We start from the raw sequence: 72,089 nt of genomic DNA, 5'->3' as shown, positions 1-72,089 counted from the left end.
ACCTTCTTGATGAAAACTTTAAAATGCTGAAAAAGGAAATTAAAGCAGAAATGAGGAAATGGAAAAGCCTCCCATGCTCCTGGACTGGAAGAATCAACATTGTGAAAATGACAATCTTGCCAAGGGCTATCTACAAATTCAACACAATACCCATCAATATCCCAATGGCATTCTTTAAAGAAATAGAAGAGGCAATCCAAAATTTCATATGGAATAAGAAAAGACCCCATATAGCAAAAACACTTCTTAGCAGAAAGAACAGCGCAGGAGGAATTTCAATACCAAACTTTAGACTCTACTACAGAGCTATAATAATCAAAACAGCTTGGTACTGGCAAAAGGACAGACCTGAAGACCAATGGAATAGAACTGAGGACCCAGATGTTGAATCACAGACTTATGGCCACCTAATCTTTGATAAGGGAGCCAAAAAAATAGAATGGAAGAAAGACAACCTCTTCAACAAGTGGTGCTGGCAGAACTGGTTAAGCACCTGCAGAAAACTAAAGCTGGATCCTTCTTTGTCATCCTGCACTAAAATTAACTCCAAATGGATCAAAGACCTAGAGGTAAAAGCTGACACACTGAAAACTTTACAAGAAGGAATAGGAGATACACTAGGCCTCCTTGGCACAGGTCAAAACTTTCTCAGTAAGGACCAAGAAACACAGCAAATCAGAGAAAGGCTGGATAAGTGGGATTGCATTAAACTGGAGTTTCTGTAAGGCAAAGAACATAGCTAGTAAATTAATTAGGAAGCCTACAGAATGGGAGAAGATCTTCACTAACCATACAAAGGACAAAGGCCTCATATCTAAAATATATCAACAGCTCAAAAAATTGAATCACTCCAAAACTAATCTCCAAAGTATCAACCATCCCATTAAAAGATGGGCCAAAGACTTAAAGAGAGTCTTCTCTGAAGAAGAAATAAGAATGGCCTATAGACACATGAAGAAATGCTCAACATCTCTGGTCATAAAAGAAATGCAAATCAAAACAACTCTAAGATTCCACCTCACTCCAGTTAGAATGGCCAGGATCAAGAAAACTAATAACAACAGATGGTGGAAGGGATGTGGCCAGGAGGGATCACTGCTACACTGTTGGTGGGAGTGCAAGCTCATTCAACCACTATGGAAAGCAGTATGGCAGTTCCTCAAAAGACTAAACATAGAGCTCCCCTATGACCCAGCAATTCCACTACTTGGCATTTACCCAACCATCCAGAAACTAGGGCATACTAAATCTACTAGCACAACAATGTTCATTGCAGCACTATTTACCATAGCAAAGATATGGAACCAATCCAGATGTCCCTCAGTTGATGAGTAGATCAACAAGATGTGGTATTTATACACAATGGAAATCTATGCTGCAGTCAGAAAGAACATCACCCCCTTTGTAAGGAAATGGAAAGACTTAGAAAAAATCATATTAAATGAAGTAAGCCAGACTCAAAGGAACATAGGCCCAATAGTCTCCCTCATTTGTCTTAATCAATAGAAACCTTGGGCTCTCCAGCAGAGACTTACAATAGAAAAAAATCTAGAGACATTAGGCCAAATTGTATGACACTAAATGTAAGGACCTCCAGGATAAGAGAACAAAAGCCATATAATGAATGACTGTTGTTCTTAATGTACTGTTATCTCTTGTCTCCTTTGCCATCCCTTGGTTATCTCATATTGTTACAATATTTCACCTTGTTGTCTGATATTTTTTATATGTGCTTAGTTGGTTGTTTGAAATTGGATAGGGAAGGGGGAAATCAAGATAAGCGGGGAAGGTGGGAGGGAAATGCGGACCATGTCATGAGAAAGAGTATCCATGTTTGTGAAGTTATGCACCTGTCATCTGGTGAATATAATGTAACCCTTCTATTAATCACAATAAAAAATCTTTTTTTAAGCAAAAAAAATTGATCTGAACAGGTAGTGCCTATTTGACTTTATCATACTGTTTTTACACATCTTTGAGTAATTAAATAACTTACGGTTTAAAAAAAAACAAAGGGGACAAAGGCTGTGTCCTCACAGGATGAAAGGTGAAAGGGCAAGCAAGCCTTCATCTTGGTTCACAAAATAGGAAAGTACATGGTCTAACTGACTCTTGTAGATCCTATCTCTGAAAACCATCACAGGGGCAACATCTGACAGTCTTCATAGCAAAGTAATGATAATCAAGTAAGTTGCTTTCACCCAGAGTTCCACTGGCTCTCTATTGCCTCTGACTACACAGACAAGCATCAGTAGAGTTTGAGAGGATCTTCTATCAGAGAAATAATAATAGTAATACAGACTGAAAACAAGAACACAGAGGAAATCAATGCAATACAGGCTATCAAAGACCATTTTTTAAATCCTATTTCTATTCTCATAGAAATGAGATCACATCAACAACAAAGAGAAGCTTATGGGAAAGGAATGATAGGAGGTGACAAACCCTTAAAATGTAAAAAAAAAAAAAACAGACTGGCTAAAGCTAAGACAAATCAACAAAAGAGAAAGAGAAAGGGAGCTATTGTTCTGTTTGTAATATCATCCTTTTGTTGTTGCTGTTGTGTTTGGCAGCTAACACATTAAATACTCCACTTCTGCTTATCTCTACTAACTTCACAGCCTGTACATTGAAGGAGAACTAAAGTGCTCTCAGGCTCACTTGCCCAGAACAATGCCTTAAGGACATACTCAGTAGTAATTCTTCTCAAGAGAAGAAATTGAGCTTTGCTTGATACGTTGATGTCATGACTGCTGACACACTGGGGGCTTTGCTGATGGTTGTAAAGCACCATTTTTTGAAGCAGAAAGCCCTGAGTTCAAATGCCAGAATCACCACCAATAAAGAAAATGAAAACCAACACAGAAATCCTTTTGTAAAATATTTTTAAATTGTTACCCCTCCTATAACAATGTTCAAGAAGTAATATACTCACTACCTTAGGAATGTAACTGTAACCCCTCTACTTCACCTTGACAATAAAATAAAATTGGAAAAAAAGAAATTGAAAAATATATACTTTTAATTTTCCAAATAACCCTTTCAGACATAAGCAGCAATATGGAGGTCTTCAAATGAACATTAAATATAGGGAAGCTACTATAAGAATAAAATTAACAAAATTTTATGCTGATAGCAGTAAACTGAAGTAAAAAGAAGACATTTTTATCCCAATATGAAAAAATTAGAAAAATCTTTAAATGCTAATTTATATAGCAAAATATTTATGGTACTTACGGAATAGAATAGCAACATAGATGTCCTAGGTTTTTTTTTTTAATACCATACAGCAAATATTTGTCCTGGCCAACTGTGTGCTAAATGCTATGCCAGATGTGTTTGAGATAAAGAAACAAAGGGGTACATGAAGTGTAGCAGCTCTCCTCTGAGAGTCCAAAATATAACTGAACCAGAGTAAATGGATACACGCACCTGTGTGTCGATATGAGTGCATGTGTGGATGTCTGTGGCTGTGGCTGTGTGTGTTTCAGCAATCCAGTAGGAAAAAAATAGATTATAATTCTAGGAGGAGCTATTTTAAGAATATCTTTTACAAAACACATCAAGAGTACTACAGCCAAAAAAAAAAAGTACTTTTAATCACATTGATAAATCATCTGAGATTCTGAGGAATGAAGATTTGCCAAAGGTAAGTGTGACTCATGAGGCCAAATCCAAAAGAATTCTAGACATGCTAAGATAGTTGGTTATCCTATTCTCAGTAAAAGAAATACTCTGATTAACAAACAAAAGAAAACATGCATATATGGAGACTAGTGGATTCCAGTGTTCTGGGGTCCACTAGGGTGCTGTGAAGTGTTCACATGTTCACAATGTTCTGGAAGTATTCATATGCATGAAAAAGACAGGCAGTAAATGCCAATACAGGAAACCATTGTGAGAGTTTCTATGTGCCACATAAAAATTTGGAGTACCATTCCAACTCAGCGAAGAACCACTGCTACATAGCTTTTGTTTCATGGGAGTAAATGGTTCTACTTTCTCTTTGGAAAGATTCATGGAGTAAACAGTTCTGCTTTCTCTTTGAAAAAACCATTCTAAGTGTCCTGTGTAAGACAAACTTAAAAGCCAAGATAGAGAGGTATATTCCTAATTGTTGAGGAAAAATGAGATGAGAACTGTGGAAGTTTCAATAAGGACAAGAAAGTGAGAAATGCAGTCAAGAGATTCTTAGGATTTCAGAATAATAGGATTTAAACACTTAAATATGAAGGGCCCGTAACTGTCTTTTATAAAGTTAGTAACTCAATAGAGGAAGACTATATTCACTCAGAATAGAAAAGTAAAAGAAAAACCAGACTTCTGAAGGAGCAAATGGGAAGGGAAAGGTCACAGGAGATCCCACAGAATATCCTAATTACAATCATTACACATAAGTGAGTTCTGGCCATGAGTGAACTTTAAAGATAGAGACATCATTGATAAATTATTGGCAACTGTATTACACTTTGTAGTAAGATAATAACTTTAAAGATAGAGACATCATTGATAAATTATTGGCAACTGGATTACACTTTGTAGTAAGATAATAAATCACATGAGATAGCATCATTAACATTTTAAAAAGACATGGAAGAGAAACCCAAGTATTCAGAGAAGTCACCTTTCAAGAAATATAACCACTGCACTAGACTTACATGATAGAATCATAGCAGGGAAGTTTCAGGAAGAAAGTGATTGATCAGCATATTAGTCAGAAAAATAGACAAGTAAAAGATATACAGATAATACATAGATAAATAGATAGATAATCTAGAGAGATAGTTAACAAGATAGATAGCGAGATACAGAGATGGTTACATACATACAAACAGACAGGTATACACAAATACATACAAACACAAAGAAAAATGAATGATAGAAAAGACTTATGTTAAGATGATAATTTCATGATTGTGGAAGCTGACAAATCCCAATCTACCACCTGCAATCTAAAGACACCAGGCAGTCAGTGAGTCAGTGGCCAAAGAATCTGAATTCCCAAACATGTAAATCTCAGTCCAGGGGAAACAGAGAGGACCAAAATCCCAATCCAATCTCCCTTTCTCCACCTTTTTGTTCTTTTCAGGCCCTCAATGAATTATATGATGCATGCCCATGTGAAGGAAGTCCATCTGCTTAATTCAGCCTACCAAATCAAATGCTAATCTTATTTGGACACAACCTCACAGACACACTCTGCAATAATGGCTAACCAAATAGGAGGGCACCTTAGGGCCAAGTAGACACAGGAAATAAACCATCTCAGTCCATTTCTATAGCTTCAGAGAAATTGAAATAGTAAGACTAAAATGTGTTCAAAGATCTTAGTGATTTGCAGTAAATGAGAAATCTATTCCAGAGGAGGTTCAATGTAGAAATGGTAAGTAAAAGTCTAGAATAGTGAGCAAACTTGTCAGAAAGAGGGAAAAGAAATGATGGCCTAATCTTTTAGAAATTTGGCTAAAATAAAATAGTGCAACATCTGGCACTCATCTCAAAAACGTGAGAGTGTTTGGAAATTAAGAGTCACCAAGATTCTGCCAACAAATTCAGCATTTTTAGGCCTGCTCCAATGATTTCTACACTGCCTTTGACCATCCAATTCTGTGACAAATAAAACGAGCTCAGTGAGAGACCCAGAAAAACAAAGCTATCAAGTTTTCATCAGAGTCATATATATTATAAAAGAAGGTTATAGCTGGTTGAAGCTTCAGCTTTGCTAAGAAAAAGTAGCATTGCCAAGAAAAAGTTGATAAGGTGAGAACTGGTCTCTCTTACTAGATATAGTCAATGAACATCTCTAAACAAAACTGAATTTTACCACAGATTGACTCCATTTGAGGTTCTCTTAAATTGTACACTACAACATATTCTTCATCAAAAAACAATTAAGAGCTTACAAAGGTTGAAGTAATTATCCTTGATTTCTGGAGCTAGAACAGCTGCTAGTGTCAAATGATTTGTTTTCCTTCAAATCTGAGAACCAGAATGATGATATTGGTAAATTATCCTCAAGTCTGTTTTTAATTTCATACAGTAGGAATCTAAGTAGGTTATGACATTCTGCGAGAACAAACCACCTCCCAAAACTCAATGAGTTAAGCAGTGAAAAAAAATTATTTCTTATTGGCCAGGAGTGTAGCCCAGTGGTAGAGTGCTTTGCTAGGATGCATGAAATCCTAGGTTTGATTCTTTGATACCACATACACAGAAAAAGCCAGAAGTGGGACTGTGATTCAAATGATAGAGCACTATCCTTAGGAAAGCTCAAGGACAGTGCGTAGACCCTGAATTCAACCACTAGGACTGAAAAAACGTATATGTATGTATATATATATATATATATACATATTATATATATATATTCTTGCTTGTTAGCTTAGTCAAAGCTCTGTATATCTCCCTCAGATTCACTAAACATTTTAAACATCACAAAATAAGAAATATCTACCAACATTGGCAAACAATTTGAGAGTTATGGCAAATTACATTTGCTCCTAGATATCTGGATTGAACTAATCAGTGATCCCCATTCAGACATAAGGGGATCACGTAATTACAGAATATGTCTTTACCATAAACTCAAAAGATAAAGAAGCAGGGCTGAAAGCATAGCCTAGTGGTAGAGAACCTAGCATGCATGAAGCCGGAGGTTCAATTCCTTGGTACCACATACAGAGAAAAAAGCCAGAAGTAGTACTGTGGCTCAAGTAGAGTGCTAGCCTTGAGCAAAAAACAGCTCAGGGACAGTACCCAGGCTCTGAGTTCAAGTCCCAATACTGGAAAAGAAAAAAAGAAAAAGATAAAGAGACATAAATTGAGAGCATTTGGTTAATGATTACCATAAAACTCATAGTGATAAAAATCTACATATTTCCACAAGATGGGTGTACGGGTTATACACATATATATATACACTTATACATATGCGTGTTATGTGTATATATGCAATAGTGTGGGCACATATGTTTATATAGTGTATAAACGATATATATGACATTAAATATTGCCATGCACCATATGTATGTATGTACCTATAGTATAGGAATAAGAAATATAGAATTATTTCTGTGTTAATCTATTAATATTATTACTTTAAGTATCTACTTAGATATCATATAAAACCAGATGCTTTAAGTATAAAAAAGACAGAATTTTAAATATAATTCTTTTTTAATGTATATTATTGTCAGGGGGCTGTATAGAGGGGTTACAGTTACACTTATCAGGTAGTGGGTACATTACTTCTTGAACATTAATACTCCTTCCTGTGTTTTTTTTCCAAGGTAGAATTTCAAATGCTATTCTATATGATAGTACTTACACATACATACACAAATAACTGTCATGTAAGTCGACATAGCTTTTGAAAGTATGTAGTAGAAAATAGTTGTTTTCCATGAGAATGATTAGATATTGTGCTGCTCACAGGACACCATTTCATATTTTGCTACCAAGTGAGTGGCCTTCTTTAATAAAGGGATAATCAGCTTATTTTTCACTTGGAAAGAAGGGAAGAAAACAAACTACAAAATTGCTTTCATGGACTGCTATTGCTATAAGCCTGAAGAGTCTCCTCTAGCTGTATTTTTAATTGATTGGTATTTTTAATTGCTTGGCTTCTTTCCAGATATCTTCAGAGTAGAAGTGGAGCTGTAGAAGAAATACTATGCTTGACCTTATAGTAAAGATGTCTTTCATTGTTTTTTCTCCCAACCCTGTTGCTTTCCAAACCCAGGCAAAGGCTTCTTGCTACAATCCATTGTTTCTTCAATAAATTCAGAGTCCTTAGGAGGCCAAAAGTTAATTATGAATAAAACTACTAATAGAAAAATAAAAAATTCTATTTCTGCACTCATGCTGATATTTGCATATAGTATTTTTTCTATTTACCTTCTTCCATTCTCTCTTGCTCTCTATCACCCACCATATGGCCAAGATGATGCTGATTACAGCCAATATCCTTATTTCAATCTATGAGAATCGCACCTTCAAGTTAACCATTCCCCCTCTACTCATCACACTGGACCAAACTGAGTCAGACTGAATTAAATCAGATCAAGTCATCTCAAACTGGTTCAGAGTGGTTCTAACCAGAACAAAGGAGTTTAGACTGGTTCAAACAGAATGAACCGATTCAGACCAGTTCAACCAGAACAAACTGATTCAGACCGGTTCAAACCAAATCAAACAGGAACAAACCAGTTCAGATAGGTTCAGACCTGAACAGACCAGTTCAAACCAGAACAAACCAGAACGAAATGGTTCAAACTAGTTCAAACAGGATCAAACTAGTTCAGAACCTTTCCAGCTGGAACAAACTGGTTCAGACCAGTTTGAACCAGAACAAAGTGGTTCAGAGCAGTTCAGACCAGATTGAACAGGTTCAGACCAGAACAAACTGATTCAGACCAGTTTGAACCAGAACAAACCAGTTCAGGCCAGTTCAACCCAAAACAAACCGGAACTGAGTCAGAACAAATCAAGCCAACCAGAATCAAACCTGTGAGGCCAGTGCCTGGGACAGGAAGTTTCCTGTGACTCTTTCCTTTGACCTGACCTTATTTAGACCCAAACCATTGCAGGCACCATTATATCATGCTATGTGTCTCCCTGTTTGTGTCCTGTCTCCAATCTCCTGGCTCTTCTCCAGTCACAATGGCGTTCCCAGTTCAGCTTAGAGCTGAATTGGTTTGTTGACATTGTTTTTGTTCTTTCTTCTCTAGCCTTCATGGCTCAGTTTCCTAAAACTGTTAGGTCTATTTACTGGCTGCCAGTCTATGAGACAGGAGTCCACCACACAGTTGCCTGCCTTTTAATAAAGACTCCAAGATTCAACTTCATAAAATGTGGCTTCTCCATTTTCTCTGTATCTCACTACTGGATTCACCTTATAATGCCACTCCATTTTGTTTGTTCTGAACAGTTTATGGATGCACACTGAGTGAATTAATGGTGTTTCTGTAGAGGGCTTTCTGCAGTCACAGGGGGATGGGATGAAAGGTAAGATTCTGATACACAAGTTTGTGATAAGCCTCGGCTTCTGTATAGCAAGCTCCTGGCCTTGCCAGTTCTTCTGGGCCAGGTGTAAATTTAATAGCAAAACTGTGGACCACACAACACTCTCAGTATATACTGCATATAACAACCATGTATGTTATAACAATGCTGTTAAATGTTAAAAATGGTCTATTCATTTGGAATGAAAGAAAAGAGCACACTGACAAGATTTTAAAGGAAATTGAACCATTAAATAAGTAATTGATGTTGATAATTTAATATTCCTCTCTGAGAAATATATGGATTCCTGATCATCCACCATGGGCTTAAAAACGCCCACGACTGTCAGGTATTTGTAATCCTAGCTAATCAGGAGGCTAAGATCTGAGGATCAAGGTTCAAAAGTAGCCTAGAAATGAAAGTCCCTGAGACTCCTATTTCCAATTAACCACTAACACCTGGAAGTAGAGTTGTGATTCAAGTAGTAGAGTTTAAAAGCTCAGGGATAGCATCTCTGTACACATGCACCAAAGAAAAAGCAAACAAACAAAAAAGCCCATGACAATTGTATCAGAAATGATCCTAAGTACGAATAGTTTAATTTCTGTGAAATTTAGTAAAAAAAAAAACTTTTGTAAAATTAACCAACAAAAAATCAAGATACTGTTGAATTTTTGAATTCAACAACTTCCTTTCCAAGTTTAAGAAAGGCTTCCCCAACACTTTGGCAGACTGTCTAATTCAGAGGCATCATGTATCAAAAAAAACTAAAACTAATGGTGGAAATGCATTGCATAGAGAAAATAGGATGCTGAGCCACAGCTGATAGAATAGGAATATTAAACCAGGTTTTTCATCCTCTCCTACTCCATAGCAAAACACTTTTGCTTCTCTGGCAAAGATAAGGGTTTGCAATTCCCATGAGGAAGAAGGCAGTACCTCTACAATGGAATGAGAAACATGAAAGCTTGGTACTGCAACCTGAGAAGTCTGTGAGAGACAGAGGAAAAAAAGGGTGTGGGGCAAGCAAAAGCACTGATCTGTTATTGCCTTCTGTTAAAACAAGAGGCCTGGTAAAGAGATCAAGGGTTAGCCCGAATTTTGGCCCCATTGTTGCCTGTGACAGTGAATTGATGGTGTCAAAGTACATCAGCTCTGGAATGGCCACTGTTTTGGGATGATCACTGCATGGCATAGTCAATGTAATGCCCCTATTCTGGTCCTTTCTACTAGCATAGTCAATGTAATTCCCCTATTCTGGTCCTTTCTACTAAAGGGTCCTTCTCAACCTGCTTACCAGACAAATGCAGCCAGTTAAAAGTGCCACTACGTAACTGCTTTGGGGTGCTCATCATACTGGAGTGCTGGTGCACGAACACAGCCATTAGCCTTTGTTGGTCCAAAACAAGAATGTGCAAGTGACAACATGCCACAAGGTGTTTACACCACTATTCCCACACTGTAAATAAATAACAACTCTCAGTATCCATTTCTTTACACGGAAGAAACACCTATTTGCAATATTGCAGCTCTACAGTCTACCAAGGGGCCATTTTAGAAAATGAGGAAAACAAATACGCTTTTCTAGCAGGACCCAAATTTGCAGACAGGTTGTGTTCCCAGAGTTGATTTGCTAGTCAGCTATTTTGGAGCTCAGAAGGCATTATCCCAGGGGATAGTGTTTGAAGTGATGGTCAGGTTTGCAAGTGTCATCCACAAAGCGTTAGTAAACTCACAGCATAATTAAAATGGCACTGCTTTTCATAAGGAACTGCTATTTGTGGGGGAAAATGCCTTCACAAGGCATAAGGAGAAGTTGTACAGATGTCAGGAACATTGTATCTCTTCACTCCTAGCTCTCCTCCCTGCCACACATTGGTAGTCACCTTTCATTTTCAAGATGTGAACAGAATCAAGCAACCTCCTTTTCCATTCCAGAATAAAGCCACAAACATAATGCCAACTTAGTGACCTCTGGCTTCTAGAGAATAAAAAGGGAAATTAGAAAACTCCAAGAATGTTTCTTAATCCCAAAAGCTACAAGGACAATCTTCCTTGGCATACATAGCATTATACAACCTGAAATCTGAGAATATCAGTTACATGCAAAACAGTAACTTGTAAAGGAACATTATTATTTCGTGTGTATAAGCCTAAAAAGAATGGCTAAAGCCAAGGGCCTAACATCTGTTTGTTTATTTACTTATTTCTTTTTTCCCATAGTGCTGAGGATCAAGACCAAGGCCTATGAGCACTAAGCTACATCCCAAACACTAAACTCGGATTTTGCTGTGATCCTCCTCCCAAATTTACCTTCTTAAATATGCAAAAGAATCACCTTATGGAACAATATTTCCTAGAATCCCTAAAACAAAACAATTATACTTGTAGCCTAATGCAGACGTTTTCAAAATCTAGCCTCTTTACCAACAGCAGCATCAGAGGCGAATTGAAAGGTTAATTGGCAACATTTCAATTATCCTGTTACTGTAGTGTTTTAATATTATCAGTCAAGCATGGAGACACTGAGTCTAGGATAACTTTATAATCAGTGTCTGTTCTAATTTTTTCCATATATTTTATTGCAATTGTAATTGACAGAAGTGTTACATTATATTCAACAGATAGAAGGTGCATTACTTCACATACATTGATACTCTTTCTCATGTCTTGGTACCCATTTCCCTCCCCCCACCCCGTCCCTCATCTTGTTTTCCTCTCTTCCCTATCCAATCAAAACCACATATATACAATATATCAGATAACAAGGTAAAATACTGGATCAATATGAGATAACCAAGGGACAACAAAAGAGATGAGAGATAACATAGTACGTTAAGGACAACAATCACTCGTTATATGGCTTTTGTTTTTATATCCAACAGGTCCTTTCATTTAGCATCATATTATATGGCCTTATGTATATAAGTTTTACTCTATTGTATATCTCTGCTAGGAGAGCCCAAGGTTTCTACTGATTATAACAAATGAGGGAAACTGTTGAGCCTATGTTCCTTGGAGTCTGGTTTACTTTACTTAATATGATTTTTTTCTAAGTTTTTCCATTTCCTTACAAATGGGGCAATGTCGTTCTTTCTGACAGCAGCATAGAATTCCATTGTGTATAAATACCACATGTGAAAGGGTATCAATGTACGTGAATTAATGCACCTTCTATCTGGAAAATATCATATAACCCTTCTATTAATTACAATAAAAAATATATGAAATAAATAAATAAATAAATACCACACCTTGTTGATCCACTCATCAACGGAGGGGCACCTGGGTTGGTCCCATATCTTTTCTATGGTAAATAGTGCTGCAATGAACATCATTGTGCTGGTATATTTAGTATGTCCTTGTTTCTGGATGATTGAGTGAATGCCAAGTAGTGGAATTTCTGGGTCATAGGGAGCTCTATGTTTAGTCTTTTGAGGAACTGCCATACTGCTTTCCATAGTGGTTGGACGAGTTTGCACTCCCACCAACAGTGTAGTAGTGATTCCTCCTGGCCACATCCCTGCCAGCATCTGTTATTAGATTTCTTGGTCCTGGCCATTCTAACTGGAGTGAGGTGGAATCTTAGAGTTGCTTTGATTTGCATTTCTTTTATGACCAGAGATGTTGAGCATTTCTTCATGTGTCTATAGGCCATTCTTATTTCTTCTTCAGAGAAGACTCCTTAAGTCTTTGGCCCATCTTTTAATGGGATGGTTGTTTCTTTGGAGATTAGTTTTGGAGTGATTCAATTTTTTGAGCTGTTGATATATTTTAGATATGAGGCCTTTGTCCTTTGTATGGTTAGTGAAGATCTTCTCCCATTCTGTAGGCTTCCTAATTAATTTACTAGCTATGTCCTTTGCCTTACAGAAGCTCTGCAGTTTAATGCAGTCCCACTTATCCAGCCTTTCTCTGATTTGCTGTGTTTCTTGGTCCTTACTGAGAAAGTTTTGACCTGTGCCAAGGAGGCCTAGTGTATCTCCTATTCCTTCTAAAGTTTTCAGTGTGTCAGCTTTTACCTCTAGGTCTTTGATCCATTTGGAGTTAATTCTAGTGCAGGGTGACAAAGAAGGATCCAACTTTAGTTTTCTGCAGATGCTTAACCAGTTCTGCCAGCAGAGACTCTTTCTTCCATTCTATTTTTTTGGCTCCCTTATCAAAGATTAGGTGGGTCCTCAGTTCTATTCCATTTGTCTTCAGGTCTGTCCTTTTGCCAGTATCAAGCTGTTTTGATTATTATAGCTCTGTAATAGAGTCTAAAGTTTGGTATTGAAATTCCTCCTGCGCTGTTCTTTCTGCTAAGAAGTGTTTTTGCTATACGGGGTCTTTTCTTATTCCATATGAAATTTTGGATTGCCTCTTCTATTTCTTTAAAGAATGTTTTAATTTGAAGCCTCTGAATATTCATTCTTAGTCAAAGAATTACTAAAGCTGTCATTATTATTTATTATTTAAAACATTGTTAACATTTAAAGGAAGAAAAGGGTGATGAAAAGAAAGCATAAATTGGTTTTCTCCTAGGACTGTTAATCTCTTGGTACTCTTGTGATCATTCATCCGATTCTGGCTTTTTTATCCCCAAGTGTTTCTATTTCTCCTAGTCTTATCACTCCATATAAACAATAGAATATGTGTACTAATTAATTTCTCAGGTCATGCTAGGGTCATTGCAAGAGTAGTTTTACCTGAGTATAAAACAAAACTATAATCATTCTATCTGCCTCTAGAATGAAAAGTTGATCTTGCAAAATCTTCAATAACTCTTCCAAACTCATTAGGCAAAGACACAAATCAAATCTTTCTTGATACACACTGTGAGAAGCAGAGCACAATTATGATTCTGGCATATTGCCTGTCTTTCAGATATGCCAAAAGTGGATTCATGTTTTGAGTCAGAATGTGCAACTTTAAAGGTCTCTTCGAATCAGGATTCTGTGGTGACAGATTCAGAAAATCGTGGCAACACCACAGTGCTAACCTGAAGATTAAAAATTAAGAGAAAATAGCATAGGGTTAGGAATAAAATACTTTATTAAATGAACATGTTTTATTTTAACATCATACTTAATCTAACTGAGCCACAGAATTTGTGTATATCATTACGGCATGATATGTGACCTTTTCTTTTTATATGTTTACATTTTCAATGATGCTAAACTTCACATCTATTCAAACCATGACATTTTAAACCATTATTAAATTTTATTTTAAAGTGGAATATCAGTGAATTTCTAAGTATAGTTAACTGAGAAAACTTTGTTCAACTTATATAGTTTCTGGGACCAAAAAGGATCAGCTCAAATATTAGCTTCTTAAGTAGTGACCAGATACTGAAAGAACAATAAATAAATAAATAAATAAATAAATAAATGCTGGTCATTTAGCTCATAACAAGGTTATGCTAATCTTGGATAAAAGTAACATATAGCTGAGTACTGACAGCCTACACTGGTACTCCTAGCTATTCTAGAGGCATAGATCTGATCACAGTTGAAAGCCAACCCAAGGCAGCAAAGTCTGAGACTCTCATCTGTAATTAACAAACCAAAAGCCAAAAGGGAGCTGTAGCTTAAGTGGTACAGCACCAACCTGAGTGAAAAACCTAAAAGAGAGTACGCAGTCCCTGAGTTTAAGTCTCGACAAGAGCACACCAAACAAGCAACAACAAAATGTAGCAATATAGAAATACGTCACTATTACGATGTGGCTATAATTCCGTAGTATTTCCTAGGCATAGCTAAAGGGCATAGGGGATATTTATACCTAAAATAGCCAATAAGATTTCTATATATATTTTTAGTTATTTTCGGCACTCGGGCCTTCAAAAAATTATATCCTGACCTACTCAATTAATCAAATTGGAATCCTCTCACCTTAAAAGCTGGTCTATAGTAGCTCTTAATATTTATCATACAAGTATATATCTTACTGAATGCTAGAGAGAATACAGATAGTTTTAATGTTTCCAACTAATTTTCAGCATTCAGTAAAGTAATCAATTTGTCCAATTTTCAGCAGCATAGCTCCATAAATGAATCTGATTTAAAATGTATTCTTTTTTTGTGTGAGAGATTGAATCCTTGTAATGAAAATTTATAATTTGCAGTGTATTGGAGAAGGAAATGAATTGAACTTCTTCATCAAAATTATACATGGATCAAAATCTCTATTGCTCTAACACACAAAAGCTGGCAGACAAATGCAATTACATTAGCTTTGCTGTCATCCAGAACATCTGAAGAGTGCTATTTATCCAATCTTAGCAATTTAAGCTCACCCTACTCCCATCACTGAGTACAAATACCAGGCCATGACCATTACATTAGTAGAATGAGGCTATCCCAAATGCCATTTCTGTAAATCAATAGAGAGAATTTTATGGGGTCTAGGCTATTTCCCATGAACACCACTGTCAAAATCAATCTGTGTCTAACTTAAGTTCTAATTTGATTTACACCTACAATGTTTTGTAGATAAGACAACTGATTAAAAAATACCAACCTATTCTCAGAAAGAAAGGAACTTTCAAATAAAGTTTTATTTCTTCTTGCAAATATAACACATATTTCCAAAATACAAAAATTATTCAGTAAAATGAGGGAAAGCACCCTTGATGTAAAAAATAATTTCTGTAACAATATTGTTTACGACAATTTGGTGACATTTAAATTTTCTTTACCTTATCAGAAGATACAAGTTATAAATTTGTACTGAAAGATTTCACAATTGCATGTAGGGTTCAAAAATAGATATTATTTATGAAATGTCATGTTAGTTTGGCTTTGAAATTGTCTCTAAAGTAAATGAAGTTAATTATTTTTCTAAAGACAAACAGCTCATTTAATCTCCAAGACTATTTGCATATTCTCACTATAAACTAGAATATTATAAATCAAACTTCTGTGAACTAAATGTCTTTATATTCTACCCTACATTATGAAAATCAATTTTCATTCTCAATTCTGGAACTAAGGAGTCAAACAATCTCAAAGGCCTCAGATTAGGGGCTTTTCCTGATTCCAATTTACCAATTTATTTGTAATATATATGCACACACACATATATATAATAAATTTATTTTATTTGCATTTGTCATTCAAAAGGAATTGTTAGAATTTAACTGGATTTTTAAAATTATAATGAAAGCAAAGAAAATCTAGCTGGGCGCTGGAGGCTTACACTTGTAATACTAACTACTCAGGAGGCTGAGATCTGAGCATCATCATTCAAAGCCAGCCCAGGCATGGAAGTTAATTCTTATCTCCAGTTAACCACCTGAAAACTGGAAAGGGCACTGTGGCTCAAAGTGATAGAGCTCTAGTGTTAGGCTGAAGAGCTCAAGGAAAGCCCCAGACCCAGAGTTCAAGCCCCACGAACAACAAAAGATAATTTTTAATTAAAAAATATATGCACATCTTTTAAAAATACTGTCTTAAAAGAAAGATAAAATTCTACTTATTTGAGACTGGGACTGGGGATGTAGCTTAGTGGTAGAGTTCTTTACTAGCACGCATGAATCTCTGGGTTAAATTCCTCAGTACTACATAAACAGAAAAGGGCAGAAGTGGCACTGAGGTTCCAGTGATAGAGTAATACCCTTGAGCAAAAGAAGCTCGGGACAGTGCCCAGGCCCTCAGTTGAAGCCCCAGGTTTGGAGGGGTCGGGAAACGGAAGAAGATTCTTGCTCACTCGTGTTTATAATAACACTATTCAAAACAGACAAGTTATGAAATCATACTAGACACCCATCAATCATTGAACAGATAAAGAAAATGTAGTATATCATAATGTGGCAATGTGGTATTCGTTCTATTATAAAGAAGAATTCATGCCATTTGTGGGAAAATGAATGGAACTGGATATCATGTTAAACCAACTAAGTCACACTCAGAAAGACAAAACACCACCGCTTTTCTTCTCCTGAGTGACATCACACATGGCCATGTATGTGCATATGACATGCATGTAAAAGGGGAACCCTGTGAGGAAAGATCCAGAAGATGTAGGGGTAAAAATGGATGGGAGGATAAATTTAAATGTAATATGTTATATGCATGTATGAAGTCATGAATAGGTATGTATGAAAGCCACTCAAAATTGTTTTACAAAAAACAAAAGCAGGTTAAAAATAATAGAGACTATGAATGTGATCAGAATATATTCCATGTATCTATGGAACTATCCCAGCAAAACACTTTCATGCAAGATAAATACATGGACTCATAACTGATCTATTCACAGTCACCTTACACCTGCTTCCCACGGAGAAAAAGCTCTCCCCAACAGGAGCATTAAGTTAACCTGATGTCCTTTTAGCAAGCAGAGACAATGCTGGGTGAGTGATTCCCCAAGAGCTCCTTTGCACACAGCACTGCTGCACCCCTCACTACACACACAATCAAGCAGTGCACACAAGTGTCTTCCAAGGAGAGAGGGGGGAGGGAGGGAGAAGGAAGGTGGGAAGGAAGAAAGGAGGGAGGAAGGGAGGGAGAGAAAGAGAGCCCAGTTTTGCCTCTGAACTTTGAAGCATTCTGGGAGGTAACAACTGGAAGACTTCTGGCAGGATCCTCAGGAGCTGAGAAATACCACACTGAGACCGTCCGTGTGTGACTGCAGCAGCTGCAGGTCCCACACAATTAGAATGTTGGCAAGGGGTGTGGAATCCAGAGCCAGGATCAGTACCCAGCAATGGCACCAGAGCCTCTAATCCTGACTGTTCCTCCACATGTTTGAGGCATATGTTTAGCCCAGCAGGGGTTAGGTGACAGCTGAGCAACCCCTGCAGAAGCTGTCAGAGATGATACTTCTAACCCCCCCCCCCGCCCCCATGCCTTAACATGCCAAGATGGGTGTTTGTTTCTTCTCGTGTTAGGATGAAATGTGCCTGAAAGAATGCATGTGAGGGCCCAGAGGGTGACAGAGCTGAGCTCCAGAGACTAAGCCTGAAGCCCAGCCCCCACCCCCAGCCCTGGGGCAGCTGGAAACTGTTCTCATCACCACAGAGCAAGAAATGCTCCATTCTATGGTCCTGCCAAGACTCCTAGACAATAGAAACAATAGGATCATCTCAGCTTTGAGTTCTGTAAAGAGCACACTTTGTGTGTGTGTGTGTGTGTGTGTGTGTGTGTGTGTGTGTGTGTGTGTGTGTGTGTGTGTGTGTGGCCATAGTTTATCCCAATGGCTTCTGGTCATTTGAAGTAGTTTGCTACTTCTACATTGGATAATAGGAGGAAAAATGAACTAAATTCTTATTACTAACAAAACAGCAAGTATGCTGCTGAAGCGACACAGTGAGAACGTCCTCGGCCATGGATCGGTTGATGGAGGGATCCTATTTCTTACTTGACCCTTTATTTGCTAACATACTTTACAAAACAATAATGAGCTAGACCTCCCAGTGCTAAAAATATATTTCTATTTTAATTTTTTAAATGGTCAAAGTAAATACGTTTTTTCAAACACTTTTGCTTAAAAAAAAAAGTGGTTATTCTACCCATGCACTGATGGTTCATTGGTTCATGCCTATAATCCCAGTCTATAATCGGCTACTCACAAGACTGATATCCAGAAAATCACAGTTTGAAGACAGTCAAAGCACAAAGTTTATGAGATACCATCTCACAAATAAACAGCAAAAAACTTGGCTGAAAGCATGGCTCAAGCAGCGGATTACCAGCAGAGCAAGCAAGCCAAGCAAGTGGAAAGTCTTGACTTCAAACTCTGTACTAGTCAAACTGGAAAAGAGGAGGAGGAGGAGGAGGAGGAGAAGGAGGACGACGACGAAGACGACGAAGACGAAGAGGAGGACGAAAAGGAGGACGGAGAGGAGAAAGAGGAGGAACAGGTCAGGGAGCTTGAATTCTGGGCCTGGCCGCTGTCCCTGAGCTCTTCAGCTCAAGTTTAGAGCTCTACCACTTGAGCTGCACTGTCACTTCTGGTTTTCTGGTGGTTAGTTGGAGATAAGGTTCTCATGGACTTTCATGCCTGAGCTGGCTTTGAACCTCCTGAGTAACAAGGATTACAGGCATGAGCCACAGGTGCCTAGCTAGACATTCTTTTTTTTCCATATATGTTTTATTGTAATTAATAGAAGGGTTACATTATATTCACTAGACAGAAGGTGCATTACTTCACAGACACTGATACCCTTTCTCATGTCTTGGTCCCCATTTCCCTCCTCTCACCCCCACCCCTCATCTTGTTTTCCTCTCTTCCCTATCCACATATTCTTTTTTAAGCCACTTGAAGTAAAAATAGATGTCTTATAATAATTCATAGCTTCAAATGATATTGTCAGGACTCGTATTTCTCACTAAAGGGTCCAGTGTCACATTGCTACAAAATAAAATGGAACAACTTTTCAAAGGCAGATTTAAGAATCTAAAAATCTGTTAAGCTACATCATAATAAAAGTTCTTCTTTGAAGCACTTTGTAAATAACAGTAAATTTAGTTTCTTTACAAACTAATGGAAATCTAGCCATCTGGCCTTTGTGCCAACCACAATGTCATTGGCCCATTCATTTGTCATCCAAAATTCTTTCTTGTCAAAGGGAGGAGCACTTTTTAAATCTTGTCAAGAGGTTTTGAAAAACTAGGAGAAAGTTCCCTGCAAACACAGCAAGATGAGAATCAAGTCCAAGCTACAGAGGGAAGTCAACAGTTTTCATAAGGATTTTCTTATGAGTAGGCCACAGTAACCATTCTGTCTGGATACAGAGTTCAAACCATTCTAGTGATCTAAAATATAGAACTAAAATATAGATTCCTATAGTCCAATACCATGAGTCTATCCATAAGACTAAAGGAAGAAAGAACAGACAGTTCCTTGGTTCAGACTGGACTGAGCTTTACAATTTGAGGCTATTGCCCAAAGCAAATGCCCAGTTGTCTCATGGGAGTTTTGTAAAGAGGGGAGGCTTTTACCTCTTACATTCCTAAGTCACATAGATTTGTCAAGCATGCTTTCCATTATTGGCTAAATTTACCTTTTTCTATTTTCCTAACATGTTTCTCACATCCTAAAATTTGAGGACTACATACCCCCCTCCCATGGACTTGGGTGGATATTAATTATTATCTATTTTTATCATTTGTCTGGATGTTTTTCAGCACCCAAAAGAGTGGTTTACCCTCAAGTCTGCTCTGTAGAGGTGCCAGCCTCACTTTTGTTCCTAATGGAATGCACAGGCTCTGTACTTTGAAGCCCTCAGGCCAGTCTTACTTCCAGTCTGTACCCACACATCTATGTGTTATAAACATAGTTTACCCTAGCAACAAAATTTTCTAACCTGAAAACTCACAGCACTTTAACCTAGTGCTGGAATTTTCATATAAGTCATCAGTAGGATCTAAGACAAGAAACCAAGCAAGACCTCCATCTTGCTTTCACTGCAGATTTTCATTGTTCACTGGCTTCTCTGTTCAAGGTTGGACCTCTCCCACTTGAATTGCAGCTCCACCTTCTGTGATAAGTCTCACAGACTTTCTTGCCTGAGCTGGCTTTGAACCACAGATCTTCAGACCTCAGCCTCCTGAGTAGCTAAGATAACAGGTGTAAGCCACTAGCATCTAACTCGGTTTCTCCTTAAGGACATGATGCTTGTATTTCCACTCTTCTTCAACAATCCCCAGCTCAATAACAAACTCCTTCTTCTCTCAGACTTTCACTCTTCCTTGTCATCTTTCTTTCCTTCCACTGAAGATACTCAAGAACTTCATTGCATACATAATCATTCCCTTAAGCCCTCTCACATTTAAATTCTTCCTTTACATCTCCATTTACTTCCTGTTCATGTACTTGAGTCTTATGATTAGGGTAAATCCATGTCTATGAATTTAGCTTTGTAGATTTATATTAAAGCATATACACATGTATATGATAATAAATAATTCTATAAATTAAAATATATTTATGGGTATGAGACTGTATGCTTCTGTAATAATGTTTCAAGAATAAGGCAGAAATTAATGAATATGTATTTCTTTAATGAGACTTCATTCTCAGTGATGAGTATATGTCCTCATAGAATGTATCTCTACCTTAACAGTCTATTGCTATCTATAGCAATCATTTTAAAATCCAGGCTGGCATTTAAATTCTGTCTCAGTTCCATCTTTCTACACATCTTGAAGAAAAGATGCTTTGAACGTTTGTTCCTCTTCACCAAGCCCTCTTCTGTGCCCACTCAGCACAAGGCCTCATCAAACTTAAACCTAGAATAAATGAAAGCCAGGCCTTTACCATTCTTCAGTAACATGCCTCCAAACCATGTTCTTGTTATTTGTAGTAAAAAAAAAAAATAAGGTATATACTCTCTCTCAGATATAACTTAAAATAAATATATCTTAAAAATAAATACATAAACCAGGTGCATGTAGCTCACATGTATGCCTAGCTACTTAGGAGGCTAAGATCTAAGGATCACAGTTCAAAGTCAGCAGAAAAGTCCCTGTGAGACTCTAATCTACAATTAGGGTAAAATTTAAAATTCTGCTTTGTTAGTTAACTATATAAGAAAAATAAAGCCTTTAATGTTAGACACAAGTCTAAAGATATTCATAGGAATATAATTAAGGGGATTGATTTGTTTGTAGTACCAGGCAAATGAATAGTGAAAAATGCTACGAAGAAGTTATGCTTTGTACATCAGGTTACTCTGAAATATCAGTTCTTTCTGGATAAAATTACATCTGAAAGATTTAATTTTTATTATTAGTAAACATAAAACTCTCACTTGATTTATCTCCTATCAAATAAACAGCATCACTCTAGAAGAATATACAAGGATGAAAAACAGCATATACTCATTTTATCTCTACTTTCGTGCCTCTCTCTGATTGACCACTAGGGGGCTGTACAGTGTCAATGATGTCTGTTGGTTATGAGGTCTTTGGTTATTCTAGCTGGAATCCTGGTCCTGTCAGCTTCTATTACATGAACTAGGACAATTCATTTAACCTGAGCCCTAGTTTCTCATGAATAAACAAAAGAATAGAACTTTAAAAGATTGATATCTGGAAAAAATGAACAGTATACATTATGTTTTGTCGATGTCCATTGCTATTATTATTTTTCTTAGCTTTGTTTCAGCTTTCCATACCGTATTTGCATTAACTGTAAGTGAGTGAATTTATATATTTTTAGAACCTTATATATGTCAGGCATTTTACACAATGAGACTAAAAATAAAACATAATCCCTTTTCTATATAAAGTCAGTCAGAAGGAGGAAAATAGACATGTAAATTATAAGTAGAATAATTCAGGAAGGCGAATATATAAAGCAGGGAAAAAGTACAAGGGAAGGATTCCATTAACCCCAACAGGACTAGATGAAGCGGGGAGGCACTTTGTCAATGGAAGATAAATAGAAGGATAAATTTGAATTGGAAATTAAAATGGTCAACTTCCAGTGTCCTAACGGTTCCCTCCACAACCTTGAACACCATTCTTAGATGTTTAGACAAAGGCACAGATGCTGGGTTAGGCCCAATCGATGCTCTTCACTAGGCCTTGGGCACCCTACAGGGATACCAAGCTGCTAGAAGCATCCGAAAGGATTTTTAGCCCTCAAAAGAGACCAGGGATGAGCCAAAGGGAGGCTAGCACCAGCCCAGAGATACAGCAGGAACAGTGGCTGGTGGAGCAGGCAGATCCTGGAGTGGAGAGGACATGGTGGCCTCAGCACTGTGCTGAGTACTCAGTACTATATGCTCAGTCAGTGCTGTGTCCTCGGGCTCTGCGTCCCAGTACATCTCCTCAGCTTTTCTTCCCTTGCTTCTTGAACTCAGCATGAACTTTAGCCCCTGGGCAACTTTGTCATTATATAACGAACAGTTCGTTTCTGAGAGCAAATCCTTATAGGTAAGACCTTCCCTATTTATTTAGAGAATTATCCCTAAATAAATGGAGAAAAATAAGCTTGATATTTCTAGACCACACACACATATATGTACATATATGCACATACATACATACATATGATTATACATAATATAGTATAATATATGTATTATATTCTGTATATATATCATATCATATATGGCACAATGATATGCATTATAGTATATATATGTGCCACATATAGACCAATAAATATGGTGTGCTATGTATCAGTACAGTAATAGCAGCAAAAGCTTTTCCAGGCTCTATATATTCTACACTATGCATGCCCCACTGCTGCCCAGGTCAAATAAGATAAATGATAAATGATTTATCTGCCTGTCTTAGAATGTTCTGTTCTTTGCAACTAAGAACATCAACTAGTAACTTGGATCATCAAGTAAACCTTTCTATTCTCAAGGGAACTATGTATCTGGTTTTCCAACTGACCTCTAATGACCACTTTTTTCTTTGTTAACGAAGATATTCTACTGTTGCCTTTTTCAGCATAAACAGACTTCTTGATTGTTACAGTTTAGCTTTATAAAAATACATGTCAAGGAAAGTATTGTCTGAATCTTCATTTATCAAAAGAATCAATTATTCCCACTTGTCACTTAAAGAAAAAGATTTCATGATTTATTCCTTATAAACAAGCGAGGGCTCTTACTCTTTCCTGGCTTTATGATAAGCAATGAGGAAGAAAAAACAATGTATTGGAAAAAAACAAAGTAAGTAAGTAGAGAAAGAAGACATGGCTTCCTGAACTAGTTAACAATCCATTCCTATCTTTGTTTTCTTCTTAGTATTAGCCTGATCAACTTGACATTCTTGTCAAGGTCAAATATCAACAACTAAGAATTCAAAGTAGTAGTTTCTGACACAGGAGCCCAGCCTGTGGGTTATTGTCATGGACAGAGGCTTAACAGATAAAAAGATTGAGTTGAAAATGCCCATGCCTGTAAGTAGTCTCAGAACACCAGATAGAGAAAAACTTTGAGAATCAATCAACTTCATGACCAAAATAGAGAAAGATCTAGAACCCTGAGCTAACTGGGAGGGAAGGAAGAAAGGGTTAACATTAGAGTAGACTGTCAACTACAACAAAAAGCTAGGGAGAATATTTAATGAGATCCCTTCAGTTTCATATCCATGTCTTCCTTCCTCCCCGACCTCCTCCCCGACCCCCTCCCCCCATTACTTCCCAGCTGTCTCCGGATTTTGCTTTATCCACTGCAGCTATGAGGTCAGAGTTAAGCCTTGAAGAATGTGTCTCTCCATAGGCAGAAACCTGACTCCTTCTGCAAAAACTCTTGGTAGACCTTGGGAAAATTGCAGTTGCTATCTCATGTACAGAGAGAGCTTTTGGAGTGGCTGGACTTTATATGTTCTATTTGTTGGACTGCCAAAAGGTTACTTCCCCCTGGAGAATTGAGCCAGGGCCTTCAAGCCCCACCCACTGACTCATAAGTTTGTCTGGCTGCAGCTGCTAAAAAAGATGGGAATTTAAAAGCTGCTATACAAGTGCAAAAGCAATAACCAAAACAGGGATGATATCCTTGGATCTGAAATAGAAAATAACTTTTCTGTGAAAGGCCTGTGCTGAGGAGAGGGATGAAAGAGGCTAGAATGAAGAAAGGGCAAAGTTGAAAAGAAACAGGAAGGAAATCAAAAGTTCTCAGGGCTGAAAACTATTTTGTCCCATGACCTTGCTAAAGGCAATCTCAGGAATTTTGTTTCCACATTATGCTTATCCTTTTTTTTTTTTTTTTTTTTGCCAGTCCTGGGCTTGAGCTCAGGGCCTGAGCACTGTCCTTGGACTTTCTCAAGGCTAGAGCTCTACCACTTGAGCCTCAGCACCACTTCCAGCTTTTTTCTATGTATGTGGTACCGAGGAATTGAACCCGGGTCTTCATGCATGCTAGGCAAGCACTTTAACCACTAGGCCAAACTCCCGGCCCCCTTATCCTTTTTTTTTTTTTTCCTGAACTTTTTATTTTATTTTGCATTGGTATTGGGGCTTAAGCTCAGGGTTCCATGCTGTTATTTGGCTTTTTTTTTTTTTTTTGCTCAAAGTTGCCACTTGAACCACAGCTGCAGGATATCTAGCTTTTGGGTGGTCAGTTGGAGATGAGAGTGTCTCCAACTTTTATGTCTCGACTGGCTTCGAACCTCTACCCTTAGATGTCAGCCTCCTGAGTAACCAGGATTAGAGGTGTGACCCAGACTTACGTTGAAGTCTGTTAAGTTTCTTTTGAGAGCTGTTATCATAATGTTCTATTTTTTTCAGTAATGCAGATGTTTTTAAGTTGCCCAGAAAACACATGGAAAACCAGCACCTTCATAATTACACTCTGAGACTCCATTTTTTCATATATTTTTATTGTAATTAATAGAAGGGTTACATTATATTCACCAGATAGAAGGTGAAACATTGATACCCTTTCTCATAGAGGCTCCATTTTTTTTTTCAGGGAGCTTTTCTCCACCCCTTTCCGTCCTTCCTGCCCACTGCTCTCATTTTTCCATCTCATTTCCACACACAGGAATGTGACCTAACAAGCATTGACCTGGGGCATAAAGAAGAGAGGTCAGACATTCTTTACAGTTCTTCCCCTTCCAAAATGATACAGAAAGAATGGCATTCACCCCACAGAAACTGCTAGTCACAGGAGCAAGAGAGGATGGGTGGACGAATGAAGTCATGATAGCCAGTGAAGACCTGTGAAAATGGAAGTTGGTAAAAATGAGGGTGGGAAGGGCTGGGAGAGATGGGAGAGAATGATGAGAGAAACAGTACTGATCAAACTGCATTGTACTCACAAATGGACATGTTAACTTCATCCCTCTTTGTCCAACTACTTATGGATTCATTATTAAATAGTAAAGCAAAATCCTGAAATCCCTTAAATCAAATGAAAAGGATAGTCCTCTAAAATATGGAAATTTTTCCAGGGATGGCTGCTGTTTTCTCTAAAAATTGTTGTCCTACTGTTTGTTATATCTATTTAGCCATATTCAAGCCCTGCCCAGAAATCAGAAATGCCATCACTAGTGTGTGAAAGAATGCTCAGCCTTACCAGAATGCATGTCTCTTCTGTGGCCTTTCTTCATCTCTGGTAAATATGGAATGTTCTTTCCTAATGTTGATGCCTTCTAAGAGAACTCATTAGAATTCCACTAACCATATCTTCTTTTCTTTTCGTGATTATACTCCTGTCACCACCAACCCTATTATTTTGCATGTATGTCTCAAATAATAGTCCATAATCCACACACAATTTCTTCTGATTTTCATTTTTAGATCTAGTTTTAGGTAAATCTTGTCAAAGCTCTATTGATTCTTTTCCTGACAGCCCTTCACTATATTTCCACAATATCTGAAACTATTTATAAACTGCTTTACTTCCTGGAAAGATTTTGTTGTTCCAAGGAAATTTCTAAAGTTTTAGAACCTCACATTGGTAGTGGATGATTTGGCACTAATCCATTTATTTTTTTATTCTGAGGGAAAATGTTCCAAAAACTGATGTTTAAATAATCTCGACTAAGTTGTTTATTTTATTTTGTAAAATTGTGCCTCCTCAACTAAACCAAAAGCACTTAGAGAAGAAATATATATATATATATATATATATATATGTCATTTGTTTGCTTATTCACTCATGTAACTTCTCAGCATCCTCTATTGGCCCAGTGTGCCCACCTAAACCCTTTGCACAGTAGGTACACAGTAGGGTGTTGATAGCCAGTGTTGAACTATGCCAACATTTTTATCCACAAAGGAAAATGGAAATGGAGATATTAGAATAGCTTGGTGTGTGAAATGCAAACTGACACTTGTCTTCCTAAGAAATGTATAAATGTAGCTCTGGTAAGAGGGACTGTATTATTCCCTTTCTAGAACACAGCATAATTACACTCTGACTTCTCACTGAATATTTATACAGGTCAAGAAGCTGACCTTTTTTGCCCTTTAAACCACCACTCAGGGTGCAAGATTATATTACGATCCACCTTCTTTTTTGCAGATGCATGACAAAACTATGTGTATCTTCTTTTGAATTTTAAGCTATTACTTCTCACAGTCGTGTTTGTGATATATGCTGCTACCACTCAATAATCATCATGTTTAAGAATTTCAAGACTCTAGAAGTTGAGTGCCTGCCTAGCAAGAACAAAGTCTTGAGCTCAAATCCCAAAACCCAGTACAGGAGGAGTGGAGGAAGGGGGACAGCAGAGAGGACCACATTGAGGGGGGCAGGGAGGGAGCAGAATTTGAGGCCAGGCACCAGTGACTCATGCCTGGAATTCCAACTACTCAAACAGCTGAGATCTAATGACTGAGGTTCCAAGCTAGCCTGAGCAGAAAAGTCTAAGATTCTACCTTCAACTAACCAGTTTCAAAATCTGGGCTAGAGTAATACCTCAAGCCCTAGAGCGTGAGCATGAACAAAAAAGCTAAGTGAGAGTTTGTGACTCTAACTTCAAACCCAGGTACTGAAGCAAATAAAAAAAAAGTCCAATAAACAAAAAGGAATTCTGAAATTGCATGTTTCTTAATTTTGAAATTATCATTGTTAGAGTAAGATGTATCAGAATTCAGTAAGATATTACTTGCAAAATTATAATTTTCGGGCCAGGAGTTTGGCCTAGTAGTTAAAGTGCTTGCCTAGCATGCATGAAGACCCGGGTTCGATTCCTCGGTACCACATACATAGAAAAAAGCTGGAAGTGGTGCTGAGGCTCAAGTGGTAGAGCTCTAGCCTTGAGAAAGTCCAAGGACAGTGCTCAGGCCCTGAGCTCAAGCCCAGGACTGGCAAAAGAAAATTATAATTTTCTTTGTATTTGCTATTACAGTATAAAGAAATCATTAGATATGCATAGTAAATTAAGAATATCACACTCTGTAGACATAAAAGTACAATCAGTTTTTATCTCATGGTAACTTTGTGGCCAGGTTGAATTATAAGTCTGTCATAAGTTTGGGCATATGCTTTGGTATTCTTAGGGGCACTATATATACATATATATGAATATATTTGTATGTGTATATACATATCTGTGTATATATAAATACATATATAACCAAGATTTAATTAAGACATTCTTAACATGAATGTCTTTCTTTCTCCCCTAAATCTTGATTGGAGCTAGATCTTTTTGATTTAAGAACATCAAAAAGCATACTGTCTGGGAAACACCGCACACATCCATCAAGCATTTATATCCAGAGTACTCCCAGTCCCCAACTCTATTGGGTAGTTATTATTACTCATATTAAATGAATGAAGAAAACATCACAAATTATTTACTACAGATCTATTGGCTAGGAAATAAAAGAATTGCAAAGCAGTATTCTCCCTATAACTAGAGACTTCTAGAACACACAAATGAGAATTGGAACCAAAGCCACTGCTTGCATACAATTCTCTGCCTCACCTCCACAAATAATCATGTTTGTACATGACTTTTTTGAATGAAGATAAAATATCATAATTCTAGTAAAATTAAAACTATCATAAATGTAAACTTATTAGTGTTGTTGAGGTATGGCTCAAATGGTACAATGCCAGCCTTGAATGAAAAAACTCAGCAGCAGTACCCAAGTCTGGAGTTCAAGCCTTAGTACTGACATAAAATAAAATATGCCGATTATAACTTAGCTTTAATGAAGGCATTTTAAATAAAAGACCTCCAGTAAAAGCTGACACACTGAAAACTTTACAGGAAGGAATAGGAGATACACTAGGCCTCCTTGGCACAGGTAGAAACTTTCTTAATAAGGACCAAGAATCACAACAAATCAGAGAAAGGCTGGATAAGTGGGACTGCATTAAACTGCGGAGCTTTTGTATGGCAAAGGACATAGCTAGTAAATTAATTAGGAAGCCTACAGAATGGGAGAAGATCTTCACTAACCAAACAACAGACAAAGGCCTCATATCTAAAATACATCAACAACTCAAAAAATTGAATCACTCCAAAACTAATCTCCAAAGTAACAACCATCCCATTAAAAAATGGGCCAAAGACTTAAAGAGAGTCTTCTCTGAAGAAGAAACAAAAATGGCCTATAGACACATGAAGAAATGCTCAACATCTCTGGTCATAAAAGAAATGCAAATCAAAACAACTCTAAGATTCCACCTCACTCCAGTTAGAGTGACCAGGATCAGGAAAACGAATAATAACAGATGCTGGATGGGGATGTGGCCAGGAGGGATCACTACTACACTGTTGGTGGGAGTGCAAACTCGTTCAACCACTATGGAAAGCAGTATGGCAGTGCCTCAAAAGGCTAAACATAGAACTCCCCTATGACCCAGCAATTCCGCTACTTGGCATTTACCCAACCATCCAGAAACTAGGGCATACTAAATCCACTAGCACAACAATGTTCATTGCAGCACTATTCATCATAGCAAAGATATGGAAGCAACCTAGATGTCCCTCAGTCGATGAGTGGATCAACAAGTTGTGGTATTTGTACACAATGGAATTCTATGCTGCTGTCAGAAAGATAGACATTGCTTCATTGTAAGGAAATGGAAACAGTTAGAAAAAGTCATATTAAGTGAAGTAAGCCAGACTCAAAGGAACTTAGGCTCAATGGTTTCCCTCATTCGTCATAATCAGTAGAAACCTTGGACTCTACTAGCAGAGATCTGCAATAGAGCAAAATCTTGATACATAAGGCCATATAGTATGAAGCTAATTGAAAGGACCTCCAGGATATTGAAACAAAAGCCATATAACGAATGACTGTTGTCCTTAATGTACTATGTTGTCTCTCATCTCCTTTGCTGTCCCTTGGTTATCTCATATTGTTACAGTATCTCACTTTGTTATCTGATATATTGAATTTATTTGTATTTGGTTATTTGAAATTTGATAGGGAAGGGGGGAAAACCAAGACGGGTGTGGGGTGTGGGGGGGAGGGAAATGGGTACCAAGACATGTGAAAGGGTATCAATGTATGTGAATTAATGCATCTTCTATCTGGCAAATACCATGTAACCCTTTTACTAATTACAATAAAAAAATAAAAATAAAACTAAATAAATAAATAAATAAAAGACCTCCAGGATATAGAAACAAAGGCCATATAATGAGTGATTGTTGTCCTTAATGTACTATGTTAGCTCTCATCTCTTTTGCTGTGCCTTGGTTATCTCATATTGTTACAGTATTTCACCTTGTTATCGATATATTGTATATATTCGTATTTGGTTATTTGAAATAGGATAGGGAAGGGGGGAAAACAAGAAGAGGGGCGGGGGTGGGGGGAGGGAAATGGGGACCAAGACATGAGAAAGGGTATCAATGTTTGTGAAGTAATGCACCTTCTATCTGGTGAATATAATGTAACCTTTCTATTAATTACAATAAAAATATATGAAAAAATAGATGCTATCAGGAACCAAATTTGTGTTCAATTTGCATTCTGGTTCAGTTCCTGCCAGGGGAAATGCAATCTGATAAATGGTTGTACATGGCTATTGAAAGGCTAGACCATGATGCTTGGTAGGTTAAGGTCTTTCTTTATGCAAGTTATACTAAATCAGAGGGACAATCTTATAGTGAACAAGAAAAGCTGGTACCTGCACAAGGCAATATTGTTACCAGCTTTCCTTTACTTTCTGAATTTTGTGTAATGACCATGAGTTACGTTCCTATGAAAAATAAACCAATGCTTATCAGAACCTTGTATTCCCCTCATTAACTAAGCGAATGCTGACTCAGCATGTGAGGAGCATGCCACTGGATAAATTATTATCTCAGCTGTGCTTGTTGCCAGAGTTTCTGCCCATAAAGCAATAAAGAACATCTGTGCCTCACCTGTTGTCCCCAGTAATTATTTATAAAAAAAAAAAGAAGGGAAAATCTACAAATAGACTAATCATAGAAGTCCTTCTAAGTCTCATCTCTTGGAAGACTGTAGCATAGCAGTGTTGAGAGGTGATTCAATCACGTGAATTAATCCATGGATAGATTCACAGCTGAATGGATCATTATGGGGTAGGTCCTAGTTGGAGTAGGTCATAAGAAGTATACCCTTGAAAAGTCATTCCTAGTCTCTTACTTTCTGTTTCCTGGCCACCATGAGTTGAAAAGCTTTCTTCTATCACATCCTTCTGCTGTGATGGTCTCCACTACTGCAGGCCCAGAAACTCTAAGCCAGCTGATCACGGACTGCAATTCCTGAAGACATGAGCCAAAGCAAGTTTTTCCTTTCCTCTCAGGAATTGTTCACAGTGATAAAAAGCTAACACATGCATTTCTATATCTATAGATACTCCCTAATTCCTGTTCATGTTTATATCAGACTAAGCAATGGAATAAGCTTGAAAGTTTATGCAGTATGTGAGATGTAAGACTACAAAGAAGAAAGGGTTGTTTTCCCCCTTATTTGTACTGCACCTCTATATTTTCCAAAATGTTCTTGGTTTAAGTTTGTGATGCCAAGCAAAGGGTTTTTTTCTTCCCTAAAAGTAGAGATTGAACATTAGCTTTGAGCTTAAGGATGGTGATCAGGTTTTATGTTCAAACTTAGGACTGTCACAAAAATAAAGGAAGAAAACAGAGGGAGAAGAAAAGAAAAAAAGGAAGGAAGGAAGGAAAAAGGGGAAGGAAGGGAGGGAGGGAAAGAGGGAGGGAAGAAGGTCAGTTGTAGAGATTTATGTCTACTTTCTGTACCTAGACAACAGACATTTTTAGTGTCAGTGTATAGAACTACTTTCATCTGTTCTGCTAGCTGCTTTCCTTAGAGTTGTCAAGTGTAACAAATTCCCAGACCATGGTATGTTTTATGATATTGCCAATTAGCTCAATATCAATTACAACCCTCACAGTAAAAATTCCTAACACCCAAATACCTATAATCTAATTAAGACACTAAGAACACTTATAAAATCATGACTAAGTATAAGAAACTTGAGCTACAACTCTAGCTTTGTTACTGAAAATTTTAGACTAGTGGTCATATCAAAGCCTCCAATTCAGAATCTGTATATTACATAATAATAGCACATGCTTCACAGGTTTGTCATAAAGATGACACAAAATAATTTAAGAAATTTAACATTAGCCCCAGGGCTGGAAAAAGTTTAGCTATTACAAAAACATTATCAACATGAATGATCTCACAGTTAGACATTGCTAAAGTGAAAGCAATCATTTCCAAACACGGTTGTTTAATAAGAGATTTAGTGAGGACACCAATATTTGAGCTAAAATTTGAAGATAGCTTGAAAATGTTTGCACATGGTGGAGTGAACAGCAGTGAAGCAGGCCACAAAAATTATGATCTGTTCAGGGGTAATGAGAAGACCATATTCACTCAGGGAAGTGTTCATACAAGAAAGGTACCGTCTGGAAGGTAAGTTAGTGCCAAGTTAGAAAAAAAAATCCTCTAGTATCAGGCAAACAAAATTGGGCTTTCTCTTATATATGAGAGTGACAAGTGAAAGTCTGTGTTCAGTGTCACACCACAAACAATGTCTTATAAGAAAAAATGGAAAGGGAGAGAAGTCAGATGAAGGAGCTGAAATGTGATTTCATAGTCCTGCAGCTCAGCGATGAAGACATATCTGGAATTCCTGACAAAACAGTCATTGGAGACAGGAGCCTTTTGACCTGGAAATGTTAACTGAATCTACATATTAGTCATGGTCTTAATCTTTAAGAAAAAAATGTAGCTAGGACACATTTTTATCTGATGAGTACCTAAGTGACTTTAAGCTATGAAATTCTTGAATTCAGATTCAATGGAGAGCAGCTGAATGAAGATTCATTGTGTCTTCCGGTGCTTTTATTCTTTTTTTCTCTTTCTCTCTCTTTTTGAGGTGAGGCCTTGCTATGTATCACAAAAGAAATGACCTCACAGTTTTAGTCCTGCCATGGTTTCTCAAGCATTGGGGTTACAAGCATGTGCTACTGTGCTCAGTTTTCTTGATACTTTAATCATGAAAAAGGATAGTTTAATGCTCTCACCATGAGTATGAAATGGTTGGTGCTTATATTAATATTCCTCTGTATTTGTACATCCATGTTGGGGACAGCATAACAGCCAAAAGGTAGAAAGCAACCAAATGTCCATTGGTAACGAATAGTACAGGGTTCTGGGTTAGAACAATGAAAGTGAGTACTAGAGATGGAGGTGGTAGTTGCTGGACTATATAAATAACAATGCTACCAAACTGTAGATTATGACTGGTTAGAATAGTAAATGTTCTGTTATAAGTATGTAACCACAATACAAAGCAAAATGTGGATCTGATGGCTGGAGAAATGTGTACACTAAGAACAGGAGAACAAAAAGCTTGCTAACATATTTAGCTTCACTGCACAGCCACGTGGAACCCTCACAGGTCACACCCCATCACTCGGCATATCCAGCTGGAGGAGTGAAGAGGAAGAAATGCCAACCATGATCTCCATCAAAACGAAACAGGAACAATGACTCCTGCCTTGCTGGTTTACATCTGCTCTGACCTGACACTAAAAGGAAAGAAGAAAGAATATCACTTTTCAGGTCAAAGTAGTCCTTTGCCTTGGATTTTTTTTTCCTTTTGATGATAAACACTTTGAAAAAAATGAATGATATATTCTTTCTCTGCTCCTAAGTCTACGACCATGAAAGTGCTGCACAGGTTCCAGATTCCCTGAGATTTGAGGAATTGGGATTGCTTAACATAATTCTATCCACTGAAATTCTCCCCTGCCCATACTGTACTTAGCACTCTGCTGGCTGTGTGGAGGCTGTGACTGTAAGAATAAAACTAGAAGACATGGTCCTTGCTTTTTAAGATTATATAATCACCTTGAGGGGATAGAATCATAGCATGATGTAATAATGAACGATATGAAACAGACTATAATTAGGTGCTAAATTGTGTGGTGCAGATTCTAAGTGCTCTTGGAGGTCATAAAATTGTCTAACATCCTATAGAAATGAAGGATGGGTCATGTAGTCTTTACCTGCCACTCATTTGTAGAAGCAAAGAGAAAACCTTGTAAAAGTGTACTAAAGGCTTTTTCAAATCACCATTATATTTTAATTGTATGAGTAATATAACATCTATACCCTTTCTAACTTTTCTCTTGGATACACTTCTTTTTCAGCCTTGTTGCAAATAATTAGGAAGTACTTCAAAGGAAAATAAATACTTGTACCAACAAATCACTTTAAAGTATAAATTACCATAAATAATGATACTCAATGAAAATTAGTAGAATAAGCCTTCATAAAAATAAATCTTTTGGCACTTGATTTGTTCAAACAAATTGAGCTATAGAGACTCCCTTCCTCCTTCCTCCGGGCTAAGGAGACTTTAAAAAAGAACTTTGTTTATTTAGCATTCATTAGAATGATGTATGCTTAAAAAGGAGAATTTCAGGTCCAGCACTGGTGGCTCAAGCCTGTGATCCTTGCTTCTCAGGAGACTGACATCTGAGGATCCTGGTTTGAAACCAATCCAAGCAGAAAAATGAGAGAGAATCTTATTTGAAAATAGGGAGCAAAAAAAGCCTGAAGTAGAGTGCAAGCTTTGACAAAAAAGCTACATGACAGTATTCAGTCCCTGGGTTCAAGCCCCAATACTGGTACAAATAAAAAGCTAAACTATGGTTGTACATATCTTTTTGTTCTGGCCAGCGTAGAACATGAAAAGTTGGGAGGCTACATAACTCCAGCAGAGACCTGAAGAAGTAATGGGTTAAATTGCATTGCCTAGATGGCTACACATTACAATCTCTCTCCATCCTTTTTTCATCCTTCCATCTTCACTAGCCATCAACAATATTCAGTACCACCAAACCTCTTCAATAGGGAACATCTGGTATTTTGCAAACCACCATGAGTATCGCATACTACTGGGAAGACCTGAAGGTGTTTTGTTGCATAACAAACTATTCCAATACTTTTCGGTTGTTGTTGGTGGTGGTCATAGAACTTGAATTCAGAGCCTGGGCATTCATAATCCATGAGCATTTTTTGCTAGCCCTCTACCACTTTGAGCTATAGCTCCACTTCTGGTTCTCAGGTAGTTAATTGGAGATAAGAGTCTCACAGATTTTCCTGCCCATCTGGGTTCACACTGATCCTCAGATCTCAGCCTGCTGAGTAGCTAGGATTACAACTGAGAGTCACCCCTACCTGGCTCCTTCAATACTTAATGGCTTTAAAGAACCATTGAAGTTTAATACAGTCCCATTTGTTGTGTTTCTGGGTCTTTAATAAGAAAGTTTCCACCTGTGCCAAGGAGCCCCAGTGTATCTCCTATTCCTTCCTGTAAAGTTTTCAGGGTATCTGCATTTACCTCTTTGATCCATTTGGAGTAAATCTTGGTGTAGGCTGACAAAGAAGGATCCAACTATAGTTTTCTGCAGGTGCTTCACCAATTCTGCCAGCCCCACTTATTGAAGAGGCTGTCTTTCTTCCATCCTATTTTTTTCCCTTATTGAAGATTAGGTGGCCATAGGTCTGTAGGTTGATTTCTGGGTCTTCAGTTCTATTCCATTGATCCTTAGGCCTGTTCTTGTGCCAGTACCAAGCTGTTTTTTTTTTATTACTATAACTCTGTAATAGAGTCTGAGACTTGATATTGATATTCCTTCAGCTCTGTTCTTTCTGCTAAGGATTGTTTTTGCTATACAGGGTCTTTTATTGTTTCATATGAATTTTTTGATTGCTTCCTCTATTTCATTAAAGAATGAGTTTAGGATATTGATGGGTATTGTACTGAAATTGTAGATGGCCTTTGGCACCATTGCTATTTTCATCATAATAACCCTCCAATCCAGGAGCATGGAAGGTTTTTCCATCTCCTCAGTTCTTCTTTAATTTCCTTCTTCACATTTTTAAAGTTTTCATCACAGAGGTCCTTTACTTGCTTGGCTAAGTTAATTCCTAAGTATTTCTTGAGGCTACTGTAAAAAGAGTTGCTTTCAGTGACTCTGTGGCTCAAAGTGGTAGAGTGCTAGCCTTGAGCTGAAGAGCTCAGGGACAGCGAGACAGTGCCAAGGCCTAGAGTTCAAGGCCTTCCCCCCCCCCCCCCCCCCCGACTCAAACAAACAAACAAACAAAAGAATCAAGTTTAGGGGCTGGGAGTTTGGCCTAGTGGTAAGAGTGCTTGCCTAGCATGCACCAAGTCCAGGGTTCAATTCCTCAGTACTCCACATACATCGAAAAAGCCAGAAGTGGTGCTGTGGCTCAAGTGGTAGAGTGCTAGCCTTGAGAAAGACCAAAGACAATGCTCAGGCCCTGAGCTCAAGCCACAGGACTGGCAAAAAAAAGAGTTGCTTTCCTGATTTCAGCCTCAAGCTTCGATATGGCAAAAGACATAGCTAGCAAATTAAACAGAAAGTCCACTAGCCATACAACAGACAAAGGCCTCATATCTAAAATATACCCTACAGCTCAAAACATTGAATCTCTCAAAATCAAATTCTCAAAGAAACAACCATCCCTTTTAAAAGGTGGGTTAAAGGAGAAATAAGAATGACCTATAGACACATGAAGAAATACTTGACAACTCTGGTCATACAAGAAATGCAAATCAAAACAACTCTAAGTTTTCACCTCACTCTAGTTAGAATGGTCAGGATCAAGAAATCTAATAACAGATGCTGGAGGGGATGTGGCCAGGAGGGATCACTACTACACTGTTGGTGAGAGTGCAAACTCATTCAACCACTCTGGAAAGCAGTATGGCAGTTCCTCAAAAGACTAAACATAGAGCTCCCCTATGACCCAACAATCCCACTCCTGGGCATTTACCCAAATGTCTAGAAACAAGGACACACTAAATCCACTAGCACAACAATGTTCATTGCAGCGCTATTCACCATAGCTAAGAAAAGGAATCAACCCAGATGCACCTCAGTAGATGAATGGATCAAGAAGATGTGGTATTTACACACAATGGAATTCTGTGACACCATCAGAAAGAATGACATTACCCCATTTGTAAGAAAATGGAAAAACTTGGTGAAAAAATCATATTAAGTGAAGTAAGCCAGATCCAAAGGAGCCTAGGCTCCATGGCCTCCCTCCTTTGCAATAAATAGTACATACTCAGGATTATCCTAGCAGAGGACCACAGTACTGTAAAAGCTATGTACATATTGCCATATAGGATGAGATTAAATGAAATGAACTATAGATTATGAAAACAAGAGATTTATCTTTGTGATTGTTGTTCTTAATGTACTAGGTAATCTCTCTTCTCTCTTGTTGCCCTTTGGTTAATCTCATATTGTTATATCTGACTTTGTTTCCTGGCATATTGTATATATGATTATTTATTTGACATAAGAAAGGGAAAGGGGAAAAAAGATGATTGGGAGGGGTGGGGGAAGAGAAATGGGGACAAAAACATGAGAAGGAGTATGAAGGTTCGAGAAGTAATGTACCCATTAGCTGACAAATGCAACTCTAACCCCTCTATATATGATCCTGACAATAAAATACAATAAAAACTGTATACCTCTACAATAAAAGAAGTCTTCATGAATTCAAAATAATTTTAAATATCCAGAAAAAGATATTTAGCATAAGAAAGGCTGCTTAAATGGAGAGGAGATGCCTCTGAAAATAAACCTCACAAATTAAAGCAAATACAAATTATCTGTGATGCTTATTGAAGTTATTCAATTCCAACTTGTCTGATCCTGGTAGCACATTGTTTTCAGTCATGTGGACTATTTATTCTGAGAATATTCAAGGAGTGAGGTTCCCTAACAATTGCCCTGTCTTTCAGATGTAAAAGGAGAAGACCTGAGTGTTCATGAGAGAACTGGGTGGGGAGAAAGGTGTATTGACTCTACACTGTAGACTGGGAAGGGATTGTAGACTTACCATTTCTCACTTGGGGAGGATGGAAGTAAGAGTAAGCAGAAGGCCCAAAGTTTTGCCTACTCATAAGAGTGTTTACCTAGTATGCAGGAAGACCCAGATTGGATTTCTTGGTAACACATACATAGAAAAAAGCTGTAAGTGGTGCTGTGGCTCAAGTGGTGGAGTTGTAGCCTTGAGAAAGTCCAAGGACAGTGCTCAGGCCCTGAGTTCAGCCCCTATGATTGTCAAAAAAAAAAAGTAAGCAGAAGCTTGTTTTTCACCACTCTTTGAAGAGACTCTGCATTGACGTGAGAGTAAAACACAAAATCGCTTATTCACCTTTCCTTCTGGTTCTCTTTTGAACATTTTAAAAATTATTCAACTCTCAAGGGAAGGGGGAGAAACAAGATGATTGGGAGGGGGTGAAGGAGAAGGAAATGGGGATAAAAACATTAGAAGAGGTATCAATATGTGAGAAGTAATGTACTGGATGAATGTAACTGTAACCACTCTATACATTACCCCAACAATTAAAAAAATTAAAAATATAAACAAAATAAATGAAAATTATTCAGCTCTCATTCAAAAATGGGAAGACTGTCTATAGCCACCTCCAGCACAATACCCTACATGTTTTGTTTGTATTGCATTAGACAATAAACCTAATTCTCACACAAATGTCCAAAGCTGGCACTTACTTTTTTTCCCATATATTTTTATTGAAATTAATAGAAGGGTTACATGATATTTGCCAGATAGATGGTGCATTAATTCCCATACATTGATATCCTTATGGCACTTACTTTTTAGGCAAAGCCAGATGTGATGGAAAATCACAAAATGCTAGGATGGAAAGAGGCATTGGGATGGGCATGGCAACACATGCCCATAATCTCAGTGACTCAGGAGGTGGAGGTGGGAAGATTGTGGTCTAAGGCTGGGCAAGGCAAAAGTATTACGAAAAGAAAAAGAAAACACTACCAAAAACAAACTAAAGGAGAAAAGAGCTGGGAACTTGGCTCAAATCTGAGTCCAAACCCCAGTATTACCATGTGGGAGGAGGGGAGAGGAGGAAGGGGAGGCAGGGTGTGTCTTGAAACTATTTAGCTGTTGTCAGCAGGTTTTTTTTTTTTTTTTTAACCCTGTGAGCATTCTTTACTGCAATTCCCACCACTTAACAGAAGTTTCTCATGTGATTCTTCAGAAAAGGGAAAAAAGGATATGAATATAGCTCAATATTATATTTCTGAAGTCATAGAGAACACCTCAGAAAGACTATGAAATTCTGGAACCATCTTATGCTTACAGTTTTGTTAGATAGGTGTATCAATACACTTTAGGAAAACTGCAATGGAAACAATTGGGGTTGTAGATAAGGCAAAAAAAAGATCCCAACAAACTATGATTTTGTACAAAGGAAAGTGATTAAATGGTTATCCATTAAAAAATCACTGCTTAAGCTTCCTTTACAATACAATGGGTCTCAGAGCTATCTGCTGTTTAGGCCAGAAACAAAAGGCAGGTCTCCATTCTATTTCCAACGGACCTGTGTTCACAGACCAGAAGAACTGAGTAGGTGGGAAGGTAAGAGATCAACATGAACCAGCAATGTAAGAAAACCATTAAGGAGAGAGATGTCCTTAGGTACTTACAAGGTAGGATTTTGTGTTCTGGCTTTTTTCATTACCAAAACTATTTATACTGCCAAGAATGATTAAAACACAGATTCTTAACTGTTTCTTAGGTCAAGATAAATTCTCCCCCAGTCTCCCTCTTCTTCACAAAAACAAAATGCTTACGTAGGAACCCTGAACTTGTTCTATTTGAGTAAAGACTTCCGGAGCTTCAAAAGAGAAGCTGGGTGATATCTGAAGCAAGAAAACCCAAAATCTTCTGGGAGCAGTTTTGGCTAAATTCAGAGGGAATTAAAATGGAAATGAATTTCATTTGCTAAATATTAAAAGGTGTTTCCTGACCATGTTGATTGCAGAGATTGTCTGAGCACATAGGACTTATGCTTTTCTAAACTTTTCCTGACAGAGAGGGGGGCCTGCCCACATTACTGTTTGTTACCCCAGAAGTGCAGGGGCTCAGAAACTCACAGCCCATGGCTGCTGGAGCTCAGAAATCTGGAGCTTCTAATGCACAATTCCATGCTGGAACATTTGCACATGCAAATGGACTTCTATTCGGTGACAAAGCATCTTTACACTTTACAAGAACTGACCAGGAAATCATTATAGAATCATTGGAGATCTGACCAGAGATTTGGGTGTCTCTGCTCTGCTGCAGAGCCCCAACTTACATCCTATACATTCTCAGAAATTCCCAAGCCAAACCCTTCTGCAGATGAAGGCAAGCTCACAAACTGACCCAGGCAAAGCTCTTCCATGGAGTGAATTTTCCCCCAAGGAATGCAAACCCATCTGTTCAGGACTGAACTGTGTTTGCTCTGTTCTGTGTAAATTATTCAGTACCCGCTCCTTTGGCACTCTTTGCTCTCTGTTTTGTCTATCTACTCTCTGCTGTTTACTTATTTCTCTCCTTAACTACATCCTTTGCCTTGGACTCTGATTCTCTCACAAACTTAAAAGAAATCTAGATTCATTAGCCACAAGGACAGAATCAGATAACTAGTGGAGAGTTGAAGAGGGAGGCAAGAAATTTTGCCTTATAATTTATTTGACATCCAGCCTTTTGAAAAGCAAAGTCTTTAAATTACTGCTTAAAAAATTTTTTTGAACTACTTACCTTTGAAAAACATGTTATTAAAAGCCGAATCTTGGTAATGCAGTCCTTCACAGTGAACAGCAGGGGGCAATAACACATCAAAAATTGTAGAGCAATTCCGGCCCTGAAAACCCTGATGAATGGCGGTGCTGGGGCTGTGTATGCCTGATGATCTCAGCTCTAGATGAAGTCTTTTGTATCTACTTTACAATGCACCGTTCAGATTTCTGTGTGAGCTGTGTTACTCAGTATTTCACTGTGACAGCTTAGTTTCAGAGAAAGATGGAAGGCAAACAAAAAAAAAGAGGAAAGGGGAAAGAAAATTTTAAATGTTTCTAAATGAAATTGCAAAGATAAAGAAGTAATCCTTCATGTAGATATAAAGTTTGTCCCTTTTCTGTTTCCATCCTAAACACTCTCTTTCTGGATTATAGATTTAAATCATCCCTATCACACACACACACACACACACACACACACACACACACACGCACACACTTCAGTTCAGTTCACTTTTTCTGTCAGTTTTCTGTTAAAATAGAATCTCCCTTTTTAAAAATGATGTTTAAGCTCAAATTACTTGCTTTTTTTAAAGAACTAAAATTTATTGTGTTATTTTTCTGGCCTTTCATCAAATCTCTGAGTACATAACTTAACCATTTTGTGCATTTTGAGTATATATTAATCAAGATAAAATTCACTGATGTATATGTTGCAATAATATTCTTTCCCTTGTAAACACACAGTTCCAGATAGATGATTAAAAGTTCTAATTACGTTGCAAATTTTTGTTTGGAGTTAGAAGTCCTTCGTCAGAGACCTAAAGAAATATATCCAAGGTCACTGTGAAGGTCAGGGCTTAGGAAAGTTTAGCAATCCTTGGGACTTTGTGTAAGTTGCTCTCTGTCAGGAACAATCTTATTTCATTCATTAAAATGATTCATTCCTTTACCTTCTTTGTTACGTAGACTATCTACCCTCTCCAGACCTTCAATATCTTCCATGCTCTTTTACTGACCTCAATAGAGCTCACTACAATCAAATATGCCACATATTACACATGAAATATTATGTATGGAATAATTGAGACCAATTATATTAGACAGCAGAGGTCTTAATCTCCCTATAAAAAAGGGGAAAAATGGGCTCATCCCAAAGGAAAACTCAACTCTGCTATATGTAAAAGGCAAAGACATATCTAAAACAAAGCCATTCAGCAATGACTAAAATCAATAAAGAGAAAAGAAAGAAAGAGAGAAAGAAAGAAAAAAGTAGCAAGGGAAGGAGAGAAAAGAAAAGGAGAGAGGGAGGGAGAGAGAGAAAAACAAATCAAAGGGAAGTATGAAAACAATCCTAATTTTTAAAAAATAACTCAAATTTTTAAAATTCAAGATGGAAGAATTTTGAGTAAGACTCATCACCAAGACAAAAAACACCTTATAATGCCAAGACTGCAATTCAGAATGAAAATAAAAATATTTATGGAACTGTAATAGCAGTTGTTTTCATATAGTAATGACCAGAAGATATGTAAAGAAAAATGAAAATGTATAAATCATCTCTCTTTCTCTATTTCACAGGTACTAGAAATTGAATTCAGTGTTCAAGTGGGTAGGCAAGTGCTTTACTAGTTAAGCCCCTATACACCTGTCTTTTAATCATAACAAAAAATTATCCAAAACATTTACAAATATTGACTATAATTTACTATAAAATAGGTTTATTCTGATAACTATAGAAAGATAGTTTAAAACATAAAAAAACCTCATCTCAAAATTTAGCATTTTCATATTAAATGTAGTTAGGATAAAAATCAATACGTATTGAAGATTTCTAGGGAAGAAAACATGACATTAGATTTTGTAAACTACAAGTAAGGAGTATTCAGAATGAAATTTAAAGATAGAAATATTTATATCAATAAACTAAAGAATAAATTAATAATTTAGCTATTTCACTCATATTTAAGACTTAACTATCTTCCCATGCTGGATTTCATGTCCTTTTTAGTTAAGCAATTAGATTTGAAAACAATATGCAAGAAGCCTCATTAAAGTACACTTAGCATTTTCACTGCTAATTGTAATATGGGGAAAAGCATATAAATAATTATGTTAATATCATTAAGGCCTAGGCTTTTCAGCATGAGAAGACTGATAATACCAAGCCACAATTCCAATAACTTTTTATTAGACCTTGGACTTCATCACAAATTTGTGCTTTTATTTTTTTAACAGTATTTTCTAGATTTGATTTGAAAGGGCTGAAATATAATTAGCCATTTAGCCATAAGCATCCTTTAGTGGGCTGACTATTGCCTGTAAAATACCATTTTCACTAAAAGCCTTGCGGACTCCTTGGAAAATAGCAGATTCTAGGTCTAGAGCAGAAACCTACAATTCAACACAGGTGTGAAACTAAGAATGAACTGTCAGAAGGCAAAGATGCCAATCAAGACACTTGAAGCAGTCTCAAGTAAGCAGTGACCAAAGATAGGCAAATAGAGCTTCAATAACTATTTACTGCAAGTACCTAAATGTGTGAATAGAAATCACAGTAAAATCAATAGAGAGCTCCTAGAATCAATAGGCTAAATATAGTAGCAAAATATAAAGTTATGTGTACAAATCAATGCACTTAGTTTAGGAAACAAGCAATTACAGGGGAAAAATAGAAAAGATGATCACACTTAGACTACCAACACAAATAAGAAACAATCTCAGTATAAATGAAACCAAGATAGATGTGAAACAACTATTTCCTGAAAGATATTGGGGCTTGAATGAAAGGAAACTAAACTCTCTTTCCTAATAGGAAAATATATCATAAATGAATATCAATTTCCTAAAGAGTTATATTAATGAAGCTAAGTTCTATAGTTAATATAGAAAAATAATAAGTAAGCGAGAACATAAAAATGTAAAGGCTAGTGATGTGGGACAAGTGGTAAAGCAATTGCCAGGCAAGTGTCAGGCATGATGTTCAAACTCAGAACTACCACCAAATAAAAAGAAAAGAAGAAAGGAAGGAAGGAAGGAAAGAAGGGAGGGAGGGAAAAAGAGTTAAGAATATATTGTATACCATCTACAGTTAAAATGCTATAATTTTTAGTGAATGAACTCATCAGTAGAAAGTACATAGATGATCAGGAGGCTGAGATCTGAGGATCGCGGTTCAAAGCCAGCCTGGGTATTAAAAAGTCCCTGAGATTCTTACTTCTAACTAATCACTAGAAAAACGGCAAGTGGGGCTGTAGCTCCTTAGGCAGGGCGGTAGCCCTGAGCTGAAGATTCAGCTCAGGGACAGTTCCCAGGCCCAGAGTTCAAGCCCCATGCTGACATATATATATATGGAGAGAGAGAGAGAGAGAGAGAGAGAGAGAGAGAGAGAGAGAGAGAGAGAGAGAGAGATAGAGAGAGAGAGAGAGAGATGAGTCAAGTACATGTGTGAATTTACCTATATGATAAGAGTAGTGTATCAAAATAACTGAGGGTGAGAAGGGAAAGAAACTTCTAAAATTTTTTAATTGCTAGAACACATTTGAACACAAAGAAAATTGACTATAGCATCACCCACCACCAACACCAATGCGCGCGCGCACACACACACACACACACACACACACACACACACACCCCTGGTAGGGAAGAAATGACCCAAAATATCCAACTGAAGCATACTCAGGCCAGCCTACACTGATCTAAATATCTTACTGCCCAACAAACTAATGCTCCATATGTTAATGCCCAAAGGCAGGGTAGAGGGGACCTTGGGGGGGCCTCTTTGATGTCTAAGAAAACTACAGACCTTTGACCATTTTAAATGCAGCATGGGATCCCTGTTTACCTCCTGGTTGAAGAAGGACATGCTGGGAACATTGAGGAAATGACCCTATCTGAGCTCCCTATGCGATTCCAGTACCGACGTTACATTTCCTGAGTGTGAGTCTTGTATCTTGGTCCTTGCTTTACCTCCCACCCCCTCCCCATCCACGTACCTGGCCGGGAGGGGCAGCATTTTGGCTGTCAGAATTAGGGTGGGGAGGGGGTGAAGGGCTGCTATTAGCATGTCAGAGGAGAGGATGCTGCTAAGCCTTGTTTCACACAGGACATGCCCCCAGGTACATGCCCACAAGCTGGAAAAACAGCTGGAAAAAAAATCCTTTCTCCTCCAAGAGACATCCAGAGAGAGGAGGCTGAATCCCACGCAGTGTCCTTTGACACGGCGCGCTCACAGCTAACTCAAAAGCCTGTCACATCTTAGCACCCTTGGGTACCAGACAGGAGGGAGCTCTGGGAGCCAGATGAAGGACCGCCCCAGCGGGAGTGGTGGGAGGGGCCGGGAGCTGGGCGGGGCCTTGGGAGCTGGGCGGGGCCTTGGGAGATGGGAGGGGCCTTGGAAGATGGGAGGGGCCTGAGCGACGGGTGGACGCCCCTCATGAGCACAGTGCGCATGCCCAGGGCATCCGGCCACACCCACGCCGGCTTCTTCCAAAGTTAACCGCCGGGCTGAGTGCTGACTATCGCACTGCCGCTCCCGGCAAACCTGAGGGCCAGGCTGGCTCCTCCAGCAGCGACTAGGATGCTTTCTCGACGGGAAGACCGGACTTCCTCCTCCCCCCTACCTCCCAGGGCAGCCGGGCGCATCCTGATCCTGGAGGACCACCAGCGCGGTCAGCCCCCTGGGTGGGTGGAGGCGGCCTCGGCCGGCGGTGAGTGGACGCCGGCCACGTGCGGCCGGCGCTCGGGAGGCCGCCGCCGCGCCCCGGCCCCACCCGGGGGAGACCCCACCCCAGGCCCCGCCCCTTCCGCCGAGGGTGCTGGGGACCGGGGCGGCCCGGGTCGGGGGGACGCCCTGGGCCGCCCCGGCCTCCCCCTGACACTTCCCGGCGCGGAGCAACCCGCTCGGCCCCGGAAGGTGACGGGCGGAGGCGGAGGCCGGCCCCCGGCTGTCCGGCCGTGCTCGCCCCGCAGCCCGGCTGTGGCCCCGGGGAGCTCCGGCCGCCGCCGTCCTGGTTTAATTTTAATAAAAGGGGGCGGGGGGGGACGTTTGGTGTAAAAGTAATCTCAAGTTATTATTTGTCCATCGTTTGTTCCACTTTAGAAAGTATGTAAAAGAGTAAAAATTTCCCACAGTTTTATATAGATACACACATATGTATATATTTAATGTGCATGCATTGTTTCAGTTCTACTTTTCAGTGCATCCTTGGTAGGACAATTTACTCCAGAGCTAGAATCTTAAAAATGTTTCTGACTCGGCCTTTGTTGGAATATCGCATGGAGAAAAGTACCCAAACACTCAGTAAACCATCAGGCTTGAGTTAAACTGTGTCAAGCATCTTTCTTCCCCTACTCAGTCAGAAACAGCCCCTCTCCAAATAAAGCCATTGCCTGATGCATAAGTAGCCTTTGATACATTCTTCTTGCCTAAAGATGAATTATTCAGTAAATCTAGTTAATATTTGATTTCTTAAATTCCATATTACATTTGAGTTCATTCTGTTATAAGTTTTTTTTAAGATTGTATGCATTCCGTATTATACATTTGAGTTCATGCATTTTGTTAGAACAGTCTTTAAGGTTTTATTCTATCCCATGTTCACTTCTTAAAATATACGCTTTTATATTGTAACGTTTTCTTTGCAACAGTTTTATTGTGATATTAAGTTATGTGCCAGATTGTGATTAGAACTTCTTAATATTTTCAGACATTTGTAACGATTGCTACAGTCAGGTTTTAGGAGATGTTTTCATGACCTCCTGAAAACCACTTCTACATCCATCCCTTAGCTATCAGTCTTCCCGTAACAGTCCAAGCAACCACTAATCTCTGTGTCTGTTGATTTGCTTCTTCTGAACACATGAAAACTGAGCCCATAGGATAAGGTTTCTTTGTGAATCATACTGAGCATTTAAGTTATTCCCTGGCTTGTGGTTATTATAAATATGCTCATGTGAGCATTATTCCATATATTTGTTTGTCCAAAGAACTACATGTTTCTATTGAGATTTATATCTAAAAGTGGAAACTCTAGAACACAATGTATGTTTATGGGCTAGCTATATTTACAGTACCAGCAGTTTTCCAGATTTACAGTCCCACTGGCCTGTGTGATGAAAATTCTCACTTCTCTACAATCCTTACCAACTTTTGTTGGCTATATAGTTTTAATTTATGCTTCTCTGGTGACTAATGGTAAATAGCATCTTTGTTTTTGTAAAGACCCTTTCAGTTATTTTTATTGTGTTCTCATTTTTACTTGACTCTACACTTCATTGTATATTCAGATGAGTGCTGAACTCGTTTCCTATTCTATGGCTTGAATGTTAACTATCCCTTAAATTTAGGTAAATACAAGGTGTTTTTGTTTTTTTTTTTTTCACAGTTAGTGCTTTTCCAAGCTCCCCTCAAGGTCACAGGACATTTTCTTACATTACCAGATCTTGAGCATTACTTTTCTTTGGAATGCTGAGATCTGTTACCTAGAATTTATTTTGGAGCTTGTTGTAAAATAAGGATTTATTTCTCTTCAAGATGACCTAGCTCTTTCTTGAAAAGAAAAGAAGTCCCTTTCTCTCTGCTCTGCAATGTCCCTTTTGTTGTGAATCAAAAGAAACCAACTTACAGATGTTAGAAATAGTCTACATAGAATGTACACTGTCCATGACAAGAATATTAAAGGGTTTTCTAAGGCAACTGTAATAGAAGAAACCATAAGGAGTTTTGAGATAGAACAATATAAAAAATGAAATGGAACTCTTAGGATATAATAATTAAAATACCTAATAATTAAGATTGTTTGATAAGATTATCAGTGAATTGGACATACAGAGCACCTCTGTATTTGAAGGCAGTTCAGTAGAAATCACGAAAATGTAAAAATCTACTGAGGAAAAATAAAACATTTAAAAAACAGACCATCAGTAACTTCTGAAATAGTATCTAGCACCCAGCACATGTGAAATTAGACTACAAAAAGGCAAGGAGAAAGAATGAGACAAAAGAAAGAAGGAAGGGAGAGAGGGGATGGAAAGAAGGGAAGATGAAGGAGGGAAAGAATCTAAGAATAAAGAAAAAACTATTAGAAAAAGTTATCTAAACTTGGTTAAATTCATAGAGAATGTTTACTTACAGTCAGTGGAGAATTAATTTCAGTAGCCAGGTCTGTCACTGGTTAAATTTATTTCAGTGTTGTCTTCATGAATGTGTAGCAGTGCATTTTAAAATCACACCAAATGTGGAAAGGTACTTTGTTGGGTAAAACTGTCCAGAGGATGACCGTGGTTTTAACATGAATGTGTCTATCCTGTCTTACCAATGCCAGGACACCTCTGAGTCACTCTGGCCCGTATGCGTTAAGAACTCACCTCTCCAGTCATAGCTTCTCTGCCTCATTCTTCCACCCCTTTCTACACTATCTCATGCTCACAAGCCCACAGCCATTGGAGCCTCTCTCCAACTCATGCCTTTGAGGATTGCTTTTCCTTCATCCACAGTGCTGTTCCCTAAAATACCTTATGACTGACTGTTTTCTTCTGCAGGTTATTGTTCAGATATAATCTCAGTGAGATGTACAGATCCAACAAGACAAAAGGGCTTGCAAATGCACTCTGAGCTGTGCTCTTTTGCTAGTGCTGCCATAGTCAATATAGAGACGTGAGTGGCTTCAGTGAGCATTTCTCAGAGGCTTAAAGTCCAAAGCGTCAGTAGGTGTGGTTTCTCCTGAGGTTTTTCCTCTGTGCTTCAGAAACTGGAGTGTCTCTGTATGATTTTATATTTCCTCTTATTATGAACACTAGTTAAATTAAATTAGAGCTCTTACTAAGGGCCTGATTTTTATTTAATCACTTCCTGGAAAGCCTCATCTCCAAATACACTTGGAAGCCACAAGATCAACGTGGGAATTTTTATGCAAAGGACAAAAGCCAGCTCATAACACCAATGCTAATTTCTTTTTGTTTACAGAGCTTAAATGCAATGAATTCTAGTTAATTTCTTTATTGTCCCACAGGTAGGTTTTGTGAGGAAGAGATTTTAATCCATGTTGTTCTCTGTAATGTGTTCAGATCCTCAGATGAGTAAAAACTGGTTAACAGTTTCATTCAGAGCTAGCAAATGGGCAAGTTCAATGTATTCCTACTAAGTACATCTAATTTGGGGAGCATACCTTCTTTTCTTTATGAATGAAGAAAATCCTGTTAGTATTCCAGTAATTTTTAAGTTATGCTCAAGTTTCTTAGCAAATAATAAGAATTCTAAGAGCAAAAGATCTAATATTTTAGCAAGGATGGTAAGAAATGGGACAAAGTTTTTTTTTCTTTTTTAATTGTAATTAATAGAAGGGTTACATTATATTCACCAGATAAAAGGTACATACCCCTTCTCATGTTTTTGTCCCCATTTCGCTCCTCCAAATCTCTCCCCTCATCTTGTTTTCCCTACTTCTCTATCTTATTTCAAATAAACATATACAAAATTCCAGATAACAAAGTAAGATACTGTAACAATATGAGAATAACCAAGGGACACCAAAAGTGATGAGAAATAACGTAGTACATTAAGAACGACAATCGCACGTTATATGGCTCTTCTTTCCAAATCCTGGAGGTCCTTTCATTTAGTCTCATCCTATATGGCCTTATGTATGTAGGCTTTGCCCTAGTGTAAACCTCTGCTAGGAGTGTCCAAGGTTTATACTAATTATGACAAATGAGGGAAAACATTGAGCCTATGTTCCTTTGAGTTTGGCTTACTTCTCTTAATATGATTTTTCTGCAAGTCTTTCCATTTGACAGGGTTGTTTCTAAATGAACAGAAAGTGTTACTTGATTAAGCAGGCTGCAGGATCCTCTCTACTGCCCTGCAATATCCACTCTTAATTGCTCACACAAGAAAACCCTAAGAACCATCATCACAAAGATTTCCTGTTCACTTTTAAGCTAATGTGCACCACTTTCTTTTCCTCCTTTAGGTACTCTTGCTCAGGCTGGACTATGAGCTTTCAAAAGCTGGGTCACCAACTGTGCTACCAATGGAATGAGTGTTTCTTTGTAGCATGTACAGATCCAAGGAAAAGTCTACTCTGATATTATGTAATCTACCAGGAACCTATTTGTCTATTTATTTATCTATCTATTTAATCTAGATTTCTCTTGAAAAGCAGAGTTTGAGACAAAGGTAGACATATTCTGTTTGAAAATGTGATGCCAGAGAGCTGGAATGAAAGACAGAAGAGTGAACAGGAGAAAAGGGAAAGGAAAACCAAGCAAAAACAAAGGAGTGTTGTGGAGTTGTCCATGGTTGTTAGTAGTTATATGATGCAAAAGCTTCTTGAGATTATTTGATTCTGCCTCAGAGCTCTCTGCCTGTCATATAATTAGGAGAGGCATTTATCTATCTGCAGCCATTTCCTTTGTGTTCAGAACTACTCCACAATGCATTAATTCTCCATCCCTCTGGGTTGCAAGGCCGCCTGTCTGGTTCCACAATATCAGACACTGGTGTCAGCTAGGGAAGCCTTGGAATTGAATACTGGGCTCTTGGTGCATGCTTATGTGAGACAACTGCCAGCCAAGAGCAGGGAAAAAAAACAAGAGCAAAAACAAAAAATTTTTCCAGTTCTTCAGAGCTTCTCACTAGGACTCCCATTGGAATCAGAGGTTGAAAGAAGTTGAGGACATAAACAAAAGCATGTTAAACGCATAATATACTGCTAGTTCTGTCTAAATTTATATTCATTCTCTTTCTGTAGTCAAAATTCAAGGTCAAGGACCAAGATTGGAAGATGAGCCATGCAAAAAGTTAAATATATTACAAGTTATATTTTTATCACAGTGATAACCTTGAATCATGTTTGTTTAGAAAAAAGAAACAGGATCACTGGTACTGTGAAATTTTTAAAAGTGATTTTTACTTGAAAAAATTTGACCATTAGGAAGAGATGTTAAACGTCTATATAATCTCATGTAATCTCAGAAACAAAATGTGAATTGTTGGGGAGAGAAAGTTAAGAGACAAAATTATTTTCTGTGTCTCCCCTGAGCCTTTGTAAATTTATGTCATTAAATGTCCCGTAACATCTCTCTTCACCAGGCTTACCAGCAGTACACTTTTTCTCCCATAAAGTGTTGGCATCCATAATGGTTATAATATGGAAGCTACATGGTTTGACTTGGTGATCCTGTAGGAGGATCAGCTTCTTAGCAATGGTGATGACATTGTCATCTTGCTATTTGGTCTGAAATTGCTGAGAGTAGGCCAAAGCTTTCTAGTTGTTCAGTCAGTGTGTATTAAGTACCTGCTGCCTACCATTTAATCGTCATTGTATACACATGAATAAGACAAGTTAAAAAACACTGTACCCCCAAAGTTCAGAATATGCGTTCCCTGAGGGTACAATCAGAATATCAAATGGGCCATTAGCTGGATCACAAATCAAGCCTCAACTAAATAAGCTTGACATTGCATTTAGCATGAATGAACCCACAAATCAATTATATAAAGGTAACAAAAATTTGTAATTCTCAGAACATATTCTTGATGACCTATGAGTCAATAAAATCACTCTAGAATTTAGAAAATAGCTTGAGATGAATTCTAATGAGAAAACAGCCTGCCAAAACTTATAAGGTGCTGTGAAAGCAAATGTTTGTCTCTCTGACTTTGGCATGATTTGTTCCAGGTTCCCTGAAAAATGACATAATATTACTCTTTCTGATGAATGAGTAAAATCCTAATTGAGCAAGTGGGCTGTTGCTATAACTTGGCTGTTGTGAATAGTGCAGCAATGAACATGGATGTGCAAGTGTCTTTATGGTACCCTGGCTTGTGATGTTCTGGGCTAGATACCCAGGACTGGTATGGTGGCTAGGTTATAGGGAAGCTCTGCGCTTAGTTTTTTGAGGAAATTCCAAGTGCTTTAGGGAAAAGCTCTCGGTCAATGTTTCAAGAAGCCAGAGGAAATGCCTGAAGCAACATTTTAGATGTGCAGCAATGAAGTGATTTGTGGGACGGAGGTGGCGAGACCTACATTGGCAACTCCTTCCTGCAGGTGGCGCCGTAGAGCATGCTGCAGGAGGAGGAGCTTGAGCGGAGCATCCAAGCTGAGCAAAAACGAAAGTGAGAGCCTGGGATGTTTGGTTCTTCAGCATAGAGTATGCAGGGAGGAGGAAGGAAAAAGAAAAATCCCACACATCGACATAGCTGTCTGTGACATTGTATTCCAGAGACTTTCCTGCTAATATCCCAGCCACTTCTTCCAACTGTGAATTCCTTTCCTGAAATTTCCCTCGGTTTGCTAAATAAGCAAGGAATTGTGATAGTTCATTGGAGCCATTATTATTAACCTCTTGCTCTGCCCTTTCTCATCTTAGTTGGTTACATGTGGTACCCAACATGCTGTCACTTACTCATGTCCTTTACCTGTAGAGGTGTAACTTTCAGTTTATCCCTCAAACACCCCATAAGTCAAGCCTCCTTAACCACTGCCGGAACTTCATCGGTTGTCATGGGAATCATGGCCCCTGGCCATGACCAGTTGAGCCGTGGTCCTTTAGAGTCCTCCTTTACTTCAGGGTCCAGTACACCCCGCTCTGTGCCTGCATCATCATGAGCCACCGCTCCTCTTAGTACTGTTGGTGCCCTCTCATGGGAGCACTCTTGGTTGCCTCAGTAAGTTGTAGTTTGCCATCATGAAACCATGTAGAGTTTCTCCCTTTGTTTTCTCTCTGCCTGCTGACTCCCTTTCCTGCCATTTACAGAACCATGTGGGCATTTCCTGTTTACTCAGTGTTGTCCACTTCTGTTTCCAGGTGTTATTCCACCAAGAATGTGCTCCATCCCCTGGGGCTCTTGCTAGGATGATAGGTTTGTCCATTTGTGCTGCTGTCACAAAACAGGTGAGGCTGAGTACTTCCTAAAACAGGGACTCATTTCCCACAGTTGTAGAGGATAAGACGGTGGAGATCAGAGTGCAGCAGGGCTGGCGTCTAGTGAGCACCCATTCTCTGTTTCCAACCTATGTCCTTGGAAGGTTGGAAAACAGATGTCCTCCACATGGTAGAAAAGACAGAAGGGCCTAGGGAGTTCCCTGGAGTCCATGTGAAGATCGTGGAGCCTCCTGGCTTGATCATCTCCAGCAAGCACACCACTAACACTGTCATCTTCCCAACTACGTTTCAACACATAAGAGATGGTCAGAGCATGGCAGATGATAAATACTGTGTTCCATAAAATGTCTCTAAATAAGTTATTTTTCTAGTCTCATATTCTGTCCACTTAGATAAGTATTCCCTCACATGTGTATTTGCCTGGCTCTTACCCGAGCATGCTGTTTCTTACAGAGCCTAATATCTTTCCCCTGACTTCTTCTGCACATAGCTGTGTTCATCTTCCTAGCAGTCAGGTGAGAAGGGAGACGCCTTCCTAGACTCTGAGGCCGTAGAGGCTTCATCAAAGATCGGGAGTACTTAGCCTTCCACCAAGTACTACCCTAGGTCATATGACTGCACTGGAAAATTCTCCCAGTCATGTAAGTTGAACAAATAAAGCTTCCATGATTTGTTCAGCTACATAAGATAATACAGCCAGGAGTTTGCCCTAGTGGTAGAGTGCTTGCCTAGCATGCACAAAGACCCAGGTTTGATTCCTTGGTACCATATACATAGAAAAATGTTGGAAGTGGGGGCCAGGAGTTTGGCCTAGTGGTTAAAGTAGCTTGCTTAGCATGCATGAAGACCCGGGTTCTATTCCTCGGTACCACATACATAGAAAAAAGCCGGAAGTGGTGCTGAGGCTCAAGTGGTAGAGCTCTAGCCTTGAGAAAGTCCAAGGCCAGTGCTCAAGCCCAGGACTGGCAAAAAAAAAAAAAAAGAAAGAAAGAAAATACAGATACCTCCTGATCAGTAAAACTGATGCCAAAGTATGAATAAACATTACAAAACAAAAGGAAAATTATAGATTGAGTCAAAATAAAACTAACAATTGTCAGATCACACTGAAAAAGGATGAAAGGGGGGATTCTGCCCATAGTAAAATTTCATTGATCTTACATTCACAGTCCATCCAGCAAAGCAGATGGAAAGCTTGAGCAGTGTTTGTGGACCCTGTGGTCTTTCATTCTAGAATTGGATGAGCTGTTTGGCCTATCTAGAAAGCCTGGAGCCCCGTTATCTTGTACAACAAAAACATGTTGACTTGTAACATGTCTCCCTTTTGTAACATCAAGTAATAATACAACTCATAAATATTTTTCTGGGAGCCATGTTTCGTAAGTTGGTAGACTGTAGTTTAATTTACCGTGATCGATACTAACTCATTGTCCTCTTAGGATTAAAGATTGGCCTCCTAAGACTGTATGTATATGGAGCCTATTACCAATATGTATACAAGGAGTTTCAGGTGCACTGCTTGTCTTCTTCCTATCCCTGGAACTTCCCCCAAAATATATCCAAGGCACATAGAAAGCTACCTGCTTTACTTTTTCTGCTCAGAAGCCAATCAAATCACAAATGTGCATGCTCAGATTGTAAACAAAATATTATTAAATAAAATCTGTGAAACTTCCTTGCTCAAGACTGATGGTCTACCACTTAGGTCAATCTCTTCATTTGGCTTTTTGCTTTTGCTGGTGACATGGAGAAAGACTAATAGGTCATGAAGTCAGCTTAATATTTGAAAATGAATTTCTATAGTTCATCATATGGTAAGAAAAATCTCATGTCAGTAGAGGCAGAGAAAGCAAACAAATCAATGCCCATTAGCAATATAAATAGCACACAGAAGAGAACTCATCTAATAAGCTTAACTATTAAAAACCCACAGGATGGGGCTGGGAGTTTGGCTTATTGGTAGAATGCTTGCCTAGCATGCACAAAGACCTGGGTTCATTCCTTGGTACCACATACATAGAAAAGAGCCAGAAATAGGTGCTATGGCTCAAGTGGTAGAGCACTAGCCTTGAGAAAACCTAAGGACAGTGCTCAAGTCCTGAGTTCAAGCCCCAGGACTGGCAAAAAATAAATAAACCCACAAGAGGTACATGTGAAACATGGAATCTTTCCCCTCAATAGTGGAATTTAGTCTTATAACTTGTATTCAATACTGTACTTGATGTTCTAGGCAGGAAAGTAAGAAAGGGAGCAAAAACAGAAATAAAGATTGAAAGAGAAATGAAACACTGAGCCCAGTGACTCAGATCCATAATCCTAGCTACTCAGAAGGATTGTGTTTCAAAAGCAGTCCAGGCATAAAGTGAATGAGAACTCATCAAAACAGACTAGCTGAGAGTGGTGGCTCATGCCTGCCTCATGGGAGCCATAGCTAGGAAGATGGTAGTCCAGTTGAACCTAAGCAAAAGCATGTGGCTTTATCTGGGGAAAAAAAAGTGGATAAAGAAGACAGAGGGATGGTGGTATGGTTCAGGTGGTAGAGTTCTTTCTTATATGCAGGAGGCTCTGAGTATTAGAGGCAGAAAAGGATTTGGTGTGTGTGTGTGTGTGTGTGTAGACAGAATAAGCCCTTAAATTGGTTTTGGTAGAATGAAGTCAATCTTCCATACACCTAAGTATGACTAGTCAGCAATATGTAACTTTGAGGTAGGACTCTCGATGGATGTTGAAGAGCAGGTGGGCCTGCAGCAAGCCATCATGTACATGCAGTTCTAACACAGCCTGTAAAGATGCTGCTACTCAGGTGAAATATACCCAATTATGTTCTGTGGAACACTAGTTGGTAGGATAGAAAGTGGTGTTAAGAGAGAAACAAAATTGGAATTTGTCTTCAGTGCCAGTTCATTCACATCTGAATATTCAGAGCACCTCTCCAAAAGAGAGGATATAGGAATGTTAGCTCCCACTTGCTGCACGGACTGTTAGCAAACACCTAACAATGTTATGCAACTACCGTTCCTCTGCAGAGACTCATTCTCCACAGTCACACTGCGTCCAGGTGACCCATATCTAATGACAGGGAACACAGAGTGACATCTCTGAAGGCCACACCTACTCCACAGCTCCCTATGGTGCTAGCTCAGGCAACCAACCGTTGGGCCTGCATTAACAACTCAGTTTCCACCTTTCTCCAATCCTGCCTCTTCTCTTTTTCTACAAGTGATTTTCCAAAATGCACTGTGTGTTTTTAATTATCCTGGTACTAGGCCTTGAACTTAGGACCTGGACATTGTCACTCTGTTGTGTGAGTCACAATTGCACTTAGGATCTTTGGTGGTTATTTTGAAATGAGAATGCCATGGACTTTGCTGCCCAGACTGGTTTCAAACTGTGATCCTCAGAGCTCAGCCTCCTGCATAGTTAAAATTCATCGGAGCATAAGCCTTGAGTGCTCAGAAATATGCATTTCTAAATAGACATCCAGAAAAATAAACTATAATAGAGTCTCAGACTCTGCATCCAAGAAAACCCAGTCTGAAACCTCTGGATACTTTGGTTCTATTTGCCCTCAAAACCTTTCTTTTTTTTCTTTTACATAAAGTTCCAGGCATGGAGTGTAAGAAGGATGCTGGCTGTCCTCCACACAGATGAGGGAACTGGGTGAGTATACTCATTTCTGTCTGACAAATATAAATATTTGGCATCCACATCTGCCGTATTGGGAAAGAGAAAGTATGATGAAAGCTTTTGAAAATCGAACTGTTTCCAAGAAATAAAAACCCTGTAATAGAAACTCTACAAAACTTAAAAAAAAATCCTCAAAACTGAAAGAGCTAGCCAAAAACAGTCAGTGAATTATAGTACATTTAATCTACTAAAATATTTGTGTTTGGCAAGCCAATGGCTAATATCATTTCAAGATGTGACTCTCTTACCAAAAGAAAAAAGAAAAAAAAAAACAGGAAAAAAAACTCGAATGAATTTTTTTAACAAATCCTTGAGATAGCCAGATTTTTTTTATATCAAGCCTGCTTTGAAAGAAGGAGCTGGCTTGCAAAACTAACACCTAAATGATCAGAGACAATGAGCTATCACACCTCGCAATCCACACAGAGCCATTTCCAAACAAGAAGAGATGCATACAGCCTCCACCAATTTGGCCTAGGGAGGAGTTTGCTTCAGCACACTTGAATGAGCTACTGTCTATGGCACACAAGGGTCCCGTTCTTAATGAGGTGGTGCATAGCAGTAACACACTGTGAATCCAAATAGCAGATGGCTACACTGTTGAGTAGGCTGGCAGTCTGATGTCTAGCCACCAACTGGCAGCAATCATTATTAAACTGATTCATGTGCTCAGGGAAAATCTTCATAGGAGACTTAGGCAAATGTGAGCAGCAAGAGGAAAATGATCTGCTCTTCCTCTCTACTCTGGATAAAGGAAAAAGAAAAAAGTAATCCTTGAGGCCATCTACATGAAGAAATGATGGTTGTGAACTCAAGGCCCATTTTTTGACTGTATACTTAACATGCCTTTAAACATGATGGCTGTGATTTCTCTATTTGGTTAATAGCCTTTACCTGAAGGAAGTAGCTTTCAAATAGTCACTGTATGGACTTGTAGCAGATATTCAATGCTAGGCAAGCACCCATAGTGACTCTAAATACTCTGATAACTGAACACACATTGTCTCACATAATGAAGTGAGGATCTCAATTGTTCTTGGTCCATGCATCTGAGGCTGGTAACTCATCTCCTTTAAAAGCTTGTTCTAATCACAAAGCGGCTAAGAAAATAGATTAACAGAACCAGGAGTTTTGCAAAAACAGTTCTTACATATGTACCTTTGCATAAAAAAAGAAATCTCTGAGTGGTAAAATTCTGTTCTTAAAAGTTCTTGGGGCTGGGAGTTTAGCCTAGTGATAGAGTGCTTGCCTAGCATGCACAAAGACCCTGGTTCGATTCCTTGGTACCACATAAATAGAAAAAAGCCAGAAGCGGTGCTGGGGCTCATGTCGTAGAGCTCTAGCGTTGAGAAAGTCTCAGGCCCCGAGCTCAAGCCCAGGTCTGGCAAGGTGCCGATGACTGACATATGTAATCCTAGCTACACAGGAGGAGGCTGAGATCTGAAAATTGGTTTGAAAACAGCCCAAGTAGGCTGGATATAAGACACTTATATCCAGTTAAGCTCCCCCAAAATGCCAAAAGTGGAGCAGTGGCTCAAGGGGTAGAGTACTAGCCTTTAGAAGGAAAAAAAAACACAGTAGCCTTATAATAAAACTCAAAAGCAAGCGCATACATCATCATCATTCCTATTACTCTTCCCAAATGAGAAATCAAATGCTAGAACTCATTACTCGCTTTAATATTCAAGACCAAAATAACCAAAGCAAACATAAAGCAAGTCAACATGAGATCTATTCATTGTTTGTGTTTACTTAGGTTCCCAAAAAATAAACCAATGTCAGAAGTTATGATGGCCTAGAGTGTTTTTCATGGAAGAGTTAGTGTCATGTACCCTCAGAAGTCTGACATTGATGATGCATGATTTCCTTAGGATAACTGGAATCACAAAATATTGAGTGATCTTTCAGGCTAACAATAGCTATGTTTGTCTTATTCATGTATTATGAGATGTTATATGTTAAGATGAAAAACAAGGATGATGAGAGTTTGTCATTGGATATCAGGCTGTACTGAGTGATTATAGTAAAGAAGTCCAGTGAGCAGGCTAGTGGAAAGATCCTATTTCCAGGTATTCTGATACAAAGGTAAAGGCTTGAGGGCACGTAGGAATATTAGTAGCAGTATTCAATTACAGCTGATACATCCCACCAACCAGAAGATGATTACTCTTTATGATAACAAAAGAATCCCAGAGATCCTTAGCTGAAAATGCTAGAAAAATTTATCTGCATTAAATAGTTGTTTTCTATTCTACCTTTCACATAAACTACCCTTCTTAAGTGTAGCACTGATGTTCCTCTTGCCCAAGTTCAAAGTCTCAGTCTCAGGATCTCATTTGCTCTTGCCTGGGAGGGATTGAATCAACATCTCCAAACACCTCTTTGTCTTGCGTTCCAGGACAGCAATGCACATGACTGATTCTCCTCAGTCTTACTGGAAGTCCATTGTTCCCTGATTAGCTCCTCATCAAAACCCTGACCAATTGATCACTGAATGCCCTCATGTCATCTACTGTGAACACTTTGATATCTGATAGATAGTAAACATCCTGCTACATACCGTCCATGTGTGTACCTGGCTCCCTGCATGAGGTAATAGAAGACACTCAAATATTTGCTGAAGAACAATATCCCTAGTTTGAGTAGATAAATGTACTAATAACCATCTTGAGATCAAAAAGTTCCTGCTGGTATTTCATTGAAGTAATGTTATTGTCCTTTTCTTTTAAGAATGAGAGATAGAGACTTAGATAAGTTATGAAACTTGTTTGAGAACATATAGCCATTGAGCATTAGAACTGAGAGATAATACTCCTGATGTCCTCCCACAGGCCATGCCTTAACTTGGCTTTGTTCTTCCTGATATGTGTCATAGAAAGAGTACAGTGACTTTAATTTAGATTGCATATGCCCTGGACCTCCTCAGAATGTAGTCCTCAGAATGACAATTCCGATTATAGCAGAACTACAAATGCCACCTTCTCATCATCAAAAAGAAAAATACCTGTCTTCTCACCTATAAAATAGAAGCAAAAATAGTATTTGTGGGTTGGAAGTTTAGCCTAGTGGTAGAATGTTTGCATAGCATGCACAAAGACCCAGGTTTGATTCCTTGGTACCACATACATAGAAAAAAAGCCAGAAATGGTACTGTGGCTCAGTAGAGCTCTAGCCTTGAGAAAGACCAAGGACCGTGCCCAGGCCCTGTGTCAAGTATTTCTATCTTTTATTGTTATTTTAGGCTACAATAAGATAATAGGCATACCAAATACTAATTACTATTCCAAAAACATGAGTGATTTCCATTCATTAATTATTCCAGCTGGGAGCATACTAACAGAAGAGCTGAAAGGGAGAAATTCAAGAATCCTTTAATGCAAAAGAAGACACTTAGGAAAGATCACGAATGTCCCCTACTTACTTACCTCTCTTCATTGGGGAAATGGAAAGAGAAAGGCAATGTCTTACAGTCCTCATGTAAAAGATAAATGAACAGTTAGTATTCAATTACAGAATTGAAAGTCTGTTGTGTTTGTTATGCTATATTTTAAGAAGAAAAAATGAATCCAAAAGCCTGCTGGTGTTATGAAAGAAACCTGACAATTTTGCAGTTAATGGCATCACTGTGTGTGGTTTAACTTTTATTGATCCCAGAGACAGTTTGATTAGCATATCTTAGGGATAACTGAAGAGAATAGGCAGAAAAAAAAACAGATGAATAAGGGAACATAAAGGAAGATACTTATCTCTCAAAATTTCTGATCTTTAAACTGGAATTGGGAACAGAATTAATAATACTCTCAAATCACACTTTCTTCATTGACTTGTTCATTGGTTATAACATTCAACTATTTTAGAAAATGGTGATCAAGATCAATTTGTGTAGAGAAACCTCACTTAAGTCTTTTTCTAAGGATATGCCCTTTCTTTGATAGGGAAAATAAGTCTCACCACTGTAGATACTCAGGTTTCTTGATCAGGTTTATGTCCACTGTAAAGAGGATAGAGATATTTAAAATCACAAAGACCTGCAGTAAACAAATTTTTAAAAAAATGTTTCAATCAAAATAATATAGCTAAGCATCCATGGTTCATGCCTGTCATCCTAGCTATTCAGGAGGCTGAGGTATGAGGATCATGTTTTGAAGCTATCCTGTGCAAGAAAGTCTGTGAGGTTCTTATCTCTAGTTAATGACCAAAAGACAGAAATGCAGCTGTTGCTTAAGTGGTAGAGCACACATCTTGAGCAAAAAGCTTGATAGTGCCCAAGCATTGACAAAAAATTAGAGAGAGAGGAGAGAGAAGAAGAAGAGGGGAAGAACTTTGAAGTAAATAAAATCAATATTTAAATCTCAGTTCAGATTCTTAGCAAGTAAAAGATCCAACCTTAATATGCTCATTGTTTAAATATATTCTATCTTAGATCATTTTAAAGATGCTGTGATATCTACTTACATTAAACTGCTCAGCACAATTGAGTTTCAATAGTGTGTAACTGTTATTACCCTCTAAGTTATTAAACATTGGAATTATGATACTAAAATTGACTGAAATTAGATCTAGAAATGTTTAGAGAGAACCTATCCTAGAGATGTAGAATTTTGCCCCCAAGTCATCTTGTCCTATTCTGCTTGTTTGCTACTGTAATTGAATACCTGACTCTAGACAATATATAAGGAACAGAATTGTATTTCTCAGACATCTAGAGTCTGAGAAGTACCTCCTTCCATCAAGAAAGCTTTTCTGCAGAACCAACACATTGCAGAAGGAGAGAGTGAGAGACCGAGGCAGAAATGAACTTGCCCTTTTATAACAGCACCATGATGATAGGGCCCTCAGGGACTCACCATATTTTTTGATGTGGTTAAAACTAATTAAATTTCAAAAATGAGTTTTGAAGACGTAAACATCCAAACCATAGCACTGGTACAGTTCTTTTTCAACTTTAATTATTAATAAATTGGCCCAAGAAAAATTTACTAAGCATGCATCATATGCAAAGTGCTATGACTCTAGAATCCAGGCAGTATAGTTTGGGTTCTTAAATATTTCCCAAGGCTGTGAGCTGAGGATTTTGTCTCCAGCCTATGGTGTTATTGGGAGATGGTAAACTTATAGGAGTAGGAACTATTGTAAGGAAATTAGATCGGGGAGGAAAGGGGAGGTGAGGGGGGATGAATGTCCTGGAATGGTAGTATTGTGATTTCCTTCTTCCTTCTTCCATGGCTTCTTAGTTGCCATGATGTGGACAGCTCTTCTCTGCCATGTACTCCCACCATAATGTTCTATGCTACCCCAGGTCCAGGGGAGCAGAGATTGAGCCTTCTGCAAGTGTGCAACAAAATCAACTTCCTAAGTTCCACATCAGTTATGTGGATGGTGATAGTTGATGAACATAACTAATAAGGTTTAAAAATAAATATGATCTGAAGTCCAGTTGGGGTCCCTACATATCAAGAAATATACAAAAGTCATTTCAAGATCAAGCATCATGAAAGAGGGGAACATTAAGTATTCAGCGGTGGTGATTTTTGTGTGAGGTAACATGGGAAAGCATCAGGGAAGAGGTGATATTTTCTTTGATCATCAACATGAGCAGAATTTAGACATGCAGAGTGTGCAGAGAAACAAGTCAAACCAGGATGATGTATAAATTATTCTTTCACTTAATCACTTCAAAATCTTCCCATTGCTTTTTTACCTGGAGATGAGTTTTCATGGTGTTAGGGACAAAACTGAAACAGCGAAAGGGAATTCTCAAGACTAATAAATTTTGCAGCTAAATCATAAGACGTTGTAAGTGGCAAGATAAAATATTTGAATTTTACTCATTTTTCTAGAGAGAAAATTTAAGAATAACTATTACTGAAGTTAAAAACAAAAGCAAGAAGTGTGACTATAGCCACAAACTGACTCAGAAAGCAAATGTTTTGTTGGGACTTGGATGAATGGCCTCTAAAGTTCTTCTGGTAGGGTTAGAAATGGAGCAGAAGGAAGGAAATCCAGAAATAGGCATGTATAGAGAGATTTTTGCAGAGAGTTTGGATTGAGGCAATGAGGGCATCACCAAGGCAGAAACAAAGAAAAGAGACTGTGGTGATGATATTCCATAACTCTTCAAAACTACCTACACTTTGTAGGACTTAACTAAATTAGAAGTATAGACAAGGCATAGTGGTGAATCTCTAATTCAAGCTACTTATGAGATAGAGATCTGCAAATTCATGTTCTGAACCCAGCCCAGGGAAAAAGATAACAAGAATCCCATTTCAACCAACAAGCCAGGTGCGGAGGTGCATATGTGTAATCTCAACTATTTGGAAAATATAGATAGAACAATGGTTCTAGGTCAGCCTCAGACAAAAAGTAAGATTCTCTCTCCCAAAATATCTACAGCCACAAAGACTGGTATGTACCTTGGGTAAGGAACAAACAAGGCCGCAAATGTAAAACTCAGTACCACCCCACATTTAAAATGTACTTAGCAAAGTATAAACATTTCCATGTTAAAATTATACATGAAGCCAGGCACTGGTGGTGCATTCCTATAATTCTAGCTACTCAGGAGGTTGAGATCTAAGGATCCAGCCAGTGCAGGAAAGTTTGTGAGACGCTTATATCCAATAGTCTGTTCCAAAAAGCTGGAAGTGGCACTGTGGCTCTCATGGTAGAGCACTAGCCCTGGGCAAAAAGAAGCTCAGAAACAGTGTGTAGGCCCAGAGTTCAAGCCCCCAGGACATGCAAAAAATTAATAAAATAAAATTGTACATGAATTAGATGACAAGACATTCAAAAACTGTTTGTCTAATAGTTTATCATGTCTCCAAAACTGTATGTGATAAGTCTCCTATGCTGTGAGATCTTTTTTATTCCTACCTTACCCTGTCTGTCTGTTGCCAGGTTGCCTGTGTCTTTTTGATGGATTGTCCACTAACTCCTTTAAACTTTAAATTGGTTGAGAAGTACACATTTGAAAGGGACAAGGTTTATCCTTCTAACTTTCAGACCTATTTTATATGATATTTTCTTGAAGAGGCTAATCTCTGTGAGAAATAGTCCTTTTCATTATAAAAAGAAATATCTGCTGTGTACATAACATTATTCAAGAAGACATAAGAACTTGCAGAACAAGTAAACAGTAAAAGGACAAGACAAGACAAATGTTTCCTAACAAAAACATTTTCTTATCTATGAAATGAAGAGAAGTTACTCTAGATATCTAAGGCAAAAAAATATCTGGAAATACACTCATATACAACATCTATAAAGATACATAAATACAAATACATCATCAATATAAATATAAATACATCATAACTCACCTGCCCCCAAACATGATCATTCCTGCCCCATACCCCCACTTCTCTTTGCTATTCATTTACTAAAATCAGAACACTTTCCTTGTCCTTTTCTCTTACCAACCAGGCCTTTTTAGTTAGACTTTTCTATTTCTAGTCTCTTAATTTCTATGGCTATTATATAGCACCTATTTTTTCCCCTCTCCTGTCCAGACTCATGTGGCAGAAAGGCCACTGCATGTGACCATACCACTGGCTTTCCTTCTTCTCCCTTAGGCGCACCAACTCGGTATTCCTCCTGTTTGCAATGAATCTCTTGTAGGTAAGCTCGGGAAGCCTGCTGCCTCACATACTTCATGAAAGCACATTTCCTTACTTCATATAATTTATGTAATTACCTGTCTCCCCACTAGACTTTACTGAATTCTTACCATTAGAGCTGTTGCTTCAGCGAAAGTCAGAACTACCACATACACAAACACACACTGTTCATTGTCAATATTAACCTAACCTTACTGCTTCACTGACCTCATTAGTCTATCACTTGCCCATGCAAATACTACTCATCCCAGGAACTTATCTAAAGTCTATTTGCTTTTCTGTAGAAAATAGTAACCAACAGTTTGTAGTGTGAGATTCTAAATACTAAGTGCAAATTAAGTTAATATATTTAAATGTGTAGCTCTTACTGCTGTATTATAATGGATAGAGGAGATTTGTTACTAAAGAAAATGTACAAGTTAATAAGAACATTTTCTGCTCATTCTTTCTGGTCTGACACTACTTAGTACTCTGAAGTAAGGGGAAATGCATGACTTCAATGATAGAAAGAGAAAAATCTTCCCATTGTATGAATCTCGTAGAGAAATGTTTTCCAGGTAAATCAATTCCTATACTTAGTCTGTGTCACTACTAATGACACTGGAGCTGTTTGGTAGTGACTTTTGATATATGTTTAAGACAGAGATATTCACAAGACAATATGCTGGAAATAAACTTTACAGCTTGGGAGGGGGTGGGAGGAAAAGTGGGAGAAAAACATGGGAAGGGGTAACAATGTTTAAGATATAATGTACTCATTACCATACGAATGTAACTGTAGCCCCTCTGTACTTCACCCTGATAATAAAATTAAAAAATATATTGCTTCCCAAAGTAAAAAAAAGAATAATCACAATTTGCTAAATTATTTCAGATACAATATGTGTTTGTGTTGGCAAAACAAATTCACAAGCAGACATGGTGGTAAACACCATGCAGGAGGTTGAAGAGTTTAAGGCCATCATGGGCCACCTAGCGAGACCTGGTCTCAAAAAAAGAAAAAAAAAAAAAAGTAAATTCACTTTAATGAGCCTAATTGGATTTTATTGTAACTAGAAACAGAAGACGCTTCATTTTATAAAATAGTGAAATAAGTGTCATGTCCTGCAGGGCTGAGTAGAAGGTTTGTTTTTTTTGTTTTTTGTTTTTTTTTTTTTTGCCAGTCCTGGGCTTGAGCTCAGGGCCTGAGCACTGTCCTTGGACTTTCTCAAGGCTAGAGCTCTACCACTTGAGCCTCAACACCACTTCCAGCTTTTTTCTATGTATGTGGTACCGAGGAATCGAACCCAGGTCTTCATGCATGCTAGGCAAGCACTTTAACCACTAGGCCAAACTCCCGGCCTGAAGGTTTGGTTTTATAGACAGAAGGGATTCTGCAGAAAGAAAAAGAAACAAACAGCAAAGAGTAGACCGATCATTTCAAAGCCTTCCTTGTAATGTGGAGCACACAGAGATACAGCAATAGAAAAGTAAGTGATTAGTTAATTGACTTCAGGTTAAAAAATTATTAAAACAGAAGTTACTTCATTGTAATATGGGAAATAGCCTGTTGGGAAAAATTATATATTCATTTTCTCCCAACTTTCTTTTCTTAGCAGTCCTGGATTTCAAACTCAGGCTTTGACACTTGCTAGAGGGCCATTATACATTCACAGTCCCCTTCCCCTTTTTGTGCTGGTTATTTTTTTTTTGCCAGTCCTGGGCTGGAGCTCAGGGCCTGAGCACTGTCCTTGGACTTTCTCAAGGCTAGAGCTCTACCACTTGAGCCTCAGCACCACTTCTGGCTTTTTTCTATGTATGTGGTACTGAGAAATCGAACCCGGGTCTTCGTGCATGCTAGGCAAGCACTTTAACCACTAGGCCAAACTTCCGGCCTGTGCTGGTTATTTTTAAGATACAATCTCCCTTCCTACTAGTGCATGCAATTCTCATGCATGGACTGGAATCTGGACTACAATCCACCTGTTTTGTTACTCTTAGGATAATAGGCATATGCTTCTGTGTCTAGCTCTTGGTTGAGATGGAATGTTACAAGCTTTTGTGGCTAGGCTGACCTCAAACTGTGATTTATCCGATCTTACCTCTCCAAGTGGCTAGGAAGACTAAAATCAGAAACCTAAGAAAGTATGAGACATCAGTGCCCACCTCTCTTAATTTCTTGGAAAGAAAATATACCAGTTTAGTTTCAGACTGGTAAAAGAAGCCTTAGTATAAGTGACTTCATTTTGATTGCATCTGGTCTTTTGGTACCTTGTGGAGAAGCTTAGTCCAAGACCCACAGTCTCTTATCATTTTTGACAGTATTTACCACACTTTCAGAAGTCATCTATTTTCACTCTTAACCCTAATTCATGTTACTCCATCTCATCCTTTTCCCTGTTCCCTGAATCTTTCTGTCTGTTACCTAAAAATCCTGTACTTTTAGAAAACTTCTTGTAATTAGTCTCTTTGCTTTCTTGCTGTAATTGAAATTTTACTTGCACAGACAATATAAGTTACCTCTACAATTCTACCTTGGGTCCCTTGAATAAATGGCTGACCCTAGGTGTGATGAGAAAAAAACATCCGAGAAAAAACATCCAAGGAAAACCAGGACTGTCATGTCAAAATATGTAACAAATGGTATCAGAAATATCAGAATCATATTACATGACTCAACAACTAACGGAGGGCTGGAAAATATGGCTTAGTGGTAAAGTGCTTGCCCAGCATGCATAAGCCCTGGGTCCTATTTTTCAGCTTCACATGAACAGAAAAACCTAGAAATAGCACTCAAGTGGTAGAGTGCTAGCCTTGAGCAAATGAAGCTCAGCACAGTGCCCAGGCCCTGAGTTTAAGCCCCAGGATTGGCAAAAAAAAAAAAAAAGAAAAAAAAAGTTTCAATACCTTACTGTAGTAACATATAAAGGAACACAAACAGTGGTGGTGTGTGAGGAACAGAATCAAACTGTTGAGAGCTTCTATGTCATGCGGTGACTGTTACTAATTAAAGATAAGACTACAATATGCATGCGTGAAATGCAGTATAATTGTGTAATGAAAAGCACAAAATGTAAATTTTAAATAGTTAATTTAGAAACAATTAGAGGGGAGATGGACTAATGAACAACACCTTACTAGTGTAAACTCAAGAAAATAAGAAATCAAGAACAGATAGGGTAAAAAGAAAACAAATGGCATGTGAAATACAAGTATATCCGTGAGTATTTGAGATGTAAATGGATCAAAGACTTAAAAAATCGGACTGAATTTTTAATAATTGTCTTTAAATACTTGCAAAGTGGTTTAAATTCCGTATGTCAGTTTATGAGTACAATATGTCTTGACTGGTGTCACCCTCTTTATTATTCCCTCAATCTCTCCTAACTCCATCCATCAATCCCTTTAGTTTTTCTGTATCTATATATCCATATATATGTATAATATTGTGAATGTATTCTCCCAGCTTTCTTTTCTAAATTTGTCTACCCCTCACCCTTGATCTTACTCCCCCTCCACACACCTTAAGTTCCAGCTTTCTGGTAATCATATTATTACACTATGGGCTAGCTGTTTGTAAAAGTTACACCAGTGGAATTCTCCATTGTATGAACCATACATATGTATGTACATACATATTGTGTATGTGTATAATGTGTATACATAAATTGCACATATACATATCGCAAATATATATTTGTATATTATATCAAATTTTATTAGAATTATTTTAAAAGACAAATATCCAAGTGTTTGTTGTTTATAAGAGATACTCTTTAAATAAAAAAACACAGAAAATAATGAAACTAATGGAAAATAAATTTCATGCAAGTAGGCTTTAAGGTAAATAGTACTAGAAAATTACTAGTGAATATTACTAGAACAATAGTAATATTCCAAAGCAATGAAAGAATTTGCCACATAGGAAGGTAAAACATTTCTAAATTTTTACCTCATACATATTAGATATAACATGTAAATGATATATATAACATTTTCTATCATATATATGAGAGAAAAATTCACAATCATAATTACAAATGACACAATAAGTGACAGAATAAACAAAAATAAAAATTAAAAACTGCAACTAAAAAATATAAAAACCTTAATGAATGTCAATTATCTTAACCTTATTCATATACAGATAACTACAAAGAGCATTCTTTCCTTTTTTTGTATGTTCTTTTTTGGTACTGGGAATTGAACCCAGGCCAATGCACTTGTTAGGTAAGCACTTTGCCACTGAACTACACCCCACCCCAAAGAACATTCTTTAAAAGCATATGCACCTTTGCCAAATTAAATCATCAAAGAAAAATTTTACAGATTTTATGGAAATTTAAATTAGTATGTTTTCTGACCAGAGTCAAATGAAAGTAACATAAAGACAAGATAATTTCTGAGTACTTGAAAATTAAGAAACACACACTAAATAACTTACCAGGGAGCAACATGCAGTGTTAGTCCCCAAATCAGAAGTTCTTTCATAGTGATTTGCTTTTCAATCATCATTTTATAAACTACCTTTTAAGAAACCTTAAAGAAAGCTTATAGGCATGCTCTACCTCTTCAACTTAAAACATTCTTCCAATCATATTTCTAGCAGTTACTACACTCACATTCATAAGGAAATATAAAATGTCTAAAATCTTTTTCATTTGCTCTTCAATTTTCAGGAGTCTACTTGGAATCACAAGACTTCTGAACAAGACCCAAGTTTAGAACTCATACATCTCAAGTTTGCATGGGTTCCTCAGCTTCCCAAATCCCAGCAAGAGCATGGAACATGGTAGGTTTTCCTTGATTCCTCAGGTGCACCATGGTACAGCTTATTCGGGAGACCACTTCCCCACTTGCCAAGACTCAAATATTTCCTAATCTTGACAGCTTTCCTCTCCTATAATTATGAAGATCTCGGCAAAACTGGAACAACTTGGCCACCCTGTGCATACGCAATTTTGAAATACTACTAAAATACCTTGAGTTTGGAGCATCCTTTTGAAGGAGACATTACCTATGTCTGTCCATCCTTTGTGCACGGGGGGGGGGGCGAGGGGGGGAGCAAGTCAATATTATGTAAAAATATCCAGAACAAAAGCCATCCATATATTTGTCCAAAAAATGTGCAGAAATTCAAAAGATCTGTGAATTGCCTCCCAATGATCCTTTAATATGGTACACAAGCTGGAGGCTCAAGAGGTAGATGCTGTAAAACAAGTTTGAAGCTCAGAGTTCAAATCCCAGTACTGCCAAAAACTAAAAAATAATTTTACAGCACAAGAAGAAATACATAATAAATGAAATTACAATGGAATTATACTATACTCACCTCTCTACTCACCTGTATCCTGGAATTATTAAATTATTCTCTTTAAGTAGTTCTACAAAGGCATTTTATTTCAACATGTCAGTTTCTGAGTATTATGCATCACAATAGGTGTCACCTCTTTCATCACTGTCTTCTTTGTGTCCCAACCCCCCCAGTCTAGGTTTCCCTTGTTAAAAACCCAGTATGATCAAGTTGGGGTTCACTATTTCTAATGGGATGGTTTTAATCATGACACCTTATTATAAAGAAATCACCTGCCTCTCAAGAATAAGTAGCTGTTTTATTTTTGTTAGCAAAGACTTAACAATTACAAAAAGGAGATGTTTCTACTGTCTTGATCATCCAATAATATACTTAAACCTCCTTGTGGCACTTTATTAAAAAAAAGGTCAGAATCCATAAATAAGGCAAGCATCTTTATGGGAGGAAAAAACTATTCATTTTGGTGGATGAGGTGGCTGCTCAAGAGATTGGAAGTTTATAGCAAAGCAGGTAATCAGTTTTCATTCCGATAACCTAGAGTGGCTGCATTACATTTCTCAAATTCTCACCAAGTGTGTTTTTACTGTGATCCGCCATTAAAGACAGAGAACCCTGTTTATTAAAGGTCTCTGGAGCTTCCCCCATGGGTGGACCTCTGGGGCCCACATGATACAGTGTCATCCTATTATTCTGCTGTATACCAAATGACCACAAGTTCTCTTTTCTTTCTATATGTCAAAACTTCAATATAGCTTAACTGAGTCCTCCACACAGGATCTCCTGATGCTAAAATCCAATTGTCCTCTGAGCTGGGATTTTCTCTGAAAGTTCTAACCAAGAATGTGATCATTTAGATTGTGGAGGAAAAATATAGACTGAGGTCCTTGTTTCGTTGCTATCAGCCAAGTGTCACACTTAGCTAGTCACTGGGTCTGAGTAGGCTGCCTGCATTCCTTGCCACAAGGCCTCTTCAACATGAATCCAACAATTAAGCACTACAACTCCTTTGATGTTTATTGCTGTCTTTGCCATCTTTAATTTTTTTAAATATTACAGAGCTTTGTACTGAGGACCTCACACTTGCTAGGAAAGTACTCTACCACTCGAGTCATGCCTCTAGCTCTTTGGGATTTATTTTTTACTTAGGCATCTAGCATTTTGGGCTAGCCACTGATTTTCATCTTCCCATCTATGCCTTTCATGGCTGGGGTTATTTGTACAGATGGGATCTTGCTGACTTTAAAACAGGATAAGTGAAGTAACTAGTGAATAGAATAGAAAATAAAGGATCAAAGCGCAAATGGAATTTGCAGGAAGGGTGAGACAGATTAATCCTGTCAGTTTGATTGGATTCGGAAGGACCAACAAGATTGTGAAAAATAGAAGTTGAGAAAGAAGGAAGCTCACTGGAGGAGACATTCTGCTTCTCTCTGTGTTCCTATCTCTGCGTCTCTCCATCTGTCTCAGAGCTTCTCTGCTCTGACACTCCCACCACAATGTGATGGACGATGGATGGCAGCCTCTGAAACCATGAGCCAGAACAAATCCTTCCACTCTATGTGATTTCTCTTAGGTATTTGTCATAGTGACAGAAAGTCTGACTAACAAGAAGAAAGGAATAGATTTGTTTTCTTCTGTTACTTCCTCTCATTTACTGACATGCTAGTGGTAAGCTGTATGTTGAGGAGTCCATAGAAGTGTGGAGCCAGCCAATCCTTTATTTCTTTCAGCTTTTATTGCGTATAGATATCAAGAAAAATTACCATTGTAAGAGCACAGCTCAAAAAAGCATTATTAACATAGCACTAGTAAAAAAAAAGTAAAAAGCCAGAACACTAGTACCAAAACTAGATATTATGTGCTGTTTTTTTTTCCCTCAAAGTCCAAGATTTGTTCACTATGTTTTTTGTTGTTGTTGTTGTTGTTGTTTTTGTTTTTTTGTGGTTTTTTTTTTTCCAGTCCTGGGCTTCGACTCAGGGCCTGAGCACTGTCCCTGGATTTTCTGAAGGCTAGGGCTCTACCACTTGAGCCACAGCACCACTTCTGGCTTTTTGCTATGTATGTGGTACAAGTTTTCGTGCATGCTAGGCAAACACTCTACCACTAGGCCAAACTCCCGGCCCCTGTTCACTATATTTTAAAGGCAACAAGAAAGTTCTGTCTTGTGTCTTAACTTCTGAAAAAAATGTGGAAAATAGCCAAGTATTCTGCTTATTATATGCTTTGGGAGCATTTGTTCCATTAAACCAATCATTTATCAGACAATAATAAAATGAACCAACAAAGGTAATGAGGAATTTAATTTCAGATATTATTTTTCCTTTATGAATCTCATAATTATTTAACTGAGAGATAATGATGCATGTAAAAAGAGATATTTTCTAGATTTATATTATCCTCCCTCTTTCCCACCCCCAAAATGCTGATTCTGAGCAAGAAAAAGGATGTTCATTGGTGTTCATTCTAGGAAAAATTATGGTTCTGTTTCCAACTCCATAATTTCAAGTCAGAAAAATATTAGAAAGAAATAGAGGAATGCAGTGGGTAAAGGAGAGGCTGCTTTCTGCCTACAAATAATGAAGGCAAAAAGAAGAACTTTTGCAGCAAGAAAATCAAAACTAAAATCTTTATAGACAAGTGTAAATAAATACTTCCTGTATGTGACTTCTCAAAATATATACAAATGTTATAATTCAATGTGACAGTTAACAGCTGAAATCAATTAAATCAATTCTGTTTACCATACCTAAACATATAAATAGAACTTAAAAGTGTGATTTTTGGAAACTACAAAGAGAGCTATGGTAAAGTTGGGACTTGTATCAGATGGACAGTCTGTTTGCCCATTTTTACTTTCATAGGCAGTTTCACTTCTCTGAGGCTCAGTTTATCTGGGAGGTGTAAATAGCAGCATTCTTCTTTACTTTGTACTGGACACACATTTCATTCATTATTCTTTAAAGTAACATGGTATAGATAGGCCAGATGTCTCCAAGACTTCTTTCTGGGCTAACCTTTTCCAACAACCCTGTGTCTGGGTGCCTACCTTTCCAAGAATGCATAAGTAGTGATACCTTATTCTGTCCAAGGTAGCTTCTCTTCTTGTCACCAAGTAGTCTTTGAGATCACATATTGAAG

General features: G+C 38.0%; 2 long non-coding RNA genes across 3 annotated transcripts; one reads left to right on the top strand and one right to left on the bottom strand.

Annotated features, from left to right (window-relative positions):
- Window positions 1–25,337: 25,337 nt before the first annotated feature.
- LOC150069400 (uncharacterized) lies at window positions 25,338–45,160 on the bottom strand. Of its 2 annotated transcripts, none has more exons than XR_016537932.1 (3): window positions 45,086–45,160; window positions 40,483–40,726; window positions 25,338–25,611 (listed from the first exon to the last, which is right to left on the bottom strand). It is a non-coding gene; the product is annotated as an uncharacterized LOC150069400 (long non-coding RNA). The 2 variants fall into 2 exon arrangements; XR_016537931.1 differs by lacking the exon at window positions 45,086–45,160 and adding an exon at window positions 44,459–44,734.
- On the top strand, window positions 44,947–68,700 carry LOC150069399 (uncharacterized). Its single transcript, XR_016537930.1, has 3 exons — window positions 44,947–45,172; window positions 55,954–56,012; window positions 68,317–68,700. It is a non-coding gene; the product is annotated as an uncharacterized LOC150069399 (long non-coding RNA).
- The last annotated feature ends 3,389 nt before the right edge of the window (window positions 68,701–72,089 follow it).

Source organism: Megascapheus bottae, chromosome 1, assembly GCF_031878675.1.
Source record: "Megascapheus bottae isolate mThoBot1 chromosome 1, mThoBot2.hap1, whole genome shotgun sequence".
Classification (NCBI taxonomy): Eukaryota; Metazoa; Chordata; class Mammalia; order Rodentia; family Geomyidae; genus Megascapheus; species Megascapheus bottae.
Note: the sequence above shows the minus strand (reverse complement) of the source record. Positions and strands in the feature narration are given on the sequence as shown.